Here is a 71,543-nt window from a genome sequence, read left to right on the forward strand (position 1 = left end):
GTTGCCCCCACCCCCGCTCATGCCCTGTGTCTTCCTCGTGTACCCCCCACCCCCCGCTCATGCCCTGTGTGTCTCCTGTTGGCTCCCACCCCCCCGCTCATGCCCCGTGTCTCCCTCCTGTTCCCCCCGCCCCCTGCCCATGCCCCGTGTCTCTCTCTTGTTCCCCCCACCCCCTGCTCATGCCCCGTGTCTCCCTCCTGTACACCCCACCCCCTACTCATGCCCCGTGTCTCCCTCCTGTACCCCCCATCCCGCGCTCATGCCCTTTATCTGCCCTGTTCCCCCCACCCCCCACTCATGCCCTGTGTCTCCATTGTGTTACCCCCCACCCCCCGCTCATGCCCTGTGTCTCCCCTGTTCCCCCCACCCCCCGCTCAAGCCCTGTGTCTCCACTGTTCCCCCACCCCTCCGCTCATGCCCCGTGTCTCCACTGTTCCCACCCACCCCCGCTCATGCCCCGTGTCTCCCTACTGTACCCCCCACACCCCGCTCAATGCCCGTGTCTGCCCTGTTCCCCCCACCCCCCGCTCATGCCCCGTGTCTTCCTAGTGTACTCCTCCACCACCCGCTCATGCCCCATGTCTCCCTCGTGTTCCCCCCACCCCCTGCTCATGCCCCGTGTCTCACTCCTTTTCCCCCCACCCCCCGCTCATGCCCCTTGTCTCCCCTATTCCCCCCCACCCCCGCTCATGCCCTGTGTCTCCCTACTGTTCCCCCCACCCCCTGCTCATGCCCCGTGTTGTGCTCTCTTTATACACCCCGCCTTCCCTTTCCATGGTGGCCATCTTGGTAAAAGATTTTCCGGCGTCCCGGTTTGGGAAGAACAATCTTTTTTTAACCACCCGGGGCTCCCACTTTGAGGACCTAACATGCTAGTGTTCTTCATCTATTGAAAAGGATGTTATGGTGACTTTGCACTAATAAAAACCTATGAAATTCAGTAAAAACAAAATGTATACAGGGACGTTATGGTTAAGTTGCTCTAATAAAAACCTATGAAATTCAATGAAAAAACATTGTTAAAGGGACATTATGGTTAAAAGCTGAAGTAAAAAAGCTGAAGTAGTAGCAGAAATAATTCATAACCTAACTGATTATCTTTATGCAAATAAATGATTGCTCTGTTTGAAAGCTGCTATTTACCCTATGTATATGTATCACATGATGTGACTGGACCCTAAGGAAAGTAATGTGAGTACAATGTATACAAATATGAGCATATAGAGGGAAAGTACAGTAATAAAAAACAACAGAACTATCAGAAAGTGCTGATAACTCTACTGATTATGTTCATGCACAGAAAGGATTGCTGTATTTCAAGCTTGTGTCTTCCCCTATGTATATATTTCATATGATGTGACTGGACTGTAAGGAAAAGAACCTACTTGAAGGATACATCTACAAATAAAATACAATTTTTAGTTTCTGACTGTTACTTAAGAAAACCATGTGGCCTAGATATGTCAGTAAAGGAAAAAAGAGTGAGCCAGACATGTGATGTCATCAGTGATGTCATCAATGACATTTGTGATGCCATCTTTGATGTTGTGGGTGTTAGTCTTAGCAGTGCACGGTGGTGGCGCGAGTTATGGTTGCTTAGCTTACCATAACTAGCGAATTTCAGGGGGTTTTCGGTTTTACTTGGAACCATAATGTCCCTTTAACAAAGTTTTTTTCAATGAATTTCATAGGTTTTTAGAAGCGCAACTTAACCATAACATCCCTTTAACAAAGTGTTTTCACTGAATATTACATGGCCACGGTTGTGGCCATGTAGTTATGTTTAAGGTGCTGTTTCCATAGGAAGAGCACTTTTTGGGCGGCTTATAACTTCGCTCCCCCGGGACGAATCCTCACCAGACTTTGCAAAAAAAAGTATGTGGCCCACTCTGAATTTTTCTGCAAAGTTTGGTGAGGATTCGTCCAGGGGGGGCAAAGTAATAGGGGGGGTCCCAAAACGTTTTTTTTCCCATAGACTGAATGGGAAAAAACTTTTACTTGTGCCTACAGCCCAAACCGCTGGACGGATTTTCACCAAATTTGGACCAGGAGCAGCGGCTTGGTCCCGAAAGCGTGCTTTTGCAAATTTGGTGAAAATCCGTCCAGTATTTTTTTTGTAAATGACCAAAAAGTAGGTCAGAAGAAATTAGTGATATCTGTGTTTGCTTCGCGGACACACTTCCCTGTTCGCTCCGCTGACAGGACAGTGATTGGGCAAGCAGCTTGCGTGATGTCCGCGGACATCTGACGTGGTTTTCTATTGAAGCGTGCAGTGCGTCTATTTTCAGAGACGCCCGCCATCTTTGTTTATCGGAGCGGGATCTGCTGCCGGCACAGTGCAGATGTGGGCTGCTTCGGCCATGAAAAGGCGGTGAGGCACAGGCCCTCGTGTCTCCCTCTTGTTCCCCCCACCCCCTGCTTATGGCCCGTGTCTCCCATTTCCCCCCCTCGCTGATTCTCCGTGTGTTCCTCCCACCCCCGCTCATGCTCTGATTCTCTTTCCCGTTCCCCCCGCTCATGTCCCTTGTCTCGCTCCTTCATCCCATCGCCCACTCATGCCCCGTGTCTCTCTACTGTTCCCCACCCCCCCTGCTCATGCCCTGTGTCTCTCTCCCCTTCCCCCTCACCCCCCGCTCATGCCCCATGTGTCTCCCTCCTTTCACCCCACCCCCCGCTCATGCCCCGTGTCTCTCTTCTTTCCCCCCACCCCCGCTCATGCCCCGTGTGTCTCTCCCGTCCCCCCCACCCCCGATCATGCCCCGTGTCTATCCCCTCCCCCCACCCCTCGCTCATGGCCCGTGTGCCTCTCCCCTTCCCCCCACCCCCCGCTCATGCCCCGTGTGTCTCTCCCCTTCCCCCCCAACCCCCAACTCATGCCCCATGTCTCCCTATTGTTCCCCCCACCCCCCGCTCATGCCCCATGTGTCTCTGCCCTTCCCCCCAACCCCCGCTCATGTCCCGTGTCTCCCTACTGTTCCCCCCACCCCCCGCTCATGCCAGGTGTCTCTCGGCACTTCCCCACTACCCCCCACTCATGCCCTGAGTCTCCCCTGTTCCCCCCATCCCCGCTCATGATCTGTCGCCACTGTTACCCCCCACCCCCTGCTCATGCCCCCTGCCTCCCTTGTGTTACCCCCACCCCCAGCTCATGCCCCGTGTCTCCCTTGTGTTACCCCCCACCCGCAGCTCATGCCCTGTGTCTCCCTTGTGTTACCCCCCCACCCCCCGCTCATGCCCCGTGTCTCCCTTGTGTTACCCCCCCACCCCGCGCTCATGCCTCGTGTCTCCCTCGTGTTACACCCCACCCCCCACTCATGCCCTGTGTCTCCCTTGTTACCCCCCCACCCATGCCCTGTCTCCCCTGTTACCCCCCACCCCCCACTCATGCCCCGTGTCTCCCCCCTTCTCCCCCACCCCCGCTCATGCCCCGTGTCTCCCTCCTTTCCCCCCGCTCATGCCCCGTGTGTCTCTCCCCTCCCCCCACCCCGCTCATGCCCCGTGTGTCTCTCACCTTTCCCCCCACCCCCGCTCATGCTCCGTGTGTCTCTCCCCTTCCCCCACACCCCCTGCTCATGCCCGTGTCTCTCTCCCTTTCCCCCCACCCCCGTTAATGCCCCGTGTCTCTCTCCGCTTGACCCCACCCGCCGCTCATGCCCCGTGTCTCTCTCCCGTTCCCCCCACCCCCCGCTCATGCCCTGTGTCTCTCTCCCCTTCCCCCTCACCCCCCGCTCATGCCCTGTGTCTCTCTCCCCTGCCCCCCACCACTAGCTCATGCCCCTTGTCTCTCTCCCCTTTCCCCCCTCCCCCCGCTCATGCCCCATGTCTCTCTCCCCTTCCCCCCCGCTCATGCCCCGTGTCTCTCTCCCCTTCTCCCCCACCCCCCGCTCATGCCCCGTGTCTCTCTCCCCTTCCCCCCACCCCCCGCTCATGCCCCGCTTCTCTCTCCCCCACCCCCACCCCCGTTCATGCCTGTGTCTCTCTCCCCTTCCCCCCACCATCCAATCATGCCCCGTGTCTCTCTCCTCTTCCCCCGCTCATGCCCCGTGTCTCTCCCCTTCCCCCCACCCCCCGCTCATGCCCCGTGTCTCCCTACTGTTCCCCCCACCCCCTGCTCATGCCCTGTGTGTCTCTCCCCTTCACCCCACCCCCGCGCATGTCCCGTGTCTCCTCTGTTCCTGCCACCCCCTGCTCATGCCCTGTGTGTCTCTCCCCTTCCCCCCCACCCCCTGCTCATGCCTGTTAGGGAGAATTCTCTGTTTAGGCTGAATTTCCTAACCTAGTGAGTCCCCCAGCAGCTTTGCTGGATTTCGGGAGTTTGTTTTTTTCCATCCTGCCAAGAGTGAGACTCTTTTCCTCCCACTCTTGGATATGAATGTGTGTAATTCCTTTGAATGACAATGTGTTCTATGGGCTATGGGGTCTTTTACTCCATAGGGTCTCATATGTTTTTCTATGTGTGTTACACCGCACCCTACGTGCCGTAACACGGGGGCGTCCTAGCGGATCCTCCACCATAGACTCCATACCCGGGGACTGACTACTGTCTCCCCGGGCATGTAAAGTCACCATTGGCTTTACTAGACCTAAATTTACTAACAGGACTAGTACCAACCATCTTATTGTGGACGTACTAGTAGGGGTAATTCGATTACTCCTGGATCTGTTACTTGAGGGGGCACTGTCCCGCCCCCCCTCGTCGAGTTTTGGCTGGTGGCAGTGGAAACTACTTGTTATGTTCGACCCCGGACATAACGCTATGGGATTCGTCCCATTGTTGGAGATTGATACTTTTTCTCGTTAATCTCTAACGTACCACCGGTCTACTTATCTTAAATAAGTATCGGATGGTATTTTCTGCCAGAACTCGGTTTGTAAAATGGCGTCTATGTTCGTCTCTGTGACTCCTAAACCAAAGGTCGAGCCCTTTGTTCCACTTTTGGCGGGCTCTGTACAGAGACCCTCCAAAGTGGTGCCATTCTGTCTGGGTTACCACAGGGGTGTGGGAGGGGTTTAGGCACCCTGGACCGAGTTGCCTTGCCAACTCCGGTCGCACTCTGGAGTGATTGGCCCAAGTGGTGAGCCTTCCCGCTCACCACTTAGCATGTGTTGATTGACAGCTAGGCTGAATGAATGGGGGTTTTCTGCATAAAAGCAGGGCTTTTGGGACTGGATCTTTAGAAGTCGCCACAGGACCTAAGAATCCGACGAGGGTAACGCTGAGCCGACCTGCATGACGACACCTCTGGTGGAGCCCTGCGGAACCGACTCACCACTTCCCGACGACAGAGGAGATCTCCCTGCCAGAGAGTCTCTTCCCTTGACTGGTGGGAACAACCACTCCCCTTTGCTTTTTATTCGCCTCAGGACGCAGTGGTCGAATTTCCCGTGCAGCGCACCTCGGCAACCGGATAGCCACTACCCCTGTACTGCAACCAAAAGGTGGTGCCTTGTGACGGAGCACTCCGCGGCTGGTCTCTTCCCTGGTGGTGCACCGGACTTCACTTTCTTCGACGACGAGAATCTCTCTACTCTTGGCAAAGACCCGATGTGCATCCACCACCAGGAACAACTACCCCTTCCGGAGCTGCCCACCAGAACAAGGTACCGTGTCCGCCTGGCTTCCCTTTTCTATCGGTTCGAGTGAGGTGTCTTATCCTCTCCGTCCCGTTGGGTCGCCTCCAAGCTTTTCTCATTCTTTGTTCTGAAATGGTTCAATCTGCCGATAACAATTTGCTATAAAGACTTGAATGCATCTCCACTAGAGACTTTTTGGGACATCGCGCCTTGCCTCTCTCCGAGTTGGCCTGGCCTCTGAACTTTATGATCTATTGTGATTCTTGCCTTCCTGCCTTGCACTTTATCCGCGTGGGATTGAACTGTGTTGATTTCATAACCTGCCTATCTTTTTCTCTCCCGTCCTAACTAATATTCGAGTGTCATCTAGGTTAAGGTATACACCTCTGTCTGAAAATAAGTGGTACCAGTAGAACCTAGAGTTGTCGATATTGCTAGGGGGATTGATTGTTTTCTACTTCGTAGAGTAATTGTGTTTGATTTGTTTACCGTGATTTGCCTTAGTGTTTTCCATAGATGTTTCATTATAAATAAATACCGTAATATCTTTACACATAGCCTTGTTGCGTTTGCTTGTCTTGCTGTGAATAATTGTCCTATATTGTATACTCCACATACTGCTCAACTCTTCTTGAGGGAAGTCTGACTGCTCAGCCACAGCTACCAAGTGAATCTGTGTGGTACAGACTGCTACCAAGTGGGTTCACCGCCAAACACCTGTAGTCCTAAATCTTTTGCAGTGGTCCCAGAGGGAACTGCACAGGTTTCCGCCTAACACTGGTGTACAGCGGTATGATTTGTATCGAGTATACAGTTTAGAGTGCTTTTCGACACTGTAGGATAACTAACCACAAAACTTTGCACAAAAAGCAACTTTCAAAAAACATGTCTACGATGGAAACTTACAGTCAAGAGTCCTTGTCAGGTGAAAATACTGAGAGTCTGCGAGCTCTCTGTAGGCAAGAGAATCTTCCTGTAAGAGGCAAGAAGTTAGAACTAATAGAGAGATTGCTGGCGAATCAAAGTCTGGGTACTGGTTCAGAGGAACCAATCTCTCCAGCGACAGTAGATAACAGTAATGGTGTTGATCTGAATCGTAATTCTGATGATAGATGAAGAGGCTGACGAGGACGGAGAGGCTAACGAAACTGTCTCCCTTGCTCCTCTACCTGCCTTACCAGCTGTGCCTATGGGGCCCATACCAGGTCCCACAAGTAGCCCTGCTTATTTTGAACTAGAAAAAATGAAGCTCGAATTAGAATATAAACGGTTCTTGGCTCAATCTGAACGAAACCAAGAGCTCGAGTTCAGACGGATGAATGCCCAGGCTGAGCAGAAGCAAGCTGAGTTAAGACTCAGAGAAATAGAACTTAATCACGAGTTAGAGATGAAAAAGTTGTCTATGGAAAATGCTTCTCTCTCCTCTGGTTCCTCTAGGAGCTCCAGTCCCAAAAGACCCCGGATGCCGAAGGAATTAGTGGGTATGTATGAACCGAGATTGGATGTGTTGGATTGGTTGAAACTGTTTGAATACAATCATGGGCTCCAGGACATCACCGGGAATGCTTTACTTCCCTGGTTGCTCTCTAGACTCCCTCCTGTTGCGACTGATGTGGTAATGGAGTTGGGGGAGGCGGATAAAACTGATTACGAAAGTGTGAAACTAGCTTTAATAGCTAGATTCGGGAAGACCCCTTCCCAGTATCTTAAGAGGTTTAGAACCCTCAAAAAGCATGATGGTACCCCTTGGGCTATCTGGGTGAGTGAAGGGTTGAAAAACTTAGAGGGATGGATTAAGGGTTACAAAGTGAACAATTATGAGGGTATGAGGAATCTTTTTATGTTGGAGTCTATTTATGATGCCTGTTCTCCTGAGCTCAGACAGCACTTGGCTGATTCGAAGGAATTGGATTCCCGGGCACTAGCTAAGGCTGCTGACTTGTGGGTTGCCAACAGGGCTACTCACAAGGATTCTGGGGCAACTCAGAAAAAGAATGAGGGAAAACAGCCTAAAAAAGACTCAAAAGAGAATTCTAATAACTCACATTCCAAAGAGGGCCCCAAACAAAACCAGAAGGGTAAGCCACAAGGAAAACCACAGCAGAATAGTGTGTCTTCTGGTGCCAAACCGGTAGGAGGTCAGAACAAGCCGACATTCCAGAAAGCATTCAGTAAATGCTTTGTTTGTGGCTCGACTGATCACGTGAAAGGAGATCCCAGGTGTAAGGGTAAACCTTCAGGGGTCCAGCTTGTCTCCTTAGCCTTCGCTCCAGAGGAGGAAGTCCAAATGGCAAGTGGACACTTTCTACTGCTAGCTGATGAACCCATTGGAGTCTCAGCCAGCGTTTCTTTAGTATCTCTGGGGTTGTGGGATACCTGTCAGCATACAGAGTGAGGTACCAGGACGCGTACTGTTGGGTAACGATTTGAAAACTCTCGGAGTTGTATCGCATACTCCCAGACCTCCTAGTAAACGGTTACAGGAGCTAACCAGACCTGCAAGAGAGACGACCATGCGCGGTACTCTCGGGGAGATGATGAAGAAAGAAATCACTCCTGCTCCACTGGAATTGTCGGCCGCTGTCTCCAAGACATCAGAAGCAAAAGGGAAATCTAAGGCTTCTATCCCGAAACCAGCAGCCAGCATTCCAGTGCAGCCAACACAGACTTCCCCCCGGTTGTCCAAAGTTACACCCATAACTCCACCCCCAGCCGAGGCTGAGAGGGAGGTACAACCCTGTGTGGTAGAATTAGACTCTGAGGAAGAGCTAATGGAAGGCCAGGAACTCATTGGATATCTGGATCCTGTTGACCATCCTGAGCTGCAGTCTTTACTGGCAGAAGGTGGACCCAGCAGGGCAGACTTCAGTAAGGGACAGAGAGAATGTCCAACTCTGGAAGGTCTTCGCCACCAGGCAGAAGCTCAGGTTGAAGGGCAAGAGCCTGGGAAATACAGGTTGCACTGGGAAGATGGCCTCTTCTACAGTGAACCGACCGAGTCTGCACCTGGAGTCTCCCTCCTTTCCCCCCGCTCATGCCCCGTGTGTCTCTCCCCTCCCCCACCCCGCTCATGCCCCGTGTGTCTCTCACCTTCCCCCCCACCCCCCGCTCATGCCCCGTGTGTCTCTCCCCTCCCCCACCCCGCTCATGCCCCGTGTGTCTCTCACCTTCCCCCCCACCCCCGCTCATGCTCCGTGTGTCTCTCCCCTTCCCCCACACCCCCCCGCTCATGCCCGTGTCTCTCTCCCTTTCCCCCCACCCCCCGCTAATACCCTGTGTCTCTCTCCGCTTCCCCCCACCCGCCGCTCATGCCCCGTGTCTCTCTCCCCTTCCCCCCAACCCCGCTCATGCCCTGTGTCTCTCTCCCCTTCTCCCCACCCCCTGCTCATGCCCCGTGTCTCTCTCCCCTTCCCCCCACCCGCTCATGCCCTGTGTCTCTCTCCCCTGCCCCCCACCACCCGCTCATGCCCTTTGTCTCTCTCCCCTTTCCCCCCTCCCCCCGCTCATGCCCCGTGTCTCTCTCCCCTTCCCCCCTCCCGCTCATGCCCCGTGTCTCTCTCCCCTTCTCCCCCACTCCCCGCTCATGCCCCGTGTCTCTCTCCCCTTCCCCTCACCCCCCGCCCATGCCCGCTTCTCTCTCCCCTTCCCCCCACCCCCTGCTCATGCCCCATGTCTCTCTCCCCTTCCCCCCACCCCCACCCCCCGTTCATGCCTGTGTCTCTCTCCCCTTCCCCCTGACCCCCCGCTCATGCCCCGTGTCTCTCTCCCCTTCCCCCACCCCCTGTTCATGCCCTGTGTGTCTCTCCCCTTCCCCCCACCCCCCTCTCATGCCCCGTGTCTCTGTCCCCTTCCCCCCACCCCCGCTCATGCCCCGTGGCTCTCCCCTTCCCCCCACAACCACGCTCATGCCCCTTGTGTCTCTCTCCTTCCCCCTCCGCCCCCCGCTCATGCCCCGTGTGTCTCTCCCTTCCCCCCCCACCCCCACCCCCCGCTCATGCCCCGTGTCTCTCTCCCATTCCCCCCCGCTCATGCCCCTGTGTCTCTCTCCCCTTCCCCCACCCCTCGCTCATGCCCCGTGTGTCTCTCCCCTTCCCGCACCCCCTGCACATGCCCCGTATCTCTGTCCCCTTCCCCCCACCCCCCGCACTTGCCCCTTGTCTCTTTCCCCCCTCCCCCCACCACCCGCTCATGCCCTGTGTCTCTCCCCCTTCCCCCCACCCATGCTCATGCCCGTGTGTCTCTCCCCTCCCCCTACCCCCGCTCATGCCCGTGTCTCTCTCCCCTTCCCCCACCCCCCCGCTCATGCCCCGTGTCTCCCTACTGTTCCCCCACCCCCGCTCATGCCCCCTGTGTCTCTCCCCTTCCCCCCACCCCCCGAACATGCCCTGTGTCTCTCTCCCCTTACCCCCCACGCTCATGCCCCGTGTCTCTCTCCCCTTCCCCCACCCCCTGCTCATGCCCTGTGTGTCTCTCCCCTTCCCCCCACCCCCGCTCATGCCTCGTGTCTGTCTATCCCCTTCCCCCCACCCCCTGCTCATGCCCGTGTCTCTCTCCCCTTCCCCCTGACCCCCCGCTCATGCCCCGTGTCTCTCTCTCCCCTTCCCCCACCCCCTGTTCATGCCCTGTGTGTCTCTCCCCTTCCCCCACCCCCCTCTCATGCCCCGTGTCTCTGTCCCCTTCCCCCCACCCCCGCTCATGCCCCGTGGCTCTCCCCTTCCCCCCACAACCACGCTCATGCCCCTTGTGTCTCTCTCCTTCCCCCTCCGCCCCCCGCTCATGCCCCGTGTGTCTCTCCCTTCCCCCCCCACCCCCACCCCCCGCTCATGCCCCGTGTCTCTCTCCCATTCCCCCCCCGCTCATGCCCTGTGTCTCTCTCCCCTTCCCCCACCCCTCGCTCATGCCCCGTGTGTCTCTCCCTTCCCCGCACCCCCTGCACATGCCCCGTATCTCTGTCCCCTTCCCCCCACCCCCCGCACTTGCCCCTTGTCTCTTTCCCCTTCCCCCCACCACCCGCTCATGCCCTGTGTCTCTCCCCTTCCCCCCACCCATGCTCATGCCCGTGTGTCTCTCCCCTCCCCCTACCCCCGCTCATGCCCGTGTCTCTCTCCCCTTCCCCCACCCCCGCTCATGCCCCGTGTCTCCCTACTGTTCCCCACCCCCGCTCATGCCCCCTGTGTCTCTCCCCTTCCCCCCACCCCCCGAACATGCCCTGTGTCTCTCTCCCCTTACCCCCCACGCTCATGCCCAGTGTCTCTCTCCCCTTCCCCCCACCCCCGCTCATGCCCCGTGTCTCTCACCCCTTCCCCCCACCCCCGCTCATGCCCCGTGTGTCTCACCCCTTCCCCCCACCCCCCGCTCACGCCCCGTGTGTCTCTCCCCTTACCAACTACCCGCCGCTCATGCCCCATGTCTCCCCTGTTCCCCCCCACCCCCTGCTCATGACCTGTCTCCCCTGTTACCCGCCACCCCCCACTCATGCCCTGTGTCTCCCTTGAGTTACCCCCCACCCCCAGCTCATGCCCCGTGTCTCCCTTGTGTTACCCCCCCGCCCCCCCTGCTCATGCCCCGTGTCTCCCTTGTGTTACCCCCCACCCCCCGCTCATGCCCCGTGTCTCTCTCCCCTTCCCCCCACCCCCCGCTCATGCCCTGTGTGTCTCTCCCCTTCCCCCTCCCCCCGCACATGCCCCGTGTCTCTCTTCCCTCCCCCCCACCTCCCGCGCATGCCCCTTGTCTCTCTCCCCTTCCCCCTACCCCCTGCTCATGCCCTGTGTCTCTCCCCTTCCCCCCAACCCCGCTCATGCCCGTGTGTCTCTCCCCTTCCCCCTCACCCCCCGCTCATGCCCCATGTGTCTCTCCCTTCCCCCCCACCCCAACCCCCGCTCATGCCGTGTCTCTCTCCCCTTCCCCCCCACCCCCCGCTCATGCCCCGTGTCTCCGTACTGTTCCCCCACCCCCCGCTCATGCCCTGTGTCTCTCTCCCCTTCCCCCCACCCCCGCTCATGCCCCGTGTGTCTCACCCCTTCCCCCTGCTCAAGCCCCGTGTGTCTCTCCCCTTCCCAACCACCCCCCGCTCATGCCCCATGTCTCCCCTGTTCCCCCCACCCCCCCGCTCATGCCCCGTGTGTCTAGCCCCTTCCCCCCACCCTGTGCTCATGCCCCGTGTGTCTCTCCCCTTCCCCCCACCCCCCGCACATGCCCTGTGTCTCCCTCCTTTCCCCCACGCCCTGCTCATGCCCCGTGTGTCTCTCATCGCTCATGCCCCATGTGTCTCTCCCCTTCCCCCCCACCCCCCACTCATGCCCCGTGTTTCCCTACTGTTCCCCCAACCCCCTGCTCATGCCCCGTGTGTCTCTCCATTTCCCCCCACCCCCCGCTCATGTCCTATGTCTCCCTACTGTTCCCCCAACCCTGCTCATGCCCGGTGTCTCTCTCCGCTCCCACCCACCCCCTACTCATGCCCCGTGTCTCCCCTGTTCCCCCCACCCCCGCTCATGACCTGTCTCCCCTGTAACCCCCCACCCCCGCACATGCCCCGTGTCTCCTTGTGTTACCCCCACCCCCAGCTCATGCCCTGTGTCTCCCTTGTGTTACCCCCCACCCCCCGCTCATGCCCCGTGTCTCCCTTGTGTTACCCCCCACCCATGCCCTGTCTACCCTGTTACCCCCACACACCGCTCATGCCTCGTGTATCCCTTGTGTTACCCCCCACCCCCCGCTCATGCCCCGTGTCTCTGTCCTTCCCCCCACCCCTGCTCATGCCCCGTGTGTCTCTCCCCTTCCCCCCCTGCTCATGCCCCGTGTGTCTCTCCCCTCCCCCCACCCCCCGCTCATGCCCCGTGTCTCTCTCCACTTCTCCCACCCCCCGCTCATGCCCCGTGTCTCCCCTGTTCCCCCCACCCCCCGCTCATGACCTGTCTCCCCTGTTACCCCCACCCCCCGCTCATGCCCCGTGTCTCCCTTGTGTTACCCCCACCCCCAGCTCATGCCCCATGTCTCCCTTGTGTTACCCCCCACCCCCCGCTCATGCCCCATGTCTCCCTTGTGTTACCCCCCACCCCTCCTCATGCCACGTGTGTCTCTCCCCTCCTCCTTGCTCATGCCCCGTGTGTCTCTCCCTCACCCCCACCCCCCGCTCATGCCCCATGTGTCTCTCACTTCCCCCACACCACCAGCTCATGCCCCGTGTGTCTCTCCCCTTCCCCCCCACCCCCTGCTCATGCCCCGTGCCTCTCTCCCCTTCCCCCTGACCCCCCGCTCATGCCCCGTGTCTCTCTCCCCTTCCCCCACCCCCTGCTCATGCCCTGTGTGTCTCTCCCCTTCCCCCCACCCCCCGCTCATGCCTCGTGTCTGTCTCTCCCCTTCCCCCCACCCCCTGCTCATGCCCCGTGTCTCTATCCCCTTCCCCCTGACCCCCCGCTCATGCCCCGTGTCTCTCTCCCCTTCCCCCACCCCCTGCTCATGCCCTGTGTGTCTCTCCCCTCCCCTTTCCCCCCCACCCCGCTCATGCTCCAGGTCTCCCTACTGTTCCCCCACCCCCCGCTCATGCCCCGTGTGTCTCTCCCCTTCCCCCACCCCTGCTCATGTTCTGTGTCTCCCTACTGTTCCCCCCACCCCCGCTCATGCCCCGTGTCTCTCTCCACTTCTCCTACCCCCCGCTCATGCCCCGTGTCTCCCCTGTTCCCCCCACCCCCCGCTCATGACCTGTCTCCCCTGTTACCCCCCACCCCCCGCTCATGCCCCGTGTCTCCCTTGTGTTACCCCCACCCCCAGCTCATGCCCCATGTCTCCCTTGTGTTACCCCCCACCCCCTGCTCATGTTCTGTGTCTCCTACTGTTCCCCCCACCCCCGCTCATGCCCCGTGTCTCTCTCCACTTCTCCCACCCCCCGCCTCATGCCCCGTGTCTCCCATGTTCCCCCCACCCCCCGCTCATGACCTGTCTCCCCTGTTACCCCCCACCCCCCGCCCATGCCCCGTGTCTCCCTTGTGTTACCCCCACCCCCAGCTCATGCCCCATGTCTCCCTTGTGTTACCCCCCACCCATGCTCATGCCCCGTGTCTCCCTTGTGTTACTCCCCACCCCTCCTCATGCCCCGTGTGTCTCTCCCCTCCTCCTTGCTCATGCCCCGTGTGTCTCTCCCTCACCCCCACCCCCCGCTCATGCCCCATGTGTCTCTCACTTCCCCCACACCACCCGCTCATGCCCCATGTGTCTCTCCCCTTCCCCCCCACCCCCTGCTCATGCCCCGTGTCTCTCTCCCTTCCCCCTGACCCCCCGCTCATGCCCCGTGTCTCTCTCCCCATCCCCCACCCCCTGCTCATGCCCTGTGTGTCTCTCCCCTTCCCCCCACCCCCCGCTCATGCCTCGTGTCTGTCTCTCCCCTTCCCCCCACCCCCTGCTCATGCCCCGTGTCTCTCTCCCCTTCCCCCTGACCCCCCGCTCATGCCCCATGTCTCTCTCCCCTTCCCCCACCCCCTGCTCATGCCCTGTGTGTCTCTCCCCTCCCCTTTCGCCCCCACCCCCAGCTCATGCTCCAGGTCACCCTACTGTTCCCCCACCCCCCGCTCATGCCCCGTGTGTCTCTCCCCTTCCCCCCACACCTGCTCATGTTCTGTGTCTCCTACTGTTCCCCCACCCCTGCTCATGCCCCGTGTCTCCCTTGTGTTACTCCCACCCCCAGCTCATGTCCCATGTCTCCCTTGTGTTACCCCCCACCCCCCGCTCATGCCCCGTGTCTCCCTTGTGTTACCCCCACCCTCCTCATGCCCCGTGTGTCTCTCCCCTCCTCCTTGCTCATGCCCCGTGTGTCTCTCCCTCACCTCCACCCCCCGCTCATGCCCCATGTGTCTCTCACTTCCCCCACACCACCCGCTCATGCCCCGTGTGTCTCTCCCCTTCCCCCCCACCCCCTGCTCATGCCCCGTGTCTCTCTCCCCTTCCCCCTGACCCCCCGCTCATGCCCCGTGTCTCTCTCCCCTTCCCCACCCCCCTGCTCATGCCCTGTGTGTCTCTCCCCTTCCCCCCACCCCCCGCTCATGCCTCGTGTCTGTCACTCCCCTTCCCCCCACCCCCTGCTCATGCCCCGTGTCTCTCTCCCCTTCCCCCTGACCCCCGCTCATGCCCCGTGTCTCTCTCCCCTTCCCCCACCCCCTGCTCATGCCCTGTGTGTCTCTCCCCTTCCCCCCACCCCCTCTCATGCCCCGTGTCTCTGTCCCCTTCCCCCCACCCCCGCTCATGCCCCGTGGCTCTCCCCTTCCCCCCACAACCACGCTCTTGCCCCTTGTGTCTCTCTCCTTCCCCCTCCGCCCCCCGCTCATGCCCCGTGTGTCTCTCCCTTCCCCCCCACCCCCCGCTCATGCCCCGTGTCTCTCTCCCATTCCCCCCGCTCATGCCCCGTGTCTCTCTCCCCTTCCCCCACCCCTCGCTCATGCCCCGTGTGTCTCTCCCCTTCCCCGCACCCCTGCACATGCCCCGTATCTCTGTTCCCTTCCCCCCAACCCCCGCGCTTGCCCCTTGTCTCTTTCCCCTTCACCCCACCACCCGCTCATGCCCTGTGTCTCTCCCCTTCCCCCCACCCATGCTCATGCCCGTGTGTCTCTCCCCTCCCCCCCACCCCCCGCTCATGCCCGTGTCTCTCTCCCCTTCCCCCCACCCCCGCTCATGCCCCGTGTCTCCCTACTGTTCCCCCACCCCCCGCATATGCCCCCTGTGTCCTCCCCTTCCCCCCACCCCCCGCACATGCCCTTTGTCTCTCTCCCCTTACCCCCCAGGCTCATGCCCAGTGTCTCTCTCCCCTTCCCCCCACCCCCGCTCATGCCCCGTGTCTCTCACCCCTTCCCCCCACCCCCCGCTCATGCCCCGTGTGTCTCACCCCTTCCCCCCACCCCCCGCTCACGCCCCGTGTGTCTCTCCCCTTACCAACCACCCGCCGCTCATGCCCCATGTCTCCCTGTTCCCCCCACCCCCCGCTCATGACCTGTCTCCCCTGTTACCCGCCACCCCCCACTCATGCCCTGTGTCTCCCTTGAGTTACCCCCCACCCCCAGCTCATGCCCGTGTCTCCCTTGTGTTACCCCCCCGCCCCCTGCTCATGCCCCGTGTCTCCCTTGTGTTACCCCCCACCCTCCGCTCATGCCCCGTGTCTCTCTCCCCTTCCCCCACCCCCTGCTCATGCCCTGTGTGTCTCTCCCCTTCCCCCTCCCCCGCACATGCCCCGTGTCTCTCTCCCCTCCCCCCACCCCCCGCGCATGCCCCTTGTCTCTCTCCCCTTCCCCCCTACCCCCTGCTCATGCCCTGTGTCTCTCCCCTTCCTCCCAACCCCGCTCATGCCCGTGTGTCTCTCCCCTTCCCCTCACCCCCCGCTCATGCCCCATGTGTCTCTCCCTTCCCCCCACCCCAACCCCCCGCTCATGCCGTGTCTCTCTCCCCTTCCCCCCACCCCCCGCTCATGCCCCGTGTCTCCGTACCGTTCCCCCACCCCCCGCTCATGCCCTGTGTCTCTCTCCCCTTCCCCCCACCCCCCGCTCATGCCCCGTGTGTCTCACCCCTTCCCCCCTGCTCAAGCCCCGTGTGTCTCTCCCCTTCCCAACCACCCCCCGCTCATGCCCCATGTCTCCCCTGTTCCCCCCCACCCCCCGCTCATGCCCCGTGTGTCTAGCCCCTTCCCCCACCCTGTGCTCATGCCCCGTGTGTCTCTCCCCTTCCCCCCACCCCCCTGCTCATGCCCCGTGTGTCTCTCCCCTTCCCCACACCCCCGCACATGCCCTCTGTCTCCCTCCTTTCCCCACCCCCTGCTCATGCCCCGTGTGTCTCTAACCTCCCCCCACCCTTCGCTCATGCCCCATGTGTCTCTCCCCTTCCCCCCCACCCCCCGCTCATGCCCCGTGTTTCCCTACTGTTCCCCCAACCCCCTGCTCATGCCCCGTGTGTCTCTCCATTTCCCCCCCACCCCCGCTCATGTCCTATGTCTCCCTACTGTTCCCCCAACCCCTGCTCATGCCCGGTTTCTCTCTCCACTCCCCCCACCCCCTACTCATGCCCCGTGTCTCCCCTGTTCCCCCCACCCCCGCTCATGACCTGTCTCCCCTGTAACCCCCCACCCCCCGCACATGCCCCGTGTCTCCCTTGTGTTACCCCCACCCCCAGCTCATGCCCTGTGTCTCCCTTGTGTTACCCCCCACCCCCGCTCATGACCGTGTCTCCCTTGTGTTACCCCCCACCCATGCCCTGGCTACCCTGTTACCCCCACACACCGCTCATGCCTCGTGTATCCCTTGTGTTACCCCCCACCCCCCGCTCATGCCCCGTGTCTCTGTCCTTCCCCCCACCCCCGCTCATGCCCCGTGTGTCTCTCCCCTCCCCCCACCCTCCGCTCATGCCCCGTGTGTCTCTCCCTCCCCCCTACCTCTGCTCATGCCCCGTGTGTCTCTCACTTCCCCCCCACCCCCCGCTCATGCCCTGTGTGTCTCTCCGCTTCCCCCCCACCCCCCGCTCATGCCCCATGTCCCTCTTCCCTTCCCCCCACCACCCGCTATGCCCGTGTCTCTCTCCCCTTCTCTCCACCCCCGCTCATGCCCCGTGTCTCTCTCCCATTCCCCCTACCCCCCGCTTATGCCCCGTGTCTCAATCCCCTACCCCCTACCCCCGCTCATGCCCCGTGTCTCTCTCCCCTTTACCCCACCCCCCGCTCATGCCCTGTGTCTCTCTCCCCTTCCCCCACCCCCCACTCATGCCCCGTGTCTCTCCCCATCCCCCCACAACCACGCTCATTCCGAGTGTGTCCTCCCATTCCCCCCACCCCCTGCTCATGCCCTGTGTGTCTCTCCCCTTTCCCCCCACCCCCACCCCCTGCTCAAGCCCCGTGTCTCTCTCCCCTTCCCCCCCACCCCCCGCTCATGCCCTGTGTCTCTCTCCCCTTCCCCCACCCCCAGCTCATGCCTCGTGTATCTCTCCCCTCCCCTCCAGCCACTGCACATACTCCGTGTCCCTCTCCCCTTCCCCCCACCCCCCGCTCATGCCCTGTGTCTCTCTCCCCTTCCCCCCACCCCTCGCTCATGCCCCATGTCTCCCTTGTGTTACCCCCCACCCCCCGCTCATGCCCCGTGTCTCCCTTGTGTTACCCCCACCCCTCCTCATACCCCGTGTGTCTCTCCCCTCCTCCTTGCTCATGCCCCGTGTGTCTCTCCCTCACCCCCACCCCCCGCTCATGCCCCATGTGTCTCTCACTTCCCCCACACCACCCGCTCATGCCCCGTGTGTCTCTCCCCTTTCCCCCCACCCCCTGCTCATGCCCCGTGTCTCTCTCCCCTTCCCCCTGACCACCCGCTCATGCCCCGTGTCTCTCTCCCCTTCCCCCACCCCCTGCTCATGCCCTGTGTGTCTCTCCCCCTTCCCCCCACCCCCGCTCATGCCTCGTGTCTGTCTATCCCCTTCCCCCCACCCCCTGCTCATGCCCCGTGTCTCTCTCCCCTTCCCCCTGACCCCCCGCTCATGCCCCGTGTCTCTCTCCCCTTCCCCCACCCCCTGTTCATGCCCTGTGTGTCTCTCCCCTTCCCCCACCCCCCTCTCATGCCCCGTGTCTCTGTCCCCTTCCCCCCACCCCCGCTCATGCCCCGTGGCTCTCCCCTTCCCCCCACAACCACGCTCATGCCCCTTGTGCCTCTCTCCTTCCCCCTCCGCCCCCCGCTCATGCCCCGTGTGTCTCTCCCTTCCCCCCCCACCCCCACCCCCGCTCATGCCCCGTGTCTCTCTCCCATTCCCCCCCGCTCATGCCCTGTGTCTCTCTCCCCTTCCCCCACCCCTCGCTCATGCCCCGTGTGTCTCTCCCCTTCCCCGCACCCCCTGCACATGCCCCGTATCTCTGTCCCCTTCCCCCCACCCCCGCACTTGCCCTTGTCTCTTTCCCCTTCCCCCCACCACCCGCTCATGCCCTGTGTCTCTCCCCTTCCCCCCACCCATGCTCATGCCCGTGTGTCTCTCCCCTCCCCCTACCCCCGCTCATGCCCGTGTCTCTCTCCCCTTCCCCCCACCCCCGCTCATGCCCCGTGTCTCCCTACTGTTCCCCCACCCCCGCTCATGCCCCTGTGTCTCTCCCCTTCCCCCCACCCCCCGAACATGCCCTGTGTCTCTCTCCCCTTACCCCCCACGCTCATGCCCCGTGTCTCTCTCCCCCTTCCCCCACCCCCTGCTCATGCCCTGTGTGTCTCTCCCCTTCCCCCCACCCCCGCTCATGCCTCGTGTCTGTCTATCCCCTTCCCCCCACCCCCTGCTCATGCCCCGTGTCTCTCTCCCCTTCCCCTGACCCCCGCTCATGCCCCGTGTCTCTCTCCCCTTCCCCCACCCCCTGTTCATGCCCTGTGTGTCTCTCCCCTTCCCCCCACCCCCCTCTCATGCCCCGTGTCTCTGTCCCCTTCCCCCCACCCCCGCTCATGCCCCGTGGCTCTCCCCTTCCCCCCACAACCACGCTCATGCCCCTTGTGTCTCTCTCCTTCCCCCTCCGCCCCCCGCTCATGCCCCGTGTGTCTCTCCCCTTCCCCCCCCACCCCCACCCCCCGCTCATGCCCCGTGTCTCTCTCCCATTCCCCCCCGCTCATGCCCTGTGTCTCTCTCCCCTTCCCCCACCCCTCGCTCATGCCCCGTGTGTCTCTCCCCTTCCCCGCACCCCCTGCACATGCCCCGTATCTCTGTCCCCTTCCCCCCACCCCCCGCACTTGCCCCTTGTCTCTTTCCCCTTCCCCCCACCACCCGCTCATGCCCTGTGTCTCTCCCCTTCCCCCCACCCATGCTCATGCCCGTGTGTCTCTCCCCTCCCCCTACCCCCGCTCATGCCCGTGTCTCTCTCCCCTTCCCCCCACCCCCCGCTCATGCCCCGTGTCTCCCTACTGTTCCCCCACCCCGCTCATGCCCCCTGTGTCTCTCCCCTTCCCCACACCCCCCGAACATGCCCTGTGTCTCTCTCCCCTTACCCCCCACGCTCATGCCCAGTGTCTCTCTCCCCTTCCCCCCACCCCCGCTCATGCCCCGTGTCTCTCACCCCTTCCCCCCACCCCCGCTCATGCCCCGTGTGTCTCACCCCTTCCCCCACCCCCCGCTCACGCCCCGTGTGTCTCTCCCCTTACCAACTACCCGCCGCTCATGCCCCATGTCTCCCCTGTCCCCCCCACCCCCTGCTCATGACCTGTCTCCCCTGTTACCCCGCCACCCCCACTCATGCCCTGTGTCTCCCTTGAGTTACCCCCCACCCCCAGCTCATGCCCCGTGTCTCCCTTGTGTTACCCCCCCGCCCCCCTGCTCATGCCCCGTGTCTCCCTTGTGTTACCCCCCACCCCCCGCTCATGCCCGTGTCTCTCTCCCCTTCCCCCCACCCCCGCTCATGCCCTGTGTGTCTCTCCCCTTCCCCCTCCCCCCGCACATGCCCCGTGTCTCTCTTCCCTCCCCCCCACCTCCCGCGCATGCCCCTTGTCTCTCTCCCCTTCCCCCTACCCCCTGCTCATGCCCTGTGTCTCTCCCCTTCCCCCCAACCCCGCTCATGCCCGTGTGTCTCTCCCCTTCCCCCTCACCCCCGCTCATGCCCCATGTGTCTCTCCCTTCCCCCCCACCCCAACCCCCCGCTCATGCCGTGTCTCTCTCCCCTTCCCCCCCACCCCCCGCTCATGCCCCGTGTCTCCGTACTGTTCCCCACCCCCCGCTCATGCCCTGTGTCTCTCTCCCCTTCCCCCCACCCCCCGCTCATGCCCCGTGTGTCTCACCCCTTCCCCCCTGCTCAAGCCCGTGTGTCTCTCCCCTTCCCCACCCCCCCGCTCATGCCCCATGTCTCCCCTGTTCCCCCCCACCCCCGCTCATGCCCCGTGTGTCTAGCCCCTTCCCCCCACCCTGTGCTCATGCCCCGTGTGTCTCTCCCCTTCCCCCCACCCCCCGCACATGCCCTGTGTCTCCCTCCTTTCCCCACGCCCTGCTCATGCCCCGTGTGTCTCTCATCGCTCATGCCCCATGTGTCTCTCCCCTTCCCCCCCACCCCCCACTCATGCCCCGTGTTTCCCTACTGTTCCCCCAACCCCCTGCTCATGCCCCGTGTGTCTCTCCATTTCCCCCCACCCCCCGCTCATGTCCTATGTCTCCCTACTGTTCCCCCAACCCCTGCTCATGCCCGGTGTCTCTCTCCGCTCCCACCCACCCCCTACTCATGCCCCGTGTCTCCCCTGTTCCCCCCACCCCCGCTCATGACCTGTCTCCCTGTAACCCCCACCCCCGCACATGCCCCGTGTCTCCCTTGTGTTACCCCCACCCCCAGCTCATGGCCCTGTGTCTCCCTTGTGTTACCCCCCACCCCCCGCTCATGCCCCGTGTCTCCCTTGTGTTACCCCCCACCCATGCCCTGTCTACCCTGTTACCCCCCACACACCGCTCATGCCTCGTGTATCCCTTGTGTTACCCCCCACCCCCCGCTCATGCCCCGTGTCTCTGTCCTTCCCCCCACCCCTGCTCATGCCCCGTGTGTCTCTCCCCTTCCCCCCTGCTCATGCCCCGTGTGTCTCTCCCCTCCCCCCACCCCCCGCTCATGCCCCGTGTCTCTCTCCACTTCTCCCACCCCCCGCTCATGCCCCGTGTCTCCCCTGTTCCCCCCACCCCCGCTCATGACCTGTTTCCCTGTTACCCCCCACCCCCCGCTCATGCCCCGTGTCTCCCTTGTGTTACCCCCACCCCCAGCTCATGCCCCATGTCTCCCTTGTGTTACCCCCCACCCCCCGCTCATGCCCCATGTCTCCCTTGTGTTACCCCCCACCCCTCCTCATGCCACGTGTGTCTCTCCCCTCCTCCTTGCTCATGCCCCGTGTGTCTCTCCCTCACCCCCACCCCCGCTCATGCCCCATGTGTCTCTCACTTCCCCCACACCACCAGCTCATGCCCCGTGTGTCTCTCCCCTTCCCCCCCACCCCCTGCTCATGCCCCGTGCCTCTCTCCCCTTCCCCCTGACCCCCCGCTCATGCCCCGTGTCTCTCTCCCCTTCCCCCACCCCCTGCTCATGCCCTGTGTGTCTCTCCCCTTCCCCCCACCCCCCGCTCATGCCTCGTGTCTGTCTCTCCCCTACCCCCACCCCCTGCTCATGCCCCGTGTCTCTATCCCCTTCCCCCTGACCCCCGCTCATGCCCCGTGTCTCTCTCCCCTTCCCCCACCCCCTGCTCATGCCCTGTGTGTCTCTCCCCTCCCCTTTCCCCCCACCCCCCGCTCATGCTCCAGGTCTCCCTACTGTTCCCCCACCCCCCGCTCATGCCCCGTGTGTCTCTCCCCTTCCCCCCACCCCTGCTCATGTTCTGTGTCTCCCTACTGTTCCCCCACCCCCGCTCATGCCCCGTGTCTCTCTCCACTTCTCCTACCCCCCGCTCATGGCCCCGTGTCTCCCCTGTTCCCCCCCACCCCCCGCTCATGACCTGTCTCCCCTGTTACCCCCCACCCCCCGCTCATGCCCCGTGTCTCCCTTGTGTTACCCCCACCCCCAGCTCATGCCCCATGTCTCCCTTGTGTTACCCCCCACCCCCTGCTCATGTTCTGTGTCTCCCTACTGTTCCCCCCACCCCCGCTCATGCCCGTGTCTCTCTCCACTTCTCCCACCCCCCGCTCATGCCCCGTGTCTCCCATGTTCCCCCCACCCCCCGCTCATGACCTGTCTCCCCTGTTACCCCCCACCCCCCGCCCATGCCCCGTGTCTCCCTTGTGTTACCCCCACCCCAGCTCATGCCCCATGTCTCCCTTGTGTTACCCCCCACCCCATGCTCATGCCCCGTGTCTCCTTGTGTTACTCCCCACCCCTCCTCATGCCCCGTGTGTCTCTCCCCTCCTCCTTGCTCATGCCCCGTGTGTCTCTCCCTCACCCCCACCCCCCGCTCATGCCCCATGTGTCTCTCACTTCCCCCACACCACCCGCTCATGCCCCATGTGTCTCTCCCCTTCCCCCCCACCCCCTGCTCATGCCCCGTGTCTCTCTCCCCTTCCCCCTGACCCCCCGCTCATGCCCCGTGTCTCTCTCCCCTTCCCCCACCCCTGCTCATGCCCTGTGTGTCTCTCCCCTTCCCCCCACCCCCCGCTCATGCCTCGTGTCTGTCTCTCCCCTTCCCCCCACCCCCTGCTCATGCCCCGTGTCTCTCTCCCCTTCCCCCTGACCCCCCGCTCATGCCCCATGTCTCTCTCCCCTTCCCCCACCCCCTGCTCATGCCCTGTGTGTCTCTCCCCTCCCCTTTCGCCCCCACCCCCAGCTCATGCTCCAGGTCACCCTACTGTTCCCCCACCCCCCGCTCATGCCCCGTGTGTCTCTCCCCTTCCCCCCACACCTGCTCATGTTCTGTGTCTCCCTACTGTTCCCCCCACCCCCGCTCATGCCCCGTGTCTCCCTTGTGTTACTCCCACCCCCAGCTCATGTCCCATGTCTCCCTTGTGTTACCCCCCACCCCCCGCTCATGCCCCGTGTCTCCCTTGTGTTACCCCCACCCCTCCTCATGCCCCGTGTGTCTCTCCCCTCCTCCTTGCTCATGCCCCGTGTGTCTCTCCCCCTCCCCACACCACCCGCTCATGCCCCGTGTGTCTCTCCCTTCCCCCACACCACCCTGCTCATGCCCCGTGTCTCTCTCCCCTTCCCCCTGACCCCCCGCTCATGCCCCGTGTCTCTCTCCCCTTCCCCCTGACCCCCCCGCTCATGCCCCCCCTCCCCCTTCCCCCACCCCTGCTCATGCCCTGTGTCTCTCCCCTTCCCCCCACCCCCCGCTCATGCCTCGTGTCTGTCACTCCCCTTCCCCCCACCCCCTGCTCATGCCCCGTGTCTCTCTCCCCTTCCCCCTGACCCCCGCTCATGCCCCGTGTCTCTCTCCCCGTCCCCCACCCCCTGTTCATGCCCTGTGTGTCTCTCCCCTTCCCCCCACCCCCCTCTCATGCCCCGTGTCTCTGTCCCCTTCCCCCCACCCCCGCTCATGCCCCGTGGCTCTCCCCTTCCCCCCACAACCACGCTCTTGCCCCTTGTGTCTCTCTCCTTCCCCCTCGCCCCCCGCTCATGCCCCGTGTGTCTCTCCCTTCCCCCCCACCCCCCGCTCATGCCCCGTGTCTCTCTCCCCATTCCCCCCGCTCATGCCCCGTGTCTCTCTCCCCTTCCCCCACCCCTCGCTCATGCCCCGTGTGTCTCTCCCCTTCCCCGCACCCCTGCACATGCCCCGTATCTCTGTTCCCTTCCCCCCAACCCCCGCGCTTGCCCCTTGTCTCTTTCCCTTCACCCCACCACCCGCTCATGCCCTGTGTCTCTCCCCTTCCCCCACCCATGCTCATGCCCGTGTGTCTCTCCCCTCCCCCCCACCCCCCGCTCATGCCCGTGTCTCTCTCCCCTTCCCCCCCACCCCCGCTCATGCCCCGTGTCTCCCTACTGTTCCCCCACCCCCCGCATATGCCCCCTGTGTCTGTCCCCTTCCCCCCACCCCCCGCACATGCCCTTTGTCTCTCTCCCCTTACCCCCCAGGCTCATGCCCAGTGTCTCTCTCCCCTTCCCCCCACCCCCGCCTCATGCCCCGTGTCTCTCACCCCTTCCCCCCACCCCCGCTCATGCCCCGTGTGTCTCACCCCTTCCCCCCACCCCCCGCTCACGCCCCGTGTGTCTCTCCCCTTACCAACCACCCGCCGCTCATGCCCCATGTCTCCCCTGTTCCCCCCACCCCCGCTCATGACCTGTCTCCCCTGTTACCCGCCACCCCCCACTCATGCCCTGTGTCTCCCTTGAGTTACCCCCCACCCCCAGCTCATGCCCGTGTCTCCTTGTGTTACCGTCTCCCTTGAGTTACCCCCCACCCCCAGCTCATGCCCGTGTCTCCCTTGTGTTACCCCCCCGCCCCCTGCTCATGCCCCGTGTCTCCCTTGTGTTACCCCCCACCCTCCGCTCATGCCCCGTGTCTCTCTCCCCTTCCCCCCACCCCCTGCTCATGCCCTGTGTGTCTCTCCCCTTCCCCCTCCCCCCGCACATGCCCCGTGTCTCTCTCCCCTCCCCCCACCCCCCGCGCATGCCCCTTGTCTCTCTCCCCTTCCCCCCTACCCCCTGCTCATGCCCTGTGTCTCTCCCCTTCCTCCCAACCCCGCTCATGCCCGTGTGTCTCTCCCCTTCCCCCTCACCCCCCGCTCATGCCCCATGTGTCTCTCCCTTCCCCCCACCCCAACCCCCCGCTCATGCCGTGTCTCTCTCCCCTTCCCCCCACCCCCCGCTCATGCCCCGTGTCTCCGTACCGTTCCCCCACCCCCCGCTCATGCCCTGTGTCTCTCTCCCCTTCCCCCCACCCCCCGCTCATGCCCCGTGTGTCTCACCCCTTCCCCCCTGCTCAAGCCCCGTGTGTCTCTCCCCTTCCCAACCACCCCCCGCTCATGCCCCATGTCTCCCCTGTTCCCCCCCACCCCCCGCTCATGCCCCGTGTGTCTAGCCCCTTCCCCCACCCTGTGCTCATGCCCCGTGTGTCTCTCCCCTTCCCCCCCACCCCCCTGCTCATGCCCCGTGTGTCTCTCCCCTTCCCCACACCCCCCGCACATGCCCTCTGTCTCCCTCCTTTCCCCCACCCCCTGCTCATGCCCCGTGTGTCTCTAACCTCCCCCCCACCCTTCGCTCATGCCCCATGTGTCTCTCCCCTTCCCCCCCACCCCCCGCTCATGCCCCGTGTTTCCCTACTGTTCCCCCAACCCCCTGCTCATGCCCCGTGTGTCTCTCCATTTCCCCCCACCCCCCGCTCATGTCCTATGTCTCCCTACTGTTCCCCCAACCCCTGCTCATGCCCGGTTTCTCTCTCCACTCCCCCCACCCCCTACTCATGCCCCGTGTCTCCCCTGTTCCCCCCACCCCCGCTCATGACCTGTCTCCCCTGTAACCCCCCACCCCCCGCACATGCCCCGTGTCTCCCTTGTGTTACCCCCACCCCCAGCTCATGCCCTGTGTCTCCCTTGTGTTACCCCCCACCCCCCGCTCATGACCGTGTCTCCCTTGTGTTACCCCCCACCCATGCCCTGGCTACCCTGTTACCCCCACACACCGCTCATGCCTCGTGTATCCCTTGTGTTACCCCCCACCCCCCGCTCATGCCCCGTGTCTCTGTCCTTCCCCCCACCCCCGCTCATGCCCCGTGTGTCTCTCCCCTCCCCCCACCCTCCGCTCATGCCCCGTGTGTCTCTCCCTCCCCCCTACCCTCTGCTCATGCCCCGTGTGTCTCTCACTTCCCCCCCACCCCCCGCTCATGCCCTGTGTGTCTCTCCGCTTCCCCCCCACCCCCCGCTCATGCCCCATGTCCCTCTTCCCTTCCCCCCACCACCCGCTCATGCCCGTGTCTCTCTCCCCTTCTCTCCACCCCCGCTCATGCCCCGTGTCTCTCTCCCATTCCCCCTACCCCCCGCTTATGCCCCGTGTCTCAATCCCCTACCCCCTACCCCCGCTCATGCCCCGTGTCTCTCTCCCCTTTACCCCACCCCCCGCTCATGCCCTGTGTCTCTCTCCCCTTCCCCCACCCCCCACTCATGCCCCGTGTCTCTCCCCATCCCCCCACAACCACGCTCATTCCGAGTGTGTCTCTCCCATTCCCCCCACCCCCTGCTCATGCCCCGTGTGTCTCTCCCCTTTCCCCCCACCCCCACCCCCTGCTCAAGCCCCGTGTCTCTCTCCCCTTCCCCCCCACCCCCCGCTCATGCCCTGTGTCTCTCTCCCCTTCCCCCACCCCCAGCTCATGCCTCGTGTATCTCTCCCCTCCCCTCCAGCCACTGCACATACTCCGTGTCCCTCTCCCCTTCCCCCCCACCCCCCGCTCATGCCCTGTGTCTCTCTCCCCTTCCCCCCCACCCCTCGCTCATGCCCTGTGTTTCTCCCCTTCCCCCCACACCCGCTCATGCCCCGTGTGTCTCTCCCCTTAACCCCCACCCCCTGCTCATGCCCCGTGTGTCTCTCCCCTTCCCCCCCACCCCCATGCCCCGTTCATGCCAGTGTCTCTCTCCCCTTCCCCCACCCCGCTCATGTCCCGTGTCTCCCTACTGTTCCCCCCACCCCCCCTCTCATGCCCTGTGTCTCTCTCCCCTTCCCTCCCACCCCCCGCTCATGCCCAGTGTCTCTCTCCCCTTCCCCCCACCCCCTGCTCATGCCCTGTGTCTCTCTCCCCTTCCCCCAACCCCCGCTCATGCCCTGTGTGTCTCACCCCTTCCTCCCCACCCCCCGCTCATGCCCCATGTGTCTCTCCCCTTCCCCCGCACGCCCCGCTCATGCCCCATGTCTCCCCTGTTCCCCCCACCCCACGCTCATGACCTGTCTCCCCTGTTACCCCCCACCCCCCGCTCATGCCCCGTGTCTCCCTTGTGTTACCCCCCACCCACAGCTCATGCCCCGTGTCTCCCTTGTGTTACCCCCCACCCCCGCTCATACCCCGTGTCTCCCTTGTGTTTCCCCCACCCCCCGCTCATGCCCCATGTCTCCCTTGTGTTACCCCCACGCTCATGCCCCGTGTCTCCCTCATGTTATCCCCCCACCCCCCGCTCATGCCACATGTCTCCCTTGTGTTACCCCCCACCCATGCCTGTCTCCCCTGTTACCCCCCGCCCCCGCTCATGCCCCATTTCTCCCTTGTGTTACCCCCCACCCCCTGCTCATGCTCCACGTGTCTCTCCCTTTCCCCCCACCACCCGCTCATGCCCCGTGTGTCTCTCCCTTTCCCCCCACCCCCTGCTCATGCCCCGTGTCTCTCTCCCCTTCCCCCCACCCCCGCTCATGCCCCGTGTCTCTCTCGTCATCCCCCGCACCCCCCGCTCATGCCCCGTGTGTCAATCCCCTTCCCCCCACCCCCCGCTCATGCCCGTGTCTCTCTCCCCTTCCCCCCACCCCCCGCTCATGCCCTGTGTCTCTCTCCCCTTCCCTGCCACCCCTGCTCATGTCCCGTGTGTCTCTCCCCTTCCCCCCACAACCACGCTCATGCCGCGTGTCTCTCTCCCCTTCCCCCTGACCCCCCGCTCATGCCCCGTGTCTCTCTCCCCTACCCCAACGCCCTGCTCATGCCCTGTGTGTCTCTCCCCTTCTCCCCACCCCCCTCTCATGCCCCGTGTCTCTGTCCCCTTCCCCCCACCCCCGCTCATGCCCTGTGGCTCTCCCCTTCCCCCCACAACCACGCTCATACCCCTTGTGTCTCTCCTCTTCCCCCTCCACCCCCCGCTCATGCCCCATGTGTCTCTCCCTTCCCCCCCACCCCCACCCCCACCCCCGCTCATGCCCCGTGTCTCTCTCCCATTCCCCCCCGCTCATGCCCCGTGTCTCTCTCCCCTTCCCCCCACCCCCTGCACATGCCCCGTATCTCTCTCCCCTTCCCCCCACCCCCCGCGCATGCCCCTTGTCTCTTTCCGCTTCCCCCCACCACCCGCTCATGCCCTGTGTCTCTCCCCTTCCCCCACCCATGCTCATGCCCGTGTGTCTCTCCCCTCCCCCCACCCCCAGCTCATGCCCGTGTCTCTCTCCCCTTCCCACCACCCCCGCTCATGCCCCGTGTGTTTCTCCCCTTCCCCCCATCCCCCGCACATGCCCTGTGTCTCTCTCCCCTTAACCCCCACGCTCATGCCCAGTGTCTCTCTCCCCTTCCCCCCACCCCCGCTCATGCCCCGTGTCTCTCTCCCCTTCCCCCCACCCCCTGCTTATGCCCCGTGTGTCTCACCCCTTCCCCCCACCCCCCGCTCACGCCCCATGTATCTCTCCCCTTACCAACCACCCCCCGCTCATGCCCCATGTCTCCCCTGTTCCCCCCCACCCCCTGCTTATGACCTGTCTCCCCTGTTACCCGCCACCCCCCACTCATGCCCTGTGTCTCCGTTGAGTTACCCCCCATCCCCAGCTCATGCCCCGTGTCTCCCTTGTGTTACCCCCCACCCCCCGCTCATGCCCCGGGTCTCCCTTGTGTTACCCCCCACCCCCCGCTCATGCCCTGTGTCTCTCTCCCCTTCCCCCCACCCCCCGCTCATGCCCTGTGTGTCTCTCCCCTTCCCCCACCCCCCGCACATGCCCCGTGTCTCTCTCCCCTCCCCCTACCCCCCGCGCATGCCCCTTGTCTCTCTCCCCTTCCCCCCTACCCCCTGCTCATGCCCTGTGTCTCTCCCCTTCCCCCCAACCCCGCTCATGCCAGTGTGTCTCTCCCCTTCCCCCTCACCCCCCGCTCATGCCTCGTGTGTCTCTCCCTTCCCCCCCACCCCAACCCCCCGCTCATGCCCGTGTCTCTCTCCCCTTCCCGCCCACCCCCCGCTCATGCCCCGTGTCTCCCTACTGTTCCCCCACCCCCCCCGCACCTGCCCCGTGTCTCTCTCCCCTTCCCCCCCACCCCCCATGCTCATGCCCAGTGTCTCTCTCCCCTTTCCCCCCACCCCCCGCTCATGCCCTGTGTCTCTCTCCCCTTCCCCCCACCCCCCGCTCATGCCCCATGTGTCGCTCCATTTCCCCCACCCCCCGCTCATGTCCTATGTCTCCCTACTGTTCCCCCGACCCCTGCTCATGCCCCGTGTCTCTCTCCACTCCCCACCACCCCCTGCTCATGCCCCGTGTCTCCCCTTTTCCCCCCACACCCGCTCATGACCTGTCTCCCCTGTAACCCCCCACTCCCCGCACATGCCCCGTGTCTCCCTTGTGTTACCCCCTACCCCCAGCTCATGCCCTGTGTCTCCCTTGTGTTACCCCCCCACCCCCCGCTCATGCCCCGTGTCTCCCTGTGTTACCCCCCCACCCATGCCCTGTCTCCCCTGTTACCCCCCACCCCCCGCTCATGCCTCGTGTCTCCCTTGTGTTACCCCCCACCCCCCACTCATGCCCCGTGTCTCTGTCCTTCCCCCCACCCCCGCTCATGCCCCGTGTGTCTCTCCCCTTCCCCCCTGCTCATGCCCCGTGTGTCTCTCCCCTCCCCCCACCCCCCGCTCATGCCCTGTGTGTCTCTCCCTCCCCCCTACCCTCTGCTCATGCCCCGTGTGTCTCTCACTTCCCCCCACCCCCCGCTCATGCCCTGTGTGTCTCTCCGCTTCCCCCCACCCCCCGCTCATGCCCCATGTCCCTCTCCCCTTCCCCCCACCCCCCGCTCATGCCCGTGTCTCTCTCCCCTTCTCTCCACCCCCGCTCATGCCCCGTGTCTCTCTCCCCTTCCCCCTACCCCCCGCTTATGCCCTGTGTCTCTCTCCCCTACCCCCCACCCCCGCTCATGCCCCGTGTATCTCTCCCCTTTTCCCCACCCCCCGCTCATGCCCTGTGTCTCTCTCCCCTTCCCCCACCCCCCGCTCATGCCCCGTGTCTCTCCCCATCCCCCCACAACCACGCTCATGCCGCGTGTGTCTCTCCCGTTCCCCCCACCCCCTGCTCATGCCCCGTGTGTCTCCCCCCTTCGCCCCACCCCCTGCTCATGCCACGTGTCTCTCTCCCCTTCCCCCCCACCACCCGCTCATGCCCTGTGTCTCTCTCCCCTTCCCCCACCCCCTGCTCATGCCCCGTGTCTCCCCTGTTCCCCCCACACCCGCTCATGACCTGTGTCCCCTGTAACCCCCCACCCCCCGCACATGCCCCGTGTCTCCCTTGTGTTACCCCCTACCCCCAGCTCATGCCCTGTGTCTCCCTTGTGTTACCCCCCCACCCCCCGCTCATGCCCCGTGTCTCCCTTGTGTTAGCCCCCACCCATGCCCTGTCTCCCCTGTTACCCCCACCCCCCGCTCATGCATCGTGTCTCCCTTGTGTTACCCCCCACCCCCCGCTCATGCCCCGTGTCTCTGTCCTTCCCCCCACCCCCGCTCATGCCCCGTGTGTCTCTCCCCTTCCCACCTGCTCATGCCCCGTGTGTCTCTCCCCTCCCCCCACCCCCCGCTCATGCCCTGTGTGTCTCTCCCTCCCCCCTACCCTCTGCTCATGCCCCGTGTGTCTCTCACTTCCCCCCCACCCCCCGCTCTTGCCCTGTGTGGCTCCGCTTCCCCCCCACCCCCCGCTCATGCCCCGTGTCCCTCTCCCCTTCCCCCCACCCCCCGCTCATGCCTGTGTCTCTCTCCCCTTCTCTCCACCCCTGCTCATGCCCCGTGTCTCTCTCCCCTTCCCCCTATCCCCCGCTTATGCCCCGTGTCTCTCTCCCCTACCCCCCACCCCCGCTCATGCCCCGTGTCTCTCTCCCCTTTACCCCACCCCCCGCTCATGCCCTGTGTCTCTCTCCCCTTCCCCCACCCCCCGCTCATGCCCCGTGTCTCTCCCCATCCCCCCACAACCACGCTCATGCCGCGTGTGTCTCTCCCGTTCCCCCACCCCCTGCTCATGCCCCGTGTGTCTCTCCCCTTCGCCCCCACCCCCTGCTCATTCCCCGTGTCTCTCTCCCCTTCCCCCCACCCCCTGCTCATGCCCTGTGTCTCTCTCCCTTTCCCCCACCCCCAGCTCATGCCCCGTGTGTCTCTCCCCTTCCCCCCAGCCACTGCACATACTCCGTGTCCCTCTCCCCTTCCCCCCCACCCCCCGCTCATGCCCTTTGTCTCTCTCCCCTTCCCCCCACCCCTCGCTCATGCCCGTGTTTCTCCCCTTCCCCCCACACCTGCTCATGCCCCGTGTGTCTCTCCCCTTAACCCCCCACCCCTTGCTCATGCCCCGTGTGTCTCTCCCCTTCACCCCCACCCCCACGCCCCGTTCAAGCCCGTGTCTCTCTCCCCTTCCCCCCACCCCCGCTCATGCCCCGTGTCTCCCTACTGTTCCCCCCACCCCCCCTCTCATGCCCCGTGTCTCTCTCCCCTTCCCCCCACCCCCCGCTCATGCCCAGTGTCTCTCACCCCTTCCCCCCCACCCCCGCTATGCCCTGTGTCTCTCTCCCCTTCCCCCCAACCCCTGCTCATGCCCCGTGTGTCTCACCCCTTCCTCCCCACCCCCCGCTCATGCCCCGTGTGTCTCTCCCCTTCCCCCGCACCCCCCGCTCATGCCCCATGTCTCCCCTGTTCCCCCCACCCCACGCTCATGACCTGTCTCCCCTGTTACCCCCACCCCCTGCTCATGCCCCGTGTCTCCCTGTGTTACCCCCCACCCCCAGCTCATGCCCCATGTCTCCCTTGTGTTACCCCCACCCCCGGCTCATGCCCCGTGTCTCCCTCGTGTTACCCCCCACCCCCCGCTCATGCCACATGTCTCCCTTGTGTTACCCCCCACCCATGCCCTGTCTCCCCTGTTACCCCCCACCCCCCGCTCATGCCCAGTTTCTCCCTTGTGTTACCCCCCACCCCCTGCTCATGCCCCACGTGTCTCTCCCTTTCCCCCCACCCCCCGCTCATGCCCCGTGTGTCTCTCCCTTTCCCCCCACCCCCCGCTCATGCCCCGTGTGTCTCTCCACTCCCCACCACCCCCCGCTCATGCCCCGTGTCTCTCTCCCCTTCCCCCCCACCCCCGCTCATGCCCCGTGTCTCTCTCATCATCCCCCGCCCCCCCCGCTCATGCCCGTGTGTCTCGCCCCTTCCCCCCACCCCCTGCTCATGCCCGTGTCTCTCTCCCCTTCCCCCCACCCCCCGCTCATGCCCTGTGTCTCTCTCCCCTTTCCTGCCACCCCCGCTCATGTCCCGTGTGTCTCTCCCCTTCCCCCCACAACCACGCTCATGCCGCGTGTGTCTCTCCCGTTCCCCCCACCTCCTGCTCATGCCCTGTGTGTCTCTCCCCTTCGCCCCCACCCCCACCCCCTGCTCATGCCCCGTGTCTCTCTCCCCTTCCCCCCCACCCCCGCTCATGCCCTGTGTCTCTCTCCCCTTCCCCCACCCCCAGCTCATGCCCCGTGTGTCTCTCCCCTTCCCCCCAGCCACTGCTATACTCCGTGTCCCTCTCCCCTTCCCCCCACCCCCGCTCATGCCCTGTGTGTCTCTTTGTGCAGCCGAGCGTTGGAGAGCAGTCGCCGGTGGCCTGAGGGATCAGCAGACGTCGGCAAGCCCTGCCAGGCCCCCGCGGGCCTCCGTGAGTCCTTGCCTGTGAAATTGTTTTTTGTTTTAATTGGTATTCGCGCTCTGAGCGCGCGTTGTGTGTTGCCTGCTCACCCCCACCCACTTCCTGGTCCTGGTCTCCCTTCCCGCCTTCCTGCCCACCCACCCCCTCTCTGATTGTCTGACTGGTCTTCCTCCCCCTGGCCTACTCGGCGGCTGCTCCCCCCGCTCGCCTCTTTGTGCAGCCGAGCGTTGGAGAGCAGTCGCCGGTGGCCTGAGGGATCAGCAGACGTTGGCAAGCCCTGCCAGGCCCCCGCGGGCCTCCATGAGTACTTGCCTGTGAAATTGTTTTTTGTTTTAATTGGCATTCGCGCTCTGAGCGCGCGTTGTGTGTTGCCTGCTCACCCCCTCCCACTTCCTGGTCCTGGTCTCCCTTCCCGCCTTCCTGCCCGCCCACCCCCCCTCTGATTGGCTGACTGGTCTTCCTCCCCCTGGCCTACTCGGCGGCTGCTCCCCCCGCTCGCCTCTTTGTGCAGCCGAGCGTTGGAGAGCAGTCGCCGGTGGCCTGAGGGATCAGCAGACGTCGGCAAGCCCTGCCAGGCCCCCGCGGGCCTCCGTGAGTCCTTGCCTGTGAAATTGTTTTTTGTTTTAATTGGCATTCGCGCTCTGAGCGCGCGTTGTGTGTTGCCTGCTCACCCCCACCCACTTCCTGGTCCTGGTCTCCCTTCCCGCCAACCTGCCCGCCCACCCCCCCTCTGATTGGCTGACTGGTCTTCCTCCCCCTGGCCTACTCGGCGGCTGTTCCCCCTGCTCGCCTCTTTGTGCAGCCGAGCGTTTGAGAGCAGTCGCCGGTGGCCTGAGGGATCAGCAGACGTTGGCAAGCCCTGCCAGGCCCCCGCGAGCCTCCGTGAGTCCTTGCCTGTGAAATTGTTTTTTGTTTTAATTGGCATTCGCGCTCTGAGCGCGCGTTGTGTGTTGCTTGCTCACCCCCACCCACTTCCTGGTCCTGGTCTCCCTTCCCGCCTTCCTGCCCACCCACACCCCCCTCCCCTTCCCCTCCTCCCTCCGCCTATATCCTTCCCCTTCCTGGGCAGCCCCCCTGCCCGGCAGCCCCCGGCTAAGGGCCCATCAGGCAAAGGGCCGCTCCTACGGTTGCGGCACCCTGTGCTTCTGCAGGTGTCCGCAGGGGACGCCAGGCACCTGGACTCTCTCGCCACCTGCTCGTGTCCCGTAGTTGTGGTAAACTTGGTTTTTTCCCCCTCGCAGGATTCTCAAACTTAGGTGGCATTTGTACCTAATACGCACTCACTGCCTAAATGTGGTAAACTTGTTTTTTTTTTTTTTTTTTTTTTTTTTCCCTCGCAGGATTCTCAAACTTAGGTGGCATTTGTACCTAATACGCACTCACTGTCTAAATGTGGTAAACCTGTTTTTTTTCCCCCTCGCAGGATTCTCAAACTTAGGTGGCATTTGTACCTAATGCGCACTCACTGTCTAATTGTGGTAAACCTGGGCTTGCCGCTCACTTCCTGCCTTCGTGCTCTTGCTTCGTCTGTCTCCCCCCCCTTTCCCCCTACTCCATGGTGCTCTCTATCTCGCCTATCTTCTCCAACTGCTTCTCTATTGACTATCCTGCTCTCCTCACCAAATCTGGTAGGAAAAAGTTTAAAAAGGACATCCTGGTCTCCAACCCAGGCCTCCCTATCGCTGACACCTACACTAGTGCCTGCTCCAAGGAATCTCTTACTGACCTCCTCTTTTTCGTGCCCTCGCCTGACCTAAGGACCCTTTATATGGTCTCTGTGCTCTCTCCTTTCTCCTCTTCTCCCATTAACGGTGGCACCAGTTGGGATGTCCTCTTGGCCTCCTTCCTCTCCTCTAAGGCCATCATTAATGTCTACGCTAATGGGACTGTCCTGGTCCAAGGCCCTCAGGCCAACCTTCACCTCTTTGATAGACGCTTCCCACACCTCATCAACTTCCTTTCCTCTCCTGCTGTCCCCCCTCATCTGTCCTCGGCTACCTTGCCTCTACCCTCCCTCCCTGCCCCCTCTCTTGCTCCTTCTTCACCTCCCTCTTCTACACCTCCGCAGGGCGTACCTCTGATCTGTACCCCTCCCCGGAAATCCTTCAAGGATGGCAACCTTCTCCACATTGCCACACTCAATGCTCGCTCTGCCATCAGGCATTCCTCTGATATCTGTCACCTTCTTGAGGAACTGGACCTTGACGTCCTCGGTCTTACTGAGACATGGTTCACTGCCAGCTCTGTCACCAGCTTTGACACACTCCTACCTGATGGCTACAAGATCCTCTCCTTGCCCAGACCCAACCGTGCGGGGGGGGTAGCCCTTATCTTCCCTGAGTGGATTCCTGCCACTGTCACTCCTACGCAGACCTACTCCTCTTTTGAATGTCTTGTCTGCCGACTCTCTCTCTCTCCTAGCCATTCCCTTACCGTGGCTACTATCTATCGGCCACCTGGTCAAATTTCCTCCTTCCTCTCTGAGTGGGCTGACCTCTCCTCCTCACTCCTGTCCTCAACCACTCAACTCCTCTTTCTTGGTGACTTCAACATCCACCTAGATGCCTCCTGTCCCCCCACTGGACTCTTTCGTGACCTCTGCGACTCTCTCTCACTCTCTATTCTCCTGTCTGGGCCTACTCATTCTGCAGGGCACACTCTTGATGCTCTGATCTCTTCTGACCTTCCCCTCTCTGTCCCTCTCGCCACTCCTCTCTCCTGGAGTGATCACTTTCTCCTATCCACCCACCTCACCCTCCCTACCCCACAGGCAAAGCCACCCTCATCATTGCCACCCACCTTCTCGGTCATCCGACCCATGAAGCGCGTGTCAGTTGCGGCTTTCGCTGCCACCTTCTCGCCCCCCCTCCCCCTTCAGCTGACTCCCACCCTGACACAGCCCTCTCCTTGCTCCACTCTGCTATATCTGATACTCTTGATATCCTTGCCCCTGTCATGAAAATCCGCCTGAAGCCAAAAGCCAAATGTAACTCCTGGTATGATTCGGATCTCGTCACCCTAAAACGCAAGTGCAGGGTGGCAGAGAGGAAATGGCGTGCTACATGTTCATCCTCTGACAAACTGGCCTGCCGCCTGCTCCAAAGGCAATACCGTCTCTCTGTTCTCACCAAGAAGAGAGCCCTTATCCAAGCCCGCATCTCTGCGGCATCTAACAACTCGGCTGAACTCTTTAAAATCTGCAAGGAGCTTGCCAACCCTGCTGCAGTGTCTACCTCTCCTGTCCCTTCCCAGGCCCTCTGCACTGCACTGGCCTCCCATTTCATCTCTAAAACTCAGGACATCCTGTCCTCACTCTCCTCCTATCACCTCCCCCCCTCTCTTCCCTGCTCTTCCTCTGGCCCTTCTGCAGCCACCCCTCCTCCCTCCTTCTCTGCCTTTCCCCTTTTTTCTGCTGACGAGGTTTCCAGACAAGTCCGATCTATGAAAGTCTCGTCTAAACAGATTCACCCCTGTGCCTCCAAAACTATCACGGACCACATCGACTCCCTGGCTCCTGCCCTGGCTGATTTTTGCAACCACTCCTTCGCCTCTGGAGTCTTCCCATCCCCCCTCAAGCACTCCCTTGTGCACCCTCTCCTTAAGAAACCCTCTGCCGACCCCTCCTGTCCGGCTAACTATCGCCCAATCTCCATCACTCCCTTCCTGGGCAAGCTCCTGGAGAAACTGGCCATCTCCCAGATTAACCTCCATGCTGAAGCTGTTGATAGTCTCCATGACCATCAATCTGGCTTCAGAGCGGCCAGAAGCACGGAAACTGCTCTCCTGAACATCCGTGAGGACCTGCTCTTGAACCTCGACTCCAACACTCCGTGTGTTCTCATTCTGCTCGATCTCTCTTCTGCCTTTGACACTGTCAACCATGCCATCCTGCTCAACCGTCTCCGTGATAACCTGGGTATCACTGGTCAGGCTCTGGCGTGGCTGACCTCTTTCCTTTCCAATCGACCCTCCCAGGTCCAACTTGGGTCCTTCCTCTCTGACATCTTTTTCTCCACCTGTGGCGTTCCCCAGGGATCTAATCTCTCTCCCTGGCTGTTCAACCAGTATCTGGCACTCCTTGCCCACCGCATCGCCGCCCTCTGCCCCAACTTTCAGTGCTATGCGGACGATACCCAGCTCATTTTCAGGCTACCCTCGGCCTCCTCCTCTCCCTCCCTCATCTCTGACTGTCTGTCTGCCATCCAGGAATGGTGTGCTGCCAATGACCTCTGCCTTAATGCTAGTAAGACTGAGATCCTACTCATCGGCACACCCACTCCCTCCTTCCCTGCAGCTCTCTGGCCGGCCTCTCTTGGCCCTCTTCCTGCTCCTACCTGCAAGGCAAAAAACCTCGGGGTCATCTTCGACTCCACACTCTCCTTCTCTCCTCATATATCTGACGTCTCTAAGAAGTCACATTACCAGCTGCACCTCCTCAGAGGTATTCTTCCCTTCCTCTGCTTCCCCCAGAAGCTCACTGTCTCCCGAGCCCTGGTTCTCTCGAAGCTGGACTACTGTAACAGCCTCTATCTTAATCTGCCTGCCTCCACTCTCCGCCCTCTGCAACTCATCCAGAACAGAACTGCGAGACTTGTCCTTGGCCTCAAGCCCAGGGACCGTATCTCTCCAGGACGAAAATCTCTACACTGGCTCCCAGTGGCTGCGAGGATTAAGTTCAAAACCCTCTGCATTGTCCACAAGGCCTTCTGGGGCCTGGGGCCTAAATACCTTCAACTCTCTCTTCCTAAATATCTTCCTTCCCGAGCCCTACGCTCATCCGTCTCCAACTCCCTCAGGGTCAGCCGCTTCTCGAAGCAACGAGCTGGGGGTAGATCTCTCTCTGCGGCAGGTGCCTCCCTCTGGAACAGCCTTCCTGCCTCCCTGAAACTTGAGGAGAACCATCTCCGGTTCCGGAAGCACCTCAAAACCTTCCCCTTCGTTTCTGCTTTCTCTCTCCCTCTCCCCTGCTAAATTCTTCACCAAAACTGCACTGATCCTGCAACTGGGCCACTCTCACCGACCTCGGTCCTGGACCCAGTCACTCTTCACTTGCACTGCCTCCCTGGCAACCCCTGCACTGCGGGACTGTCTCTGTATCACTACAGCCCCCCCACACCCTCCCCAGCACTTGTCTGCAGTTACCTTGCACTTGCCACCAGCTGGCCCTATTTATTTATTATTTTATTTCTATTCTACTATTTCTATGCACTCCCCCTCCCCCTTCCCCTTGCATTTTTCCCTTCCCCCTACCCCTGCACTTGCGCGGTCTGATTGACACCTGGCCTAGTAGGATCGTTGTCTGTCTTCCCTTTGTTCCCCCCTCCCTGCCTCGTCGCGCCTTGAAACACTTGTGTATAGGCGCGTTACAAATGCCATATCATATCATATCATATCACTACTGCAATTTAAGGATAGTTTTAATATTTTTTCCAATCCAGCTGTTTTGGAGATTGAATTTTCTAAACTATTTAGTCTTGTTGTGGCTTTTTCACACATGGGTAGTGTCATACCATGTATGTCTAGTTTGTCTGTGGCGCTACTTTCAATTATTGGTTGCATTTCTTTTTTTAACATTGTTTCATTGGCCCTCATTACGACCCAGGCGGTAAGTTACCGCCTGGGCCGTGACTTTACCACCATGGCGTAAACTATGTTTACGCCATGGTGGTTGGCGGACTTACCGCCCCATTCCTACCTTGGCGGGGCGGTAAGTCCCCAATCCCCATTTACCCTTCCCCATTCCCATTTTTGCCCCATAGGGCATAATGGGAGTGGGGAAGGCGTTAATTACGCCACCGTAAATTACGGTGGCGTAATTAACTCCATGGTCCCTTAGCGCCATGGATTTTAACACCTGCTAAAAGCAGGCAGTAAGGGTCGGCGCTGTTTACGGCGCCGTAAACCCCTTACCGCCTGAGTTGTAATGAGGGCCATTGAATTTGAAACAGCTTGCAAGAGTTGGCATTAAGGCCATACAATTGACATTTTTGTGGGCTAATTGTTCCATAACATAACATCCGTAGCACATGCATTATCGCCATAAAGTGCATGAATGTGCCGGGTTTTCAATATTGCTTGTGCTTCTTGAGACAGTATACCAACTCTTATACTTTTTAAGATGTTGGCATAAGTGAGATCTGCAGATTGCCGCATGTTTTCTGTTAATTCTCTGTATTGGAAATGTTGCCAAAGGTTGACATTTCCTATGCTGCCAACAGTTTTACGGCAGAGTTTGTGTCCTAAGGTTTTAAAAATAGGCCCACCTTTCACTGGTGTCAATTGAAGATCTCCGAAAACAATAATGTGTTTTCCTCCAAAGAGCTCTTGCTAGTTTTTTTTTTAGTACTTCTTGTAATCTGAGGTGAATCAAAGCCAACATTAGGTTGGAGACCATGCTCACTTCATCTATTAGTAGCATTTTAATTTGTTTTAATACTCTACGTAGTTCCATTGCAGCTTCTGTAGAAAGTTTGTAATAGTCTAATTTGTTTTGGTGTTCGACTGGCAGGAGTAGTAATCGGTGTAAAGTGACACCGCCTATGTTGTAGGGAGCTAAACCTGTGGGGGCAGTGACAACAGCTGACAGTTTGTTGTTTGTCAATTGTTGAAGGAATTTACTGATGATTTTGATTAAGAAAGTTTTGCCAGAACCGGCTTCACCACTGACATACAGTAGTATAGGTTTGTAATTTTGGCAGGTGCACTCTTTGTTTTCATGTTGTACACAATGTGCAATTTCTTTTGTTACTTCTTGAAAAATGCTACGTTGCTCATTGTTTAGATTTGATTGTAGCATAGTTAAGTCTTCTTTATCTTCATACTGACACATGGTGTTTTCTACTTCCGTCATAGCTAATTCTGCCTCATTTGTTATTAGTGGCTCTCCCAGTGGTTCTTGGCATCCTGTTACAGAAGGTTAACTACTGTCAGGAGTGTCCTTATCTAGTTGGGCCTGGAGTTCTTCTTCGTGTTGCTGTTCATTGTTCAACATTGTTTTGTACTGTGTAAAGTTTGCATTGGTTATAGTGCTTTCATTTGCTTTGAAAGCGTCCTCATAGGAGTCATAGTTATCTAGTATTTCTTCTTCTTTTCTCCATGGTTTAAAGAGTTGTAGCAGGGAAATGTAATATAGTTCTTTATGTTGAGGAGTCTTTAATGACAATTTGATATAATTAATTAAATTTGGTTTGGTGAGTTTTACTAAGCTGCCTTCACAATTCGACACTCTGTATCTACCTTTTTTTTCATCAGGTTTTATATTATTTTTGTATCTGAAGTTTTGGGCTATATGGTATAGACACATGGTTTCCAAAGTAGTACTTCTGTTTGGGTAGTATGTGTCTAGCAAATTGTTTTTTAAAATGTCTTGGCTGTTGGGATCATGTTTGGGTATTGTTTCTATATCGTCGTATGATTTCAGAACTCTTTTTCTAGATTTAGCAGGACCAAGACTTAGCCATACTATATTTTCAGATTTTCCATACAAAGCAGTACCGGTTAAACGATCTGCTGCTTCATAGGAGCCACATTCTCTATGGGAGAGCATTTTTATGCCCAAGCTATATAATTTCTGAGACAGTGTTTTGTCTGATGACAGGTCATTCCAAAGGTCTTGGAGCTCTGTTTTTTCTGCTTTGGTTAAGTATGCTGTAACATATCGTGCAACTGCAGTGGAATTGTCTGCAATGTACTGCACATCTATGTTTGCATTCCATAAGTGGGCAATGATTGCATTGTAATCATTGATATATTTTTCTTCTTCTGTTCTTTTTATGTAATATGTATTTTTAGGTGATTTACCTTTAACACTATGGCCCTCATTACAACTCAGGTGTTAAGGGTTAACGCCACCGTTAACCCTTAACGCCTGATTCTGATTTTAACGCCTGCTTTTAGCAGGCGTTAAAATCCATGGCGCTATCCCGCCATGGTGCTAATTACGCCGCCGTAATTTACAGCGGCGTAATTAGCGCCTTCCCCACTCCCATTATGCCCTATGGGGCAAAAATGGGAATGGGGAAGGGAAAATGGGAAATGGGGATTTACCGCCCCACTCACCTTGGAATGGGGCGGTAAATCCGCCATCCACCATGATGTAAACGGAGTTTACACCATGGTGGTAAAGTTGGTGCACTTAGCACCAAGGTTATAATGACCTCCTATGTCTAACTGTAACGCTCACCTGATTCCCGCAGAGGCGCCGGTCTTGACTGGGTGAATGCCGTATCTTCAAAGGTGATGTGTAACACACGGTTGGCTCTTTGGGCTGGACCTCTGTGCACTGTATGTCTGACTCGAAGAGTAAGATGTCTGCAGATAGAAAATATGGGATTAATGAACTGGGGTTATTGGGTGCCTCTCTCCTCTTCCCTTTCTCTTCTCCTGTAGAACCCCAAAGGTTAACACCCTCACCTTAGGTAAGTGAACGCCGGGCTCTCCATCTGCCTCGGGGCAGGGTGCCGTAACCAGTTTCTTCACTGGATAAGGGTGCAGGCCTCTTGACCTCAGAGGACTGCTGTCCGTCGTTAACTGCACGAACGGTAAGTTCTGGGCACTTCAAATGTCTTAAAAGTCTTTTGTAATGATATCTCTTGTTTTGCAGGGTTCCGGCGATGGCGGATGGCGGGCTGATGAGAGTTGAGGATCGAACCCGCATGAGGAATAGAAGCGCCTGGAAGCACGTAAGTAAGCGCTTGTAGCCTGCTTCACGATGCGCACTAACTGTCCCTTTTATCTTGCAGGTACAAGTTCGGAGCTTTAGAGAAGCTGAAGGGTGCTGGAATACCCACTGGATTCGGCGTGGGAAGGAGTAATGGCACGTGAGTAATAAAGTTGCCCAATGTCTTTAAACGCACCTTCTTTTGTCTTTCAGATGCGGGATGCAGCGCCGAAGGCCTCCGGAGCGTGCGAAGAGCTGGTAAGCTTTTGTCTTTCAGATGCCGGAATGCAGTGCGAAGACCTCCGGAGCATGCGAAGAGTAGGTAAGCCTTTGTCTTTCAGATGCCGGAATGCAGCGCGAGGCGTTGGTGACAGCCGATGGACCAGGTAAGAGATGCGCTGCCACTGAAGACCGTAGTGCTAACCTGTTCTTTCTTTGTCTTTACAGGTGCTGCTGAAGACTGGATTCCAGGATGGTAAGCCTTTGTTCCCTTAGGCCCAGGATCAGAAGCAGAAGACACGATGAGCGTTCTGCTGCAGAGAATGCAGAATAACGCAAAGCAAGATTCATCCATCGGGTGTGGTTTAAATAGCCTCCTGTAGTTCTTAGGTGTCTCCTTCCACAGCCACTCCTAGGTAAGAAAAGAGTTCCTGCTTTCCAGAAGAGTTCCAGTGTTCTGAACCTAGGGAGTGGCTCCTGCCCCACCCAACAGGAAAAGTAGTCCCAAACAGAAGAGGATCAGGGGTTCAACTGCAGGTAAGTCCACCCAAGCGTTATGAGCCCGGCGCTTCCAGCGCTTGGACTGGGCATCTTTATGAGCCTGGTGCCACTGGCGCCAGGACAGGGTCCAAAAGGTCCCAATTGGGACTGGCTGGCACTCGGAACCGGGGTTATGGGTCTGCTTCCAAGGGAGTCGGGCAAGTCCTGATCTTTTGGAAGCAGAGATCATGACAGCACCCCCCCTCAAGGCCCCTCCCAAACGCTTCTCGAAGCAACGAGCTGGGGGTAGATCTCTCTCTGCGGCAGGTGCCTCCCTCTGGAACAGCCTTCCTGCCTCCCTGAAACTTGAGGAGAACCATCTCCGGTTCCGGAAGCACCTCAAAACCTTCCTCTTCGTTTCTGCTTTCTCTCTCCCCTGCTAAATTCTTCACCAAAACTGCACTGATCCTGCAACTGGGCCACTCTCACCGACCTCGGTCCTGGACCCAGTCATTCTTCACTTGCACTGCCTCCCTGGCAACCCCTGCACTGCGGGACTGTCTCTGTATCACTACAGCCCCCCCACACCCTCCCCAGCACTTGTCTGCACTTACCTTGCACTTGCCACCAGCTGGCCCTATTTATGTATTATTTTATTTCTATTCTACTATTTGTATGCACTCCCCCTCCCCCTTCCCCTTGCATTTTTCCCTTCCCCCTACCCCTGCACTTGCGCGGTCTGAATGACACCTGGCCTAGTAGGATCGTTGTCTGTCTTCCCTTTGTTCCCCCCTCCCTGCCTCGTCGCGCCTTGAAACACTTGTGTATAGGCGCGTTACAAATGCCATATCATATCATATCATATCACTACTGCAATTTAAGGATAATTTTAATATTTTTTCCAATCCAGCTGTGTTGGAGATTGAATTTTCTAAACTATTTAGTCTTGTTGTGGCTTTTTCACACATGGGTAGTGTCATACCATGTATGTCTAGTTTGTCTGTGGCGCTACTTTCAATTATTGGTTGCATTTCTTTTTTTAACATTGTTTCATTGGCCCTCATTACGACCCAGGCGGTAAGTAACTTTACCACCATGGCGTAAACTATGTTTACGCCATGGTGGTTGGCGGACTTACCGCCCCATTCCTACCTTGGCGGGGCGGTAAGTCCCCAATCCCCATTTACCCTTCCCCATTCCCATTTTTGCCCCATAGGGCATAATGGGAGTGGGGAAGGCGTTAATTACGCCACCGTAAATTACGGTGGCGTAATTAACTCCATGGTCCCTTAGCGCCATGGATTTTAACACCTGCTAAAAGCAGGCAGTAAGGGTCGGCGCTGTTTACGGCGCCGTAAACCCCTTACCGCCTGAGTTGTAATGAGGGCCATTGAATTTGAAACAGCTTGCAAGAGTTGGCATTAAGGCCATACAATTGACATTTTTGTGGGCTAATTGTTCCATAACATAACATCCGTAGCACATGCATTATCGCCATAAAGTGCATGAATGTGCCGGGTTTTCAATATTGCTTGTGCTTCTTGAGACAGTATACCAACTCTAATACTTTTTAAGATGTTGGCATAAGTGAGATCTGCAGATTGCCGCATGTTTTCTGTTAATTCTCTGTATTGGAAATGTTGCCAAAGGTTGACATTTCCTATGCTGCCAACAGTTTTACGGCAGAGTTTGTGTCCTAAGGTTTTAAAAATAGGCCCACCTTTCACTGGTGTCAATTGAAGATCTCCGAAAACAATAATGTGTTTTCCTCCAAAGAGCTCTTGCTAGTTTTTTTTTTAGTACTTCTTGTAATCTGAGGTGAATCAAAGCCAACATTAGGTTGGAGACCATGCTCACTTCATCTATTAGTAGCATTTTAATTTGTTTTAATACTCTACGTAGTTCCATTGCAGCTTCTGTAGAAAGTTTGTAATAGTCTAATTTGTTTTGGTGTTCTACTGGCAGGAGTAGTGATCGGTGTAAAGTGACACCGCCTATGTTGTAGGGAGCTAAACCTGTGGGGGCAGTGACAACAGCTGACAGTTTGTTGTTTGTCAATTGTTGAAGGAATTTACTGATGATTTTGATTAAGAATGTTTTGCCAGAACCGGCTTCACCACTGACATACAGTAGTATAGGTTTGTAATTTTGGCAGGTGCACTCTTTGTTTTCATGTTGTACACAATGTGCAATTTCTTTTGTTACTTCTTGAAAAATGCTACGTTGCTCATTGTTTAGATTTGATTGTAGCATAGTTAAGTCTTCTTTATCTTCATACTGACACATGGTGTTTTCTACTTCCGTCATAGCTAATTCTGCCTCATTTGTTATTAGTGGCTCTCCCAGTGGTTCTTGGCATCCTGTTACAGAAGGTTAACTACTGCCAGGAGTGTCCTTATCTAGTTGGGCCTGGAGTTCTTCTTCGTGTTGCTGTTCATTGTGCAACATTGTTTTGTACTGTGTAAAGTTTGCATTGGTTATAGTGCTTTCATTTGCTTTGAAAGCGTCCTCATAGGAGTCATAGTTATCTAGTATTTTTTCTTCTTTTCTCCATGGTTTAAAGAGTTGTAGCAGGGAAATGTAATATAGTTCTTTATGTTGAGGGGTCTTTAATGACAATTTGATATAATTAATTAAATTTGGTTTGGTGAGTTTTACTAAGCTGCCTTCACAATTCGACACTCTGTATCTACCTTTTTTTTCATCGGGTTTTATATTATTTTTGTATCTGAAGTTTTGGGCTATGTGGTATAGACACATGGTTTCCAAAGTAGTACTTCTGTTTGGGTAGTATGTGTCTAGCAAATTGTTTTTTAAAATGTCTTGGCTGTTGGGATCATGTTTGGGTATTGTTTCTATATCGTCGTATGATTTCAGAACTCTTTTTCTAGATTTAGCAGGACCAAGACTTAGCCATACTATATTTTCAGATTTTCCATACAAAGCAGTACCGGTTAAACGATCTGCTGCTTCATAGGAGCCACATTCTCTATGGGAGAGCATTTTTATGCCCAAGCTATATAATTTCTGAGACAGTGTTTTGTCTGATGACAGGTCATTCCAAAGGTCTTGGAGCTCTGTTTTTTCTGCTTTGGTTAAGTATGCTGTAACATATCGTGCAACTGCAGTGGAATTGTCTGCAATGTACTGCACATCTATGTTTGCATTCCATAAGTGGGCAATGATTGCATTGTAATCATTGATATATTTTTCTTCTTCTGTTCTTTTTATGTAATATGTATTTTTAGGTGATTTACCTTTAACACTATGGCCCTCATTACAACTCAGGTGTTAAGGGTTAACGCCACCGTTAACCCTTAACGCCTGATTCTGATTTTAACGCCTGCTTTTAGCAGGCGTTAAAATCCATGGCGCTAACCCGCCATGGTGCTAATTACGCCGCCGTAATTTACAGCAGCGTAATTAGCGCCTTCCCCACTCCCATTATGCCCTATGGGGCAAAAATGGGAATGGGGAAGGGAAAATGGGAAATGGGGATTTACCGCCCCACTCACCTTGGAATGGGGCGGTAAATCCGCCATCCACCATGGTGTAAACGGAGTTTACACCATGGTGGTAAAGTTGGTGCACTTAGCACCAAGGTTATAATGACCTCCTATGTCTAACTGTAACGCTCACCTGATTCCCGCAGAGGCGCCGGTCTTGACTGGGTGAATGCCGTATCTTCAAAGGTGATGTGTAACACACGGTTGGCTCTTTGGGCTGGACCTCTGTGCACTGTATGTCTGACTCGAAGAGTAAGATGTCTGCAGATAGAAAATATGGGATTAATGAACTGGGGTTATTGGGTGCCTCTCTCCTCTTCCCTTTCTCTTCTCCTGTAGAACCCCAAAGGTTAACACCCTCACCTTAGGTAAGTGAACGCCGGGCTCTCCATCTGCCTCGGGGCAGGGTGCCGTAACCAGTTTCTTCACTGGATAAGGGTGCAGGCCTCTTGACCTCAGAGGACTGCTGTCCGTCGTTAACTGCACGAACGGTAAGTTCTGGGCACTTCAAATGTCTTAAAAGTCTTTTGTAATGATATCTCTTGTTTTGCAGGGTTCCGGCGATGGCGGATGGCGGGCTGATGAGAGTTGAGGATCGAACCCGCATGAGGAATAGAAGCGCCTGGAAGCACGTAAGTAAGCGCTTGTAGCCTGCTTCACGATGCGCACTAACTGTCCCTTTTATCTTGCAGGTACAAGTTCGGAGCTTTAGAGAAGCTGAAGGGTGCTGGAATACCCACTGGATTCGGCGTGGGAAGGAGTAATGGCACGTGAGTAATAAAGTTGCCCAATGTCTTTAAACGCACCTTCTTTTGTCTTTCAGATGCGGGATGCAGCGCCGAAGGCCTCCGGAGCGTGCGAAGAGCTGGTAAGCTTTTGTCTTTCAGATGCCGGAATGCAGTGCGAAGACCTCCGGAGCATGCGAAGAGTAGGTAAGCCTTTGTCTTTCAGATGCCGGAATGCAGCGCGAGGCGTTGGTGACAGCCGATGGACCAGGTAAGAGATGCGCTGCCACTGAAGACCGTAGTGCTAACCTGTTCTTTCGTTGTCTTTACAGGTGCTGCTGAAGACTGGATTCCAGGATGGTAAGCCTTTGTTCCCTTAGGCCCAGGATCAGAAGCAGAAGACACGATGAGCGTTCTGCTGCAGAGAATGCAGAATAACGCAAAGCAAGATTCATCCATCGGGTGTGGTTTAAATAGCCTCCTGTAGTGATTAGGTGTCTCCTTCCACAGCCACGCCTAGGTAAGAAAAGAGTTCCTGCTTTCCAGAAGAGTTCCAGTGTTCTGAACCTAGGAAGTGGCTCCTGCCCCACCCAACAGGAAAAGTAGTCCCAAACAGAAGAGGATCAGGGGTTCAACTGCAGGTAAGCCCACCCAAGCATTATGAGCCCGGCGCTTCCAGCGCTTGGACTGGGCATCTTTATGAGCCTGGTGCCACTGGCGCCAGGACAGGGTCCAAAAGGTCCCAATTGGGACTGGCTGGCACTCGGAACCGGGGTTATGGGTCTGATTCCAAGGGAGTCGGGCAAGTCCTGATCTTTTGGAAGCAGAGATCATGACAGCACCCCCCCTCAAGGCCCCTCCCAAACCGGGCTTCTCCAGGGGTTTGGGCTTGTTAGGAAATGTTCGATGAAATCTTTTGATTAGACGAGACGCGTGGACATATTCTGCAGGTTCCCAGGATCTTTCTTGGGGACCGTAGCCTTTCCAGTCAATCAGGTAAAATAGTTTAGATTTGGAGATCTTGGAATCCAGGATGCTTTTGACTTCAAACTCGAGTTCTCCATCAACTAGAATAGGTTTTGGAGATGTAGTTAGTCGGGTTTGAGGTTGCACGGGTTTTAATAGAGAGACGTGGAAGACCGGATGTATCTTCATGTGAGGGGGCAAGTCCAACTTGACCGCTACTGGATTTACTATGGTAGTGATGGAATAGGGACCAAGGTATCTTGGGTTGAATGTGCGTGGTCCTTTTAGAGGTAGATATTTGGTGGATAACCAGACTTGATCTCCTACTTGATATTGGGGGGCTTCCTTCCGATGTTGGTCTGCTCCTTTCTTGTATTGTTCTTTAGCCCTTTGAAGGTGAGAAACGGCTTCCTTAAAGGCTTGGGTGATTGTAGAATGCAGGTGGTCTACTGCTGGTGTTCCAAGATCTTGGAGTGGATCCAACTCCGAGGTTCGAGGGTGACTACCGTATAAAAGAAAAAACGGGGTCTTCCCAGTTCCCGAGTGGACAGAGTTATTGTAGGCATATTCGGCTATCCAAAGGATATCTTTCCAAGTTTTTTCAGTTTGTTGTAGCATGCAGCGCAAATACTGTTCCAGAGTTTGATTGGTCCTCTCGGTTTGTCCGTCGGTTTGAGGGTGGTGGCTGGTCGAAAGTCTCACATCAATTTGAGCCGACCGACAGCAACTTCGCCAAAAATGAGAAATAAATTGACTCCCTCGATCCGAAATTAGAACTGAAGGAAAACCATGCAGTCGGACGATGTTTTCGAGAAATTCTCGGGCCAGAGTTGCTGCTGTTGGTAAGCCTTTGAGTGGAATGAAATGCGCCATCTTGGAGAATAGGTCCACGATTACTAGGATCGTATTGTATCCGGAGCATGGAGGTAGATCGGTGATGAAGTCCATAGAAAGCGTATGCCAAGGGCGAGGTGGGATGTCAATAGGGCGTAAGAGGCCGGCTGGTTTTTCCTTTTGACTCTTGTTTTGGGCGCATACTCCACAGGACATTATAAAGTCTCTGATATCTTTTTTCCAAGACGGCCACCAGAAGTAGCGCTTGATCTTTTCCGAGGTTTTGGCCATACCGGGATGTCCTTCCATTAAAGAATCGTGATAACAAGAGATTACCTTTTTCTGTAAATCTGTGCTGGGCAGGTATAACCGTTCTTGGAAATATAATAGGTTGTCCTTCACCGTAAAGTCCTTTCCCTGCAGATGCCAATTCTGTATGTCTGCTGGAGTTACCAGTAGCCTGGCTTTATCCTTAACTTCCTCTATGGATTGTGTGGCGATTACACCCAGAATTCTTTGTTCGGGAATGATAGGTACAGGTTTAGGATTGATCAAATGTTCTTCCACTCCCATCCGAGAAAGGGCATCAGCTTTACCGTTTTTTGTACCAGGTCAATAGGTGATTATGAAGTCAAACTCGGCAAAGAATAGTGCCCAACGGAGTTTCCTAGAGAATTGAGCTTTTGCGGTTTTCAAATATTGCAGGTTTCGGTGATCTGTAATCACAGTAACGGTGTGTCGGGCCCCCAGAAGATAATGCCGCCAAGCCTTAAAGGCGGACTTGATAGCTAGAAGTTCCTTATCAGTAATAGTGTAATTGATTTCAGGAGGCGAGAATGTGCGGGACCAAAATGCCACGGGATGCAACTGATTGGTTACTGGGTCCTTTTGTGATAGAACTGCCCCCATGGCAAGGCTCGAAGCATCAGTTTCAACGATGTAGGGGAGTTCTGGGCGAGGATGTTTTAAGATCGGTGCAGAGATAAATCTAGTCTTCAAATTCTGGAAAGCTTGTTCCGCCTCGGTAGACCATTCAGAACGTTTGTTTTTCTTTAACAAGGCGGTGATGGGCTGGACTATTCGAGAGAATTCAGGGATAAACCTGCGGTAAAAGTTAGCGAAGCCTAACATGCTTTGAACACCTTTTACAGAGGATGGCGATGGCCATTTGAGAATTGCATCGACCTTCTTTGAATCCATACGCACTCCGCTAGGTGATAATATGAATCCCAAGAATTCAACTTCAGTCACGTTGAAAACACATTTTTCCAACTTAGCGGAAAGTTTGTGTTGACGCAATCTCTCGAGGACCATTTTCACGTGTTTCCGATGTTCAGTTTCCGATGAAGAATAAACGAGGATGTCGTCAATGTAAACAACAACACACACATCTATGAGCTCTCTGAGGACATCGTTCATAAAATATTGAAAGGCGGCCGGGACATTGCAAAGTCCGAAGGGCATGACCTGATATTCAAATAGCCCATACTTGGTGCGGAAGGCCGTCTTCCATTCATCGCCCTCTTTTACTCGTACCAAGTGGTAGGCTCCTCTAAGATCCAGCTTTGTATATATGCATGCTTTTCTGACTTGGTCCAGGAGTTCAGGGATCAAAGGTAACGGATATCTATTCTTAACGGTGATCTGGTTCAGGGCGCGATAATCTATACAAGTTCTAAGGTCCCCTTCTTTTTTTAGAACGAAGAACAAAGCTGAGGAAGCAGGGGACTTGGAAGGATGAATAAATCCATTCGCTAGGTATTGATCCAGGTATTGTCGGAGGTGAAGATTCTCAGGCTCGGTGAGGGCATAAATTCTACTACAAGGAGGAGTAGATCCAGGTATCAGGTCTATCTGGCAGTCATAAGACCTATGAGGAGGTAGAGAGTTAGCCTGATCCTTCTGGAAAACATCTTGGAATTCTAGGTATTCAGGAGGTAACTGAGGAGACTCCGAGGAAATTGCTGCCAGTGCAACACCAGGTCGAGGGTGACAAGTAGAGACACATTCTGGAAACTGAACCGTTCTTGCTCGCCAATCGATCTGAGGATTGTGCTTCTCTAACCAAGGAATTCCTAGAATAATCTGGAACTGGGGGGCCTTGATCACATCGAACACGATCTTCTCATGGTGTCCATCTTGACTTACTAGCGTCACTTCTTGGGTGGTATGCGTTACTGGTCCGGAGGCTATCTCCGTACCATCCACCGTAGTAATGACGTCCTTTACAGCCTTTGGACAAAGAGTCAGATTCATCCTCAAAACCATTTCATGATCCACATAATTGCCGATGGCACCGCTGTCGACGTAAGCTTCAATCGCATGTAATCGATCCGGATGTTCAGGGCTAATAAGGACCATAGGTATCACGAAATGCGAGGTCACGGAACTGGTTTTAACGCTCGGCAAGAGGACCTCTATTCTTGTCGGGCGAGGTCGTTTCCCTGCTCAGAGTTTGTGACCCTGGTAACTGCAGCTCCTACTGCCTTCTTGGCTGGTTTCACCGGACAGTCTCGAAGAAAGTGCCCCGAGTTTCCGCAATAGAGGCATAATTGCAGCTGTTTTCTCCTTTCCCGCTCCTTTTGTGTTAGTGGTCCTTTCAGGCCCCCTATTTGCATGGGTTCCCCGGAGTCTACTCCTTTGGTAGGAGTTGGTGGTTTGGAAAATACTCGAGCATCAAACTTGGAACGATCGGCCTTCCTGTTCTGCAGTCTGTGGTCAATCTGAACGACTAAGTCAATATAGTCCGAACAGTCTTGCGGGGGATTCACTACTTGGGCTAACACATCTTTGAGCTCTCCACGTAGACCTCTATAAAACAGCGTAATCCTTTTGTCCTCAGGCCATCGAGTTTCCACTATCAGTCTGTTGAAAGACGCAATATAAGCCAAAAGGTCTTGATTACCCTGTCGCAATGAAAGGAGCTCATTGTCCAAGGCCTGCCCCTGTGAATGTCTTGCAAACAGTTTTTCCATACTGAGCTGAAAAGCTTGAAAATCATGGAGAACCGGATCATCTTGATTAACTAGAGGGATCGACCAGTCTGCCGCATTGCCACTAAGGTACGAAAGCATGAAAGCTACCTTAGCTTGATCAGTTGGAAAGGCTGCTGGCCGGCATAAGAAGTTCAACCGGCACTGATTAATAAATACTGCAAACCTCTTTGGGTCACCAGAAAATCGTTCGGGCGGAGCCAGAGGTACATTCCCAGGTAGGTTGATCTGCACTGGGTTCGTAGAGGATGTTGAAGGAAGATTTGCCCCTGATGCGGGTAACGGAGTTTGTCCGGCTTGTGACTGTAGCAATTGTCTAGCGAGATTGTCTGTTCGCTCCTTGGAAATAATCAGTTCCCTTCTTAGAGCATTCGTTTCCTGACGGGCTGCATGCACTTCTGCTCTTAGTTCCCCAAGTAACTGGGCTAGCTGGTCGGTATCCGAGGTTTCCATAGCGCCTGGGTGGGAGTTTTGCGATAGGCTTTGCGTTCTGTAACGCTCACCTGATTCCCGCAGAGGCGCCGGTCTTGACTGGGTGAATGCCGTATCTTCAAAGGTGATGTGTAACACACGGTTGGCTCTTTGGGCTGGACCTCTGTGCACTGTATGTCTGACTCGAAGAGTAAGATGTCTGCAGATAGAAAATATGGGATTAATGAACTGGGGTTATTGGGTGCCTCTCTCCTCTTCCCTTTCTCTTCTCCTGTAGAACCCCAAAGGTTAACACCCTCACCTTAGGTAAGTGAACGCCGGGCTCTCCATCTGCCTCGGGGCAGGGTGCCGTAACCAGTTTCTTCACTGGATAAGGGTGCAGGCCTCTTGACCTCAGAGGACTGCTGTCCGTCGTTAACTGCACGAACGGTAAGTTCTGGGCACTTCAAATGTCTTAAAAGTCTTTTGTAATGATATCTCTTGTTTTGCAGGGTTCCGGCGATGGCGGATGGCGGGCTGATGAGAGTTGAGGATCGAACCCGCGTGAGGAATAGAAGCGCCTGGAAGCACGTAAGTAAGCGCTTGTAGCCTGCTTCACGATGCGCACTAACTGTCTCTTTTATCTTGCAGGTACAAGTTTGGAGCTTTAGAGAAGCTGAAGGGTGCTGGAATACCCACTGGATTCGGCGTGGGAAGGAGTAATGGCACGTGAGTAATAAAGTTGCCCAATGTCTTTAAACGCACCTTCTTTGTCTTTCAGATGCGGGATGCAGCACCGAAGGCCTCCGGAGCATGCGAAGAGCTGGTAAGCTTTTGTCTTTCAGATGCCGGAATGCAGTGCGAAGACCTCCGGAGCATGCGAAGAGTAGGTAAGCCTTTGTCTTTCAGATGCCGGAATGCAGCGCGAGGCGTTGGTGACAGCCGATGGACCAGCTAAGAGATGCGCTGCCACTGAAGACCGTAGTGCTAACCTGTTCTTTCTTTGTCTTTACAGGTGCTGCTGAAGACTGGATTCCAGGATGGTAAGCCTTTGTTCCCTTAGGCCCAGGATCAGAAGCAGAAGACACGATGAGCGTTCTGCTGCAGAGAATGCAGAATAACGCAAAGCAAGATTCATCCATCGGGTGTGGTTTAAATAGCCTCCTGTAGTGCTTAGGTGTCTCCTTCCACACCCACGCCTAGGTAAGAAAAGAGTTCCTGCTTTCCAGAAGAGTTCCAGTGTTCTGAACCTAGGGAGTGGCTCCTGCCCCACCCAACAGGAAAAGTAGTCCCAAACAGAAGAGGATCAGGGGTTCAACTGGCAGGTAAGTAAGCAGCATGGTCTGCTGCAGGTAAGTCCACCCAAGCATTATGAGCCTGGCGCTTCCAGCGCTGGGACTGGGCATCTTTATGAGCCTGGTGCCACTGGCTCCAGGACAGGGTCCAAAAGGTCCCAATTGGGACTGGCTGGCACTCGGAACCGGGGTTATGGGTCTGCTTCCAAGGGAGTCGGGCAAGTCCTGATCTTTTGGAAGCAGAGATCATGACACTAACTGAAGACATGAAGTTGTTTACTTGACCTGTTTTGTAACTTGTCTAGGGAAACCAAAGCGGCATTTGGTGTAGTATTTCCCTTTGTTTTTGTATTTGCGAAGACAATATTTGCCACATTTGTGTCTTTGAAATTATAAAATGTGTGCATGAAGATCACTATTTGTTGCTTCCGATGGAATTTCACAAGTGACATATTTTTCGATAAACTGTAACACAGTGGCATCATTGTCTTGGCCAAATTTAGGAACATCTTTAATCCATAAGAGCACGTGGATATGTGGTGCCCCTCTGGCTTGGTATTCTTTTCTCCAAAAGAAGTGTTGCACTTCTCTGAGGGGAGGAACAGTTTTATTACAAATAAAGTGTAGCATAGCAATGAAGCCATGGTGAAAATATCTTGAAACATTAACAGGATCTAGAGAACAATGTTCTGCAGGTGTTAGTATATCTATGTTTGTTTTGTTTTTGTTTGATATGCGTAGGAAATCATGTAAATCTTCCCATGCATATTCTGCACGACTTAATGTAACAAACCAAGTGCGTGGCCCAAGGTTTCTTATCATACAACGTACATCTCCATGACGTCGGAACCAGTACTCTTTAGTACCACGCATGTTTGCTAATAGATTTGTAATACTTGATTGTAAAACCTCATCTTTTTGTTGCACTTTTTGTAATAATTGTGTAGCTGACATATTTTGAAAGTGGGCTCCTGATTTTAATGTGTGTGCAACTCCGTAACATAGAGTTGCTAGTTCACTTTCAAAGAGTAGGTGGAATATGTATTCCACATTTTGTCTAAATCTGGGATCTTCAGAATACATCCGTAACGAGCGGTATTCTGATGCTGTTATTTGAATAGGTCTATCATCGTACATTCCTCCTTTGCCAGTACGAAAGAATAAATGAAAAGCACATGCTTCTATACTTTTTTCCCATATGCTGATTGGTGATCCTTTTGTTTGTCGTATTTGGTATGTTTCTAGTGCATCTTCTATGGTGTCATTAGAGTGCAAAGGATGAATTGTATAATGGTCTAAAGTATTGGGTACTGTAGCAGGATCTAGAAGCTCAAATTGACCAGCTTCTGGAGACTCTTGAATTATTTCAGTGGTTTCTTTCAAGTTTTCTTCAATATTAATTTCTTTGTAGTATTCATTATTTTCTTTTAGATATTGGAAGGCTTGTCTAACTTTATGTAAATCTACCAGTTGTATCCAAATTATGTTGTCTTTTGTAGGTACACCATTTACTAAGATAATTAAAGATTACTCCATTGGACGTTGCACTCCCAGAGAGTGCACATTTTGTTTTAGATCTAATGGTAAACACACTACTTTTCCACGAATACCTTTCACTAATTCAGAGGGAGGTAATTTTGCTGTTTTTGGTTGAAGGTCTATTATTGCTTGAAAGGGGTGCACTGTTTGAATTATGATGCTCTCATATAAATTGAGTTGTTGTACGGGTTTTGGTAGTGGAAATCATTCCAAATTATTTGTGATAGCACATGAAGGAGTTTTGTTGTTGTCAAGTTTTATAGTGCAGTAACTGCAAAGTATTAAGGGGTCAGTTATTTCGTATTTGTTTTCTGCTATAAGGTAGAGAACTAATTCAAACCATTTAGAATCTTCATTGTCTTCTATTTTGTATGTTAGGTCTACAGTTTTTGTGTTACTTTTATAAAAGATTCTGCAGCAACATACACACGTATGGTTTGGTACTTCAGCAGATGTACTTTTAAATTTCAGTATTTCTTTTTTGTATGTGTGTAGTAGAAGGTTGCCATGCATAGAATTGTTGCTAATTGGTTTTAAAGCTATTTCATTCTGTAAGTGGCTTTCACTTCCAAAATATTTTTTCTGGATATAGTCGATTTCTTCAAGTAGGTCTTTTGCTGTACCATGTAGAAGAATAAAATTTAAATTGGCTAGTGCTAAAGCAATACTTTTAGCATAGTACAGTTTATAGACTAGATTTCTTATAGTTGAATTATGTGTTGATATAATTTTGATATAATGGAAGGTGGTTTTTCAAGTAGGTCTTGAAATGCAGGCTAATGAATGTCCTTGTAGTCCTGTGTACTTGCACACTGGACAGGTATCCATATTTTACAGTAGTTTAATTTTGATTTTGTCTTTGCCTTTTACATACTGATTGAGGAATTGGCGTAAAGACTTGAAAGATTTTTTGGGATTGTTACACATTGTCGTGCATGGCCATTTGTATACTAGACATTCTGATTCAGTTGAATGGAGACGTAATTCTAAGTTTTCTGGGGATATTTTTGTAAGCAGTAGTTCTTGTTCCATTATGGCATTATTAACTTTTTCATAAACTCGTCCACTGCTATGTATGGCAATTGTATTTGTTTGCTTTTGTTTGTATGCTTCTTCATTAAAATATGGTTCTGTGCTTGTAGTGTGACTCCACTCACCTCCACAGATATTTAAGAAGTTATTTCTGTGACATTTTGTTTATTGAGAAGTCTTTTTTGTAATTTAGTGATTCGTTTTGTTAGTGGTTTCATTTTGTTTAACACTAAAATAAATAACTTTCTTTTGAGAAGGATTGCACAGTCTATCAAAGCTTCTAAGATTAATTTCCTACGATAGGTTTTAAGGGTTGTGCCTGATTTCTCTCCTGTTTTTATAAGATTTTAAAGGACTCTGTGGCGGAACATTTTTGCTAAAATACTTTTTTTGGTATGCTTACTTGGCACTATATCAAGATTTATAGGAGCAGTTATATCAGTAGTGGTAGCTGAATTCTTGTTAATTGTTTTCTGTTTCGTTTTACATTATGATAGAGGAGGCAAAGTTTCTGTACTTGAAGCTTGTTTTGTTTTGCTAAATGACTGTATTAGCTGTTTTATTTGAACTCTTTTTACAAATTCTGCTAAAGATGGATGCTTATTTTGGACACTTCTATTTTCATTTGCTCTACTTCTTCGTTGCTTTCTACGTACTTGATTTTTGGTAGGCATTCTTTAGGGTCTGTTGAAAAAAATAAAGAAGGTATGGGTTGGGGTGTTCTGCAATGTATGTGTGCTGTGTGCATGAGTGTCTGAGTATGATGATAAAGATGTATGTGATGGTGTGTAATTGTGCATTGGGCAATTACAACTAGTTGGGATGGGCATTCTTGAATGTATGTGCTATTAAACTGGGGTTCAGATGACAGTAGAAAGTAAGCTAGTGGTGTGCAGAAGTACAAATAGTAAATCTAATGGTATACAATTAAAACAGTTGTTTGTTCTCTAATATCAAAATTCTAGGGGCTGAGTTGTGTCATTTGTGTGCCGAAAAATCGCAATTTGTGCGCCATTCTGCCTGTAAATCTCTGTTTAACAAATGGGGATTTGTGGACAGAATGGTGCACAATCTCTATTTTTAGGTGCAGAAATAGCATGAATTACCCTTACAGTATGTTTGAATAATAGTCCAAATATTATGGTGGTATTTAACTTACTTTTTTTGTGGAATGAGCAGGTTTCTTCTTAGTTGCTGTTTGTACTTCAAATTCTGCTGCTGCTTTTCAGGAGAGTGGTCTTCACTGCAATTGTAAAGGAAACAAATTAGTAATTTTGTTTGTATATAGCACTGATGTTAATTTAGACATTGATTTTTATGTTTTTGTACAAGTATTGTTGTTTGATATTTGAACATAGTGTGTGCATGCAATTTTGTTTGACTATGTGAACTCTTTATATTTTACTTTAAATATGTTAGTTCAACATGCTTTGCAAATGTGTGTGTAAAAAGAAATTAAATAGCAGATAGATTTGGAAGTGACAGTTGATTATAGGAGATGGGAAAAATGAAATTAAGTTCATTTTATAGGTTATACAAGCTAAAAGTCAGTTAATCTGTTTATATGAATGTATAATAATTGTACATGTACTATACAGAAAATATGCATACCTGTAGTTTGTGTTCATGCATATGGATATGCATGCAGCTGCAAGTAGAGATCTTGGAGACTTGTACAGTATTTCTTTTAGAAGGTACTTTCCAATGATATGACACTTGTAGAGTGATTAACAGTACATTTGAAGTGTTGATCTATGATGATCCAGTTAGATGCAGAGGTCTTGGATGTGATTGGTGGATAGTCTTGTGACTGCTTAGCTATATCCAATGAGGGAATGGCACAGAAAGTGAAATGGAAATGGCAGAAGGACTGTCCATGTTACGATATGTCCGCGGACATGGCGGTAGTCCGCGGACATCGCATGTTACATCCGGGGATTTTGGGGTGGGGAGGCATGCAAATGAGAATGATCAGAGCAAGGGATTGGTCAGTAAAGTTTAGTGGGTGTGTTGTGCCAGGAGAGAGTTTGTCACATACTCTTTTTCCTGAGAGAAGAACAGATAGCTATGGCTGTGTGTTTCAGAAAACAGATTGTTTGGATTTTAGGAGACTCACGGATACATTGGTTGAAGCTGCATGCCAAAAGCTGTGGAGTAGCTGTAGATCTTGGATTCCCACATGTGGAAGTGCACTGGCATGGAGTATGTGGAATGAAGTGGTTGGACTTGCTACCTCTCTGTGCTACTTTGGAGACAGAGCATCATCCAGACATAATTGTAATTCATTGTGGAGGGAACAGTTAGGACATGTTTCAAAATTCTCAAGTAATTTTTTCACGGATTGCGCAGAGACAAATGTGGCTGCGTTCTTCTTCCTTTGGTCCACAAATGGAGAAAGCAAGGCGCAATGTCAATAAGGCTGTTTTCTAAGAGATGTTGGCATGTCCTCTTTTCACAATGAAAATATTATGTTTCGTAGCACATACATTTTTCGCAGAGATGGAGTCCATCTTACTTATGCTGGCAATCAGATTTTTTTGAGAAATGTACAAAATGCATTTCAACCTTTTTTGGAATTACAGCATCCATTTTGTAGTAGGTGTTGAGCATTTCAAATTTTTCAAACACAAACAAACACCACCAAAAGACTCTTTTCAGAGCCACCACTTCCTCCCAAACAAAACTGCAATGGTTATGATAGGGCAGCACCCCACATTTTTAGATGTTTGCGGACTGTCCGCGGACTTCTAAAAAATACACAAGGCCCCGCTTCATTTATTTTCACTTCTATTTTTAAACTGTGAAAGGCAGCTCTGAAAAGAGCCTTTTTTTAAAAAAAAATGTTTATATATTTTTTGGTTTTTTACACACGACACACTAGGAGAGGAGGGAAAAAGAGGGTACGGGGGGACACCAACCACGGGGATAAGAAAGGGCGGGTGGAGAGAGGAAGATGTAGAGTGGGCCTTACTTAGGTAGTGAGCAGGTCTTCTCGTGCTATGAGACCAGAGTCTCAAAAGCACTTCGAAGTCTCTCCCCCCTGCAGAGTACTGCATCACAGTACATACACACAACTGTGACCCTCAAAAGGTAAGGGTCATCAGCATGGTGAATGGCCTGTGAGGCAGCTGGAGGAATAGGCTGACCCACAGGAGTGTTCCTTGTGGTGACAGGATCGGAAAGAGAGGATGTAGTAGAGGAAGTCAACCTACTACGCTCCTCGCAAGGTACAACCTTGTGAACAGCCCCCGTGTGGAACGACTTTAGGTGTCACTTCATAGTAGTCGAACCAAAGTTGTACGAACCAGGCCTCCCGCGACTCAGCACCATTTTGCACTGGTTGCAAGTGACTTGGTTCGCACGCGCCTTAGATACGTTACCATGAATGGTAAATAACCGCCACACCCAAGACTCACGGCGAGTGCTGGTAGTAGGGACTTCCACTACCTCATTCTCGTCATCCTCTTCATCCTCCTCTGCATCCTCACTCCTGTTCCCCTCTTCAGGCCCTTGGGGAGGTGGTGGTGGTGGAGGGGGTTGGGGTGGTGCTGAGGCAGATGTAGCACCAGGTGGCAGCACTGCGGCCATGGATGCCATCAGGTTTCAGATGAAAATCTGGAAAGTTGGCAGCAAAATGCACTGTGTTCTGTAAGATAGCCAGAAACACAATGAGAATGAGCTCTAGGGTGTGGCCTTTTATAGGGGTGCTTGTGCGCAGTTCGCGGATACACGCGCTGTCCGCGGACAGATCGAACACCAAAAAAAGGTTCAAAAAGTCCCAAAAAGTATGTCGAAACTCAGGATTACTGTCTGGGACTTGTGCTATGGTGATTTATTATTGAAAAATATTGTGGATTGCCTGAAAAGGTAGTTTTAAATTGTTCGGGGACACGAACAGTGTCCACAGAAAGAACACACGCTCAGCATGGGGTGGTCACATGATAGCTTCGTAAACTTGTCCGCGAAGGGAACCGGTGTCCGCAGGACACCAAATGTACGGGAACTGTTTTGCGCATGTGCGTTGGTGTTCTACGGACACTGTTCGGGTCCTGAAACTAATTAAAAGTGCGACACAAGCGAAACGAACAGTTACAAACAGGCGTTTGTTCTTAGACCAGTTTCAATCCGCTTGCGAACAATACGGACAGGCATAGCATCCTAGGGAAACCCCCATTTTGTTTATTTACAAACATGTCAGGACACTGCGTGTGTTCTTAGAATAGTTTCAACTCGCTTGCGAATAATACGGACAGCGTCCTCAGGACACCCCCATTTTGTTTATTTATGAACATTCCGGAAAACTTGGTGTGTTCTTAGAACAGTTTCAACTTGCTAGCGAACAGTATGGACAGGTATAGTGTTCTTAGGACACCTCCATTTTCGTTTCTTCATGGACATTCCGGACATCCGCGCTGTCCGCGGACATATGAACTGCTTTTTAAAAAAAAAAACAAGAAATGAATTAGGACACAATATAATAATTTTACTTTATTATATATGGATGTTAAAGTTATGACAGAGAAGGTGAAGCAGAAACTGAGACAAACACAGGAGAATTTGGGTTTCAATAGGATTCATATGAGGTGAAGAAGGGATGGAAGTCTCATCAAAACATTTTGGTTCATGGAGAGGGTTTGGGGATAATTGACTGGGATATGGCGAGGGGGGACAGGTACATGTGGGACAATGGTATCTAGTTTTTTGTTTCAAGTGATCCTCCACAAAGACTTTTAAATTGTTGAAATTTGCCATAAGTAGGTCCATTTTTTCTTCCATGTGCTGGAGAGTCTTATCCAATATTTCATTTTGTTTACTATTTTCAATGTTTGTATGGTCTGTACGAAAAAAATGTATATGTTAAATGTATATACAATAATATTTATGAATTGGTTTATATAGGAAAGTGTCTACCATTAGGTTCACTATCTTCAGACATTTCCTCACATGGGAAATGCTCCTCTAGCCACTCCAGAGTACTAGACATTTCTGTCAGAAAAAAAAATATCACTTTTTTTGTATCTAACACCGAAAGTTTAGAAATATATGAGTAAAATGCAGTACACGTACTAGTTTCTGGTAAGGTATGTTCTTACTGGTCTGTAGATCTGCTGTTGCTCTTAGTTGTGGAGTATCTGTGAGGTAATCATGTTGGAAGCCTATCTTTCTTCTTTTGGTATATTCCATTTTAGAACATATTTTATTTAAATGACTGGGTAATGTGTTATATATATGGGATACACTTCTTATTTATTACTACATATAATGTGTATATGTGCTGGTTTGTGAATTTGTACAATGTTCATATGTTATGATATAACAATTAAACATACCCCCAGACTTTTTGGGTAGTGTTGCTGTTGTCCGCATATGGCCGCGGACATTAGAAGAGTTTGCGGACATCGAATTCAGTAGAGGGAGTTCAGTATGCTCCATTTTACATGTATATAAAGTCAGAGATATTATTAAGTTGTGCTACTAAAATCCTATGAAATTCAGTAAAAAAAACTTTGTTAAAGGGATGCTATGGTTAAGTTGCGTACTAAAAACCTATGAAATTCAGTAAAAAAAACTTTGTAAAGGGACGTTATGGTTAAGTTGCGCTACTAAAAACCTATGAAATTCAGTAAAGAAACTTTGTTAAAGGAACGTTATGGTTCCAAGTAAAACCGAAAACCGAAAACCACTGAAATTCGCCAGTTATGGTAAGCTAAGCAACCATAACTCGCGCCACCATGGTGCACTGCTAAGACTAACACCCAGGACATCAAAGATGACATCACAAATGTTTTCACTGAATATATATATATATATATATATATATATATATATATATATATATATATATATTCATCTTAGTTTTCATCTGATTTTTCATCCTTCTTTTTCCTTCTTCAGGTGGTTCCTCTGCTCGACTTTTATTCGGCTTCTCAATCAGTCATAAAGCATGTCTGGGGTGACAACTTATCAACTGATTCATGTGGACCAATATTTCTTCTGTCTTTTCTTGTTTTGGGATGCAGATCTTGTAGGCAACAGGTGATATTTGATTTACAATTTCAAAGGCACCACTCCAAGGTGGGCGGAATTTCCGCTCCTTGGCCTAATTCCTTTGAAAATTATACAGGTAAACCTTTTCCCTTACTTTATATTATTTCTTGGTGGTCTTTAGATCATGATAGGTCTTCAATCATTCAGCTGACATTTCTAAATTGCGCTGAGCATAAGCAAAAGTATTCTGAAGGTGCTTCCTCAAATTTTCAATGTAATCATGAGTAGTGGACGCATTTATCAGTGTCTGCTCCTGGGTCCTATAGAGCAGATGTTGTGGTAACACCATTTATTTATTGTACGATCATGAGTACAAATGGAGACCGCTTTGTTGCAGAAAATGTTGTAGACCTAATAACCATCAGGACAATTGGCAATTGGATATCCCAACTGGGTCCAGGGTCTACCACAAACTTCTCTAAGATACTCAAATGTTTTGTTGCCGGTCAGGTAGCAGAGCAAGCTAAGCGCTCGATCCTGACATCGGTGTGCAGCCTGCTGTGGCAGGTTTCAAATCCCACCAGGATCAATTCAGCCTTCCATCCTTCCAAGGTCGATAAATTTAGTACCACTCTGTGGGATAATAATGTCTTCTGTTATTGGAACACTGTGAAACCTATGGGTGTGTAGCGCTATATAAGAAATACATTATTATTTTTATTATAATGATCTCTCTATCCGCCTGATAGAGGCCAGGCGGTTGGCAATGTGGAGTTTTCTTTTTACCCCTAGAATCTCCCACGTCTTTGCCATCACCTCACTGGTAAAATGGCTTCCTTGGTCCGCCTCAATCCATTGCGGGAGGCTGAAATGAGAGAAGATGTAGTTGATCATTAGTGCAGAAGTCAACATGTTCTTGTTTCCTCTAGATGAGCGAATCACTGGCCCGATGAAATCGACTTGCAAATCTGACCAAGACAGTGTCATTCCCCTTTTCTGAAGGGATGAGCTCTGTGTTTGAGGGAACTGGGTTGGAATTGAGTACACAGAAGACACCCCTTTAGGTAAGTATTGAGGTACTGGACCATATGTGGCCAGTAAGCAACCTCTTGCAAGATTTCTAATGTCATGTGAAATCCCCTATGACCATCAGTGACTGCGTCATGAGTGTGGTTCAACATCAGGCTTCGGAATGAGGTAGGTACCACCCATTGGTCACAACCAGATAGGGCTCTCCTTGGAAAACTTCATCAACACCCGGAGATCCTCTTTACCAGTATAATCCAACTCTGTTAAAGGAAAGCTCACAGGGTCTTCGATTTATCGATAACATTTCCCAATGATTGGGTCCTCTTCCTGTGCAATTATCAAATCTGCATCAGGTGTATCTTTACTGCATAGGGCAGTGAAGAGTTCACTGTTCACAAGGGTTTGTGACCTGGTGACAGCAGCAATTTGGATTTCCCCCAGCAAGGATTCTGTTTCTATGGAATCCCCCTGCAGAGCTCCAGTTTTAGCCAGCTGATCAGCCAGGTAATTCACAGTCTTATCTGACCTCTTTATCTTCTAATGACCTCTTATCATCTTCCAATAGATGGTTATCGCATTGGAAGTCACCAGATCATCAATTGACTGGATACATTTGGCATGCTTTAGGGGTTTATTGTTGGTACAAAGCATGCTCCACAAACCCATTCATGATATAATCAGAGTCAGTGATTATGACTAGTTCATTGAGAGGTTTCTGGGGTATCATTCACCTAAGCATTCCCAATGTCAGCTACCAGTTCATTATCTCTGTTATCAACATGGTAGGAGCACCCATCCACATAAACTGTGGTATCCTCTGATACAGGTCTTCATCATAGATCTTGTGTGGGGTCGTTAAGTATACCTCCATGTTGTTGTTGGACTTTTCTCCTTGAGACAGTTTTCTTGAGCACAATCATGCAAGTCTGCCAACCCTTGCACTAGGGGACTTTTCTTGTTTTGGCCATACCTGACCTCCACAGGAAAGCCTTGTATGGACAGACTCCAGGAAGTAATTCTGGAATTACTAATCTTTCCCACCCTAATTCTGTCACTTTGTAGATATTGCAAGGGTTGGTTAGGAGTCTCAACAGTGATGTGCTCCCCCTGGATGAATGGGCAATCATTTTTCAATGCACACACAGTTGCCAGGAGTGCCTTCTTGCAGTCAATGAATTTTCTTCGAGGGTCCCTGTTATCCACCAATATTCAAATGGTGTCATGTTCTAGGTCTACTAGTGGTGTCAGATTTAAAAACATATCCTGTTGTTGGAGATGGGAATTTTGATTTATATATGCGTCATGTTGTTTGAGGTTCTGTCTCGCTAAATTTTAAGGGGGAGAGTAAATCGTCGCACCTGCCCTGGGATCGTAACCTCTTCTTGCACTTGAACTTCAACAATATTAGGCAGCAATTGAGCCGACCGGAATGGTTTTTCAGTGTTGTCAAAGCCCATGGGGTTACCCCGCAGTCAGGACCATGCTTTATTATTAATTAGGTCCAAATTGATTGCAAATCGGTTGAGAATGTCACTTCCCAGATAAAAGGCAGAAGGGACATCTCTCACAACCCAACAATTATGTTCTATGCTATTGTTGCCAATGCTAGGCAGGAGATGTTTCGAATTTGGGGTTTCCAGACCTACTTCCCATTTGTCAATCAATTTAAATGTTGGAACGGTCTGATCTTTTGCGAGTTTCCTGAATAATTCTTCGCTGATGAAGATCCTTCCATTATTCAGACCTACTCGGCGATCACTGGTTCCTCTTAATACTGGGAGTAAGGTTAATTTTCAAGAATGGAGAAGGGTTCACATCACCAGTTTGTTCTCCGACAGCGATGACAGCGATGTCTGGGAATTGGTTATTCTTAAAATGGAACTCTACAGTCTCAGAGAGTTGATCGATTACGTGACAGGTACTCATTTTTTATTTTATAGGGTGGTTAGTCGATCAGAGGTGATAACCTCCTCAGAAGATTGTTCCCCAGTAAACAAGGTATGCACTCTGGAGTCACAACTAACACTGGATGTTTCAGCCAATGCCGTCCAATTGTTATTTCTAGATCTGCAGTCCCTTTGACGGAAGTATCATTTGTGTTGAAATGTTGGAGTTGTCCAGGAAGTGGTGTGAGGGGAATTTGGTGGCCCCCCATCCTGAGCTTAGTTGGTCAAAGGACTTTTTGTACAGGAGGCTTGGGATCCAGTATCCATCAGAGCTGATAATTCATACTCAACCTGCATCTTGACCGATGCATAAAATTGGCCGTCTTTCTCCTCCAATGTGCAAAGAAAATGTGAGTTGTTTGACAGCCCGGTGGTCATTTTCTTGATCTTGTCCTCTGACACTGTTTGATCTTGGTCAATTTTCTGTGTCAGATTTCAGAAATTTGTAAATAGAATTTTGCAACTTGCAATAGGAGTTATTGGGGAATTCTCCTTTTCCCTCGCTTCTTGGCTGTCCACCTTTACCTGGCGACAGTTCTCAGAACCCGTTTGGAGAAAGGACACCCCCTCTGTTTCCATTCTGTCTAGTGCTCATATTTGGGGTTGAATAGTTTCTGGCTCTGAGTCGGTCTCCAAACTTACCCAGTGCCACTGAGGGTCTTTTGGGACCCATTTTTCTTTGGGAGGGATCCCCTGTTTTTGAAAGAGAAGGTCTGCTTACCTGAATCCTCCAGGGGTTCATGTCTCTCAAAGGGGATAATCCAGAGTTCCTCCACAAAGTGGGTTCTTCTTTTTCCTCTCCTACTTACCCTTTGCTCTTTGGGTTCTAACATTTCAGGAGTAGAAGAGACTCTTTCAGGCTGAGAGTTTCTTTGGCGTTCTGTTTGGGTGAGAAAGGAAGCTTCCGCTAGGCCTTGGCATCTCCCCTCCACCTGGGTCCCCTACTAAGGAACCTGTGTTTTGTCAGAGGTTTCCTCCAGTCATTCCCCCCTGGGGCATTAGACCTGGGTATGGGGAATTATGGGAAGCAGGGTTAGGTTGAAAGTTGGACTGAGCCCTCAGCATGCGCCCCAGATCAACAGTCAGTTGCTAACCTGTTACTCCAGTTGCAAAACCTTGTCTGGATGGTAGAGAGGTCTCAATTCATACCTCTGCTGCTCATGAAAAGGGTAAATGTTCTTTCTCCCGAGCAGCCCGGGTACAGGGATCTATTATCCTGGAACCTCGGACTTATATAAGTAGCAGGGTCAGAGGAATCATTGTTGTGGGCCCCTACCTGACTACCATTCGATTGGGCCAGGTTGGGGGTTCCCTTCTGCCTTCCATTTTGCTTGTTGGCAGGAGGGCTACTTTTAGCCCACCTGCCTCCAGATCCAATGGAAGGGTCGTGTTTACCTCTACCACCTTTGCAGCAGCAGGAGTATTAGGATGGTTTGGGTGTTTGGCAGTATTTTTGCTCTCAGCAGGCTTCTGGACCTCATACATTCTGGTGGCCTGTTGAATCACCCAATCCAGGGTCCTATGCTCATGGAAATCACGCACCAACTGAGTCATTATGTACTTGGGGGGTGCATGGAAATAAGTAGTTATGAGCTCCCTACTATTAGTATTCATCTGCTGGGAAGTCTGAGCAAATGCCCACTTTAACTCCTGTACAAACAACCTAGGCACCTGATCTTCCCCACACTGCAAGTTATATTCAGCCTTACAAGTCTCTTGTGGGTTCCTATGGGTGGACAAATGTTTCAATATGGCCACCTTATAGGTGGACCATTTATAATGGTCCTGGTCCTCCAGTCCTGTAAAGAAACTGGAGAACTCAGGTGAAAACGTCCATTTAGCAAATGTTATACAATTCACATCATTTCTGATCTGGAATGATGTTGTCATTTGCTCATAAAGTGCCAAGTGCTCCGATACCGTAAAAACGTGGATTCTTATGCTAGGGAGTCAAACATATGTTTATGGCTCTTATCTGTAAAATCAGGTCTTTAATAAAACCCTTCTTCTGTTGCCCTGTCTTTTCCTTTTTCTGCACCGGAGCCCATTCACCTTCTTACTCAAAACTGGTACTCCCTTCCCTGTCTTCTAGGCATTCCATATCTATTTGAGACTGGGAATATCTCCCAGAACCACAGGGTCTGGACTCCTCCTGCCTGGACCAAAGTGAACTCTCAGGGTCACTCTCCCTGGAGTTCCTTTTAGGCCCAGGATAGAAACCAGTTCCTTCACTCCTCCTACCAGAGAGTATGGGGAATTTGCCCCCTTCCCCTGAATATATAGAGGTTTTTAGAATGCCCTTCCTAGGCTGAGGGTCTGACTTTTCTCCTTGAGTGAAGCAGGCAAGGTGGTCTCTTCGTAGTCGCATCTTCAGCCAATCTAGCTCCTTGAATTTCTCATCATAAGAGTTTTCATGGTATGAAGTACTTACAGTATTGTTCCTTACTCCCCAGGACACACTGGTCCGGCCACTTTCCCTTCTGTGTGGTACAGATGAATATTCATCCTTATCAGGCAAGGACTGGCCTTCTGGATCAGTTGGGCTAAACCTGGGTAAGTCCAACTGCCTCATGTTCCCCTGTTATTTGTCATTGGCATAAATGAGGTTAGTCCCTATTTGTACCTGAGAGATTGTAAATGACAGGCCTGAGGTCCCTGATGGGAAGGGCGCTTCACCTTGATCAGTGGGCTGTGTCCCATATCCTGATTGGTCAGAGTGCCTCAGAGCCTGTTTGTAATTCTCAATTTCGTTTGTGAGACTCTCACCCCTGCTTCTCTCTGTCCTTATTTCCTGTTGGTATTCAGAGAGCTGGCTATTTAATTCTGACACTAATGCCTAATTAATCTCATGCACCCTGTTCTGAGCTACCAACCGATCTTTTGCTTGCTGCAATTCATACTGAAAAGATTAATTCTCCCTCTGTGAGCATTGTATGCTGCATGCATATTCAAGGTGCGTTTCCTTCTTGCTCATCCCTACAATTCACTGCCTCTCATAGTTCAGCTTATATTTGTCTCACACGCCTTTCTAGCTCATTCCTTTCTTCTCTAATTCTGGTCAGTTCCTGAGAACCTGACTGTCCCTTTTCTACCTCCATTTCCAACTGATTTATCCTCTGTAATCGGATGAGGTTATCCAGATTCAAGGGGTCCTTTTCCTGAATCAGCAGCATCCTCTGTCGTTCCAGAGTACTTATACCTTGATGCATTTCATCAAACTCTTTTTGTGAGTCCATCTCTTTAATAATGGACTGATTATTTTCACTTCCCAATTCCCTCAGTTGTTTGGGGATCATAATGTCATCTAACAACCCTCTATCATGAATAGTCTGATCATTAAACTTATGTTGCAGTGTGCTCAACTTTTCCACACATCCTTTATGTGTATTTTACAGTGCAGAAAACTATGTTTTACGCTTGGCCCTCTCTTGCTGCTGGGTTTTTAACACCTTTTTGAGTTGTTCAATGAGATTCTGGGCCTGTGATAGGTCTCCAGTCTGTTTCATCCTACTAGTCTCTTTGTCAATGGTCTTCCACTAAAAGCAATTAAAATATAACTGAGCAGTTAGCTGAGACATTTGTATCTGTTCTTCACGAGCATTCCGGGTAATGTAAAATGCCTCTAGTGCATTGTACAATATTACACCTTCAAATCAAATATTATTGCTTATTGAGGTAACATCCCGCACAATTCTGGTTTGCCAGTTTCCAGCATCGCTCTCAACCCATTTACCTTCAAGAAATAATTTATCTAGGAGATGCTTCCTGGCTTCACCAATTAGTAGATAAGTCATTTATTTTTACAATGGTTTGTTGCACCTTGGTAAAGCTTTCTTTATGCAGGGGCAGAAATCAACCTGTTCCTGCTTGATTTCCTCACAAAAATAAATTCTTACACAATCTTAATTTTTTACCTATAGGCCTTCCTGGAACTCAGGGGTCATGTCATTGCAGCACTTTAACAAAACAAAGATGATTTTTCCTCCACCTTAATGCAATTGCATCAAAATGAATAGGCTGTCACAATGTACTTGTCATGGGTCAGGAATAGGCAGGTAAATCTCGGCAATAAGACCCCAGTTTTTAACAGTTTATTGAGAAGACACCCTCAACATGTAGAGTTCCTTCCCTCCCCACTCAAGGTGTGATGCAACAAACTGTTCAACAGATTATTTTATTGAGCCCTATTTCAGACACATATCATGCCCCTTGAATCAGCCCCATCTTCCCCTGAGGTAACAATGAGCCAAGAACCAGGCAGTATACAGAATATATATTTGTATTTATTTACATGAAAAGTAATAGAAATTTGCATGAAAATGTCAAACACCACTTCATCCGTGTCATAACACAATAAACCTCTTTCAACATAAATAAATCACAAAAGTGAGTTGAAGAGCCCACAAATCACAATTCTTTACTTTCTACAAAATTCACCTCAAGAACAAATTAAACTGATCAATAAAAAAAACAATTATACATGTGGTGCTGTGGAATTTCGATTTGCCTGCATGCTAAAAGGCTAGCAGTTTATCTTTGCAAAGTTGTACTAAGGAATATGGCAATTATTATTTCACCCAAACTTTCGCTTTAAATTAAACATGGGGTGATTTAGAGGTTTGTTTTTCAGACCCCCCCTACTATGGTCTGGGTTGGGGAAGTCTGACAGTAGAGTTGGAATGATTTGGGAATTTTTGATTTTAGACCCCCCCACCACTGAAGGTCTGTGTTAGAGGAAAGATGGACTAAAATATTGGACTTATATAATACCAATGACACCCATCTTCCTTAAAGAAGATTACCCAATTAAAATAAAGGCTATCATTTTTCAGTGTACACTGGGAAGTGAGCTTTGTTAATTGTTTCACAGGGCTCAGTTCTACTTACAGAGAAAGCCTCTGTTTAAAGTTTGGGACAGCCAGCTGCATGTCAGAACCATCCGGAAAGATAGGGCAGGGGTCTGGTCACTCCACTCTCAAGGATGGCCTCCCGACCTCCACCATAGGACCCAATCAGTATGTAGGACTTACTAGCAACAGACACACTCCACTCTCAGCAATCTCCTCTTGTGTTTCCTTGCAGTTGTCAAATTGTAAGTTGCAGCAGCACTCTTTTGATGGTAATTTTCAGCAGCTCTATCCCTTCCCCCTTATATAGCAGCAATGACCTTATCAATTTTACAATCTTAGGGAAGTGCCCTGAAAGAGGTCATACAAATAGGATTGGACAGTTAACCTTCTCTCTCCTCCCAAATGGGTCTGGAGCAGACATATGGCAGCTTAATTTACAAACCCCATTTGTTCTCATGTCAATTTTTTGCAAAAATGTAGATATGTAGTTATGTGGCAAAACTCCATAATATTACTAGCAACTGATGTAACATATATATTTTCCTTTTCTGTTAATCATGGGCAATTAAATAAGATGACCATTTTGCATGGCCATGTGGAAATGTTCTGCCATTTCCACAAAAACATGACAGTTATCAATATGTAATGTATTACCCATATTCCTAATGTTATGTTCCACCCATTCACCAACTCTCACATTTGGAATTTTATCAGATCAGCCAGAAACCTAGTTTAACTGGCAATTACAGTTCCTTAACTTGTAGCACGCATTAACTTTATATCTCCAAAATTGCCTAAAGATTACCTAAAATGTGGTACATAAATAAATCAAATCCGCCTTATGGTGCTGAGAAAAAGGCCTACATGATAGTAGTCCTTTTAAATTAATAGTACATCTTAATGTGGGACAAATGGCAATTCTCCTGCCTCCAGGCCATATGGTCTCAATGGGCTCGCCTGTAACCAGAGTGTTTTCTTTATCAGTCTCTTTGAAGTGTGTTTATTTCAAAAAAGGTAGCAGGCGCTCCTCTCCAGAAAGAACATGGCATGATAACCTGCTCTGAGATGAGAGTTTGCAGCATGCGCTTTTTGCTCATTGTACCTTTCATAGATGGGAAATATTCATTTGCATATCAGTCTTTGTCCCACCCACATGGGCAGTCCAGCACCGAAATGCTATGGCAATTTCTCTCTGAACAAGAGTACCAACAGCAACCCCATACACGTGTTTCAGCCTTGTTGGGCCTCATCAGTGAGGTGAAGCTGTGCCTCTCTGAGCACAGTGAGCCGGGTGTCCACGTCTGGTCGCCCCAGGCGCTCCTCTCCAGAAAGAACATGGCATGATAACCTGCTCTGAGCTGAGAGCTTTTACAGCACACGCTTTTCGCTCACTGCAGCTTTCACAGATGGGAAATACCCATTTGCATATCAGTCTTTGTCCCGCCCACATGGGCAGTTCAGCACCAAAATGCTGTGGCAATTCCTCTCTGAATAAGAGTACTAACAGCAACCCCACACATGTTTCAGCCTTGTTGGGCCTCATCAGTGAGGTTAAGCTGTGCCTCTCTGAGCACAGTGAGCAAGGAGTCCACGTCTGGTTGTCCCCCAGTAACTCAGGGTGACCAACCCCAAGTTCCTTGCGCATATTTCAAAAAAGGTAGCAGGCACTCCTCTCCAGAAAGAACATGGTATGATAACCTGCTCTGAGATGAGAGTTTGCAGCACACACTTTTTGCTCACTGTACCTTTCACAGATGGTAAATATCCATTTGAATATCAGTCTTTGTCCCGCCCACATGGGCAGTCCAGCACTTAAATGCTATGGCAATTCCTCTCTGAACAAGAGTACCAACAGCAACCCCATGCACATGTTTCAGCCTTGTTGGGCCTCATCTGTGAGGTGAAGCTGTGCCTCTCTGAGCACAGTGAGCAGGGAGTCCACGTCTGGTTGCCCCCAGGTAACTCAGGGTGACCAACCCCAAGTTCCTTGCGCATATTTCAAAAAAGGTAGCAGGCGCTTCTCTCCAGAAAGTACATGGCATGATAACCTGTTCTGAGATGAGAGTTTGCAGCACACACTTTTTGCTCACTGTACCTTTCACAGATGGGAAATACCTATTTGGATATCAGTCTTTGTCCCGCCCACATGGGCAGTCCAGCACCGAAATGCTATGGCCATTCCTCTCTGAACAAGAGTACCAACAGCAACCCCATACATGTGTTTCAGCCTTGTTGGGCCTCATAGGTGAGGTGAAACTGTGCCTCTCTGAGCACAGTGAGCAGGGAGTCAACGTTTGTTTGCCCCCAGGTAACTCAGGGTGATCAATCCCAAGTTCCTTGCGCATATTTCAAAAAAGGTAGAAGGTGCTCCTCTCCAGAAAGAACATGGCATGATAACTTGCTCTGAGAGGAGAGTTTGCAGCACACGCTTTTCAAGTGTGTTACCTGTTTGGAGTTTCAGGCTCCCTTAATTCAATTGTCTTCACAGCTCCCCTCTTCACACCTACTGTCTACAATGTGGTCATGCATCAGCCAGGTGAAAATGTCCTGCAG

Source organism: Ambystoma mexicanum, chromosome 6p, assembly GCF_040938575.1.
Source record: "Ambystoma mexicanum isolate Mex_15411 chromosome 6p, UKY_AmexF1_1, whole genome shotgun sequence".
In the NCBI taxonomy this organism is placed as follows: Eukaryota; Metazoa; Chordata; class Amphibia; order Caudata; family Ambystomatidae; genus Ambystoma; species Ambystoma mexicanum.